The following is a 69966-nucleotide window of genomic DNA, read 5'->3' as shown; positions in this document are numbered from 1 at the left end:
TGACATGTGATTACATTACCCACCTCCATGCCATGTATTGCTATCTAGGAGGAGGACTGTCCTGCACCAGGTGACGTGTGATTACATTACCCGCCTCCATGCCATGTATTGCTATCTAGGAGGTGGACTGTACTGCACCAGGTGACGTGTGATTACATTACCCGCCTCCATGCCATGTATTGTTATCTAGGAGGTGGACTGTCCTGCACTAGGTGACATGTGATTACATTACCCACCTCCATGCCATGTATTACTATCTAGGAGGTGGACTGTCCTGCACTAGGTGACATGTGATTACATTACCACCTCCATGCCATGTATTGCTAGCTAGGAGGTGGACTGTCCTGCACTAGGTGACGTGTGATTACATTACCCGCCTCCATGCCATGTATTGCTATCTAGGAGGTGGACTGTCCTGCACTAGGTGACATGTGATTACATTACCCGCCTCCATGCCATGTATTGCTATCTAGGAGGTGGACTGTCCTGCACCAGGTGACATGTGATTACATTACCCGCCTCCATGCCATGTATTGCTAGCTAGGAGGTGGACTGTCCTGCACTAGGTGACATGTGATTACATTACCCACCTCCATGCCATGTATTGCTAGCTAGGAGGTGGACTGTCCTGCACTAGGTGACATGTGATTACATTACCCACCTCCATGCCATGTATTGCTATCTAGGAGGTGGACTGTCCTGCACTAGGTGACATGTGATTACATTACCCGCCTCCATGCCATGTATTGCTATCTAGGAGGTGGACTGTACTGCACCAGGTGACATGTGATTACATTACCCGCCTCCATGCCATGTATTGCTATCTAGGAGGAGGACTGTCCTGCACCAGTTGACGTGTGATTACATTACCCACCTCCATGCCATGTATTGCTATCTAGGAGGTGGACTGTACTGCACCAGGTGACATGTGATTACATTACCCGCCTCCATGCCATGTATTGCTATCTAGGAGGTGGACTGTCCTGCACCAGGTGACGTGTGATTACATTACCCGCCTCCATGCCATGTATTGCTATCTAGGAGGTGGACTGTCCTGCACTAGGTGACATGTGATCACATTACCCGCCTCCATGCCATGTATTGCTATCTAGGAGGTGGACTTTCCTGCACCAGGTGACGTGTGATTACATTACCCGCCTCCATGCCATGTATTGCTATCTAGGAGGTGGACTGTCCTGCACCAGGTGACATGTGATTACATTACCCGCCTCCATGCCATGTATTGCTATCTAGGAGGTGGACTGTCCTGCACCAGTTGACGTGTGATTACATTACCCACCTCCATGCCATGTATTACTATCTAGGAGGTGGACTGTCCTGCACTAGGTGACATGTGATTACATTACCACCTCCATGCCATGTATTGCTATCTAGGAGGTGGACTGTCCTGCACCAGGTGACATGTGATTACATTACCCACCTCCATGCCATGTATTGCTATCTAGGAGGTGGACTGTACTGCACCAGGTGACATGTGATTACATTACCACCTCCATGCCATGTATTGCTATCTAGGAGGTGGACTGTACTGCACTGGGTGACATGTGATTACATTACCCGCCTCCATGCCATGTATTGCTATCTAGGAGGTGGACTGTCCTGCACCAGGTGACATGTGATTACATTACCCACCTCCATGCCATGTATTGCTATCTAGGAGGTGGACTGTACTGCACTAGGTGACATGTGATTACATTACCCGCATCCATGCCATGTATTGCTATCTAGGAGGTGGACTGTCCTGCACCAGTTGACGTGTGATTACATTACCCACCTCCATGCCATGTATTACTATCTAGGAGGTGGACTGTCCTGCACTAGGTGACATGTGATTACATTACCACCTCCATGCCATGTATTGCTATCTAGGAGGTGGACTGTCCTGCACCAGGTGACATGTGATTACATTACCCACCTCCATGCCATGTATTGCTAGCTAGGAGGTGGACTGTCCTGCACTAGGTGACATGTGATTACATTACCCACCTCCATGCCATGTATTGCTAGCTAGGAGGTGGACTGTCCTGCACTAGGTGACATGTGATTACATTACCCACCTCCATGCCATGTATTGCTAGCTAGGAGGTGGACTGTCCTGCACTAGGTGACATGTGATTACATTACCCACCTCCATGCCATGTATTGCTATCTAGGAGGAGGACTGTCCTGCACCAGGTGACGTGTGATTACATTACCCGCCTCCATGCCATGTATTGCTATCTAGGAGGTGGACTGTCCTGCACTAGGTGACATGTGATTACATTACCCACCTCCATGCCATGTATTGTTATCTAGGAGGTGGACTGTCCTGCACTAGGTGACATGTGATTACATTACCCACCTCCATGCCATGTATTACTATCTAGGAGGTGGACTGTCCTGCACTAGGTGACATGTGATTACATTACCACCTCCATGCCATGTATTGCTATCTAGGAGGTGGACTGTCCTGCACCAGGTGACATGTGATTACATTACCCGCCTCCATGCCATGTATTGCTAGCTAGGAGGTGGACTGTCCTGCACTAGGTGACATGTGATTACATTACCCACCTCCATGCCATGTATTGCTATCTAGGAGGTGGACTGTCCTGCACCAGGTGACATGTGATTACATTACCCGCCTCCATGCCATGTATTGCTAGCTAGGAGGTGGACTGTCCTGCACTAGGTGACATGTGATTACATTACCCACCTCCATGCCATGTATTGCTAGCTAGGAGGTGGACTGTCCTGCACTAGGTGACGTGTGATTACATTACCCGCCTCCATGCCATGTATTGCCATCTAGGAGGTGGACTGTCCTGCACCAGGTGACATGTGATTACATTACCCGCCTCCATGCCATGTATTGCTATCTAGGAGGTGGACTGTCCTGCACCAGGTGACATGTGATTACATTACCCGCCTCCATGCCATGTATTGCTAGCTAGGAGGTGGACTGTCCTGCACTAGGTGACGTGTGATTACATTACCCACCTCCATGCCATGTATTGCTATCTAGGAGGAGGACTGTCCTGCACTAGGTGACATGTGATTACATTACCCGCCTCCATGCCATGTATTGCTATCTAGGAGGTGGACTGTCCTGCACTGCACTAGGTGACATGTGATTACATTACCCACCTCCATGCCATGTATTGCTAGCTAGGAGGTGGACTGTCCTGCACTAGGTGACGTGTGATTACATTACCCGCCTCCATGCCATGTATTGCTATCTAGGAGGTGGACTGTACTGCACCAGGTGACGTGTGATTACATTACCCGCCTCCATGCCATGTATTGTTATCTAGGAGGTGGACTGTCCTGCACTAGGTGACATGTGATCACATTACCCGCCTCCATGCCATGTATTGCTATCTAGGAGGTGGACTGTCCTGCACTAGGCGACAAGTGATTACATTACCCGCCTCCATGCCATGTATTGCTATCTAGGAGGTGGACTGTCCTGCACTAGGTGACAAGTGATTACATTACCCGCCTCCATGCCATGTATTGCTATCTAGGAGGTGGACTGTCCTGCACTAGGTGACAAGTGATTACATTACCCGCCTCCATGCCATGTATTGCTAGCTAGGAGGAGGACTGTACTGCACTAGGTGACATGTGATTACATTACCCACCTCCATGCCATGTATTGCTATCTAGGAGGTGGACTGTACTGCACTAGGTGACATGTGATTACATTACCCGCCTCCATGCCATGTATTACTATCTAGGAGGTGGACTGTACTGCACTAGGTGACATGTGATTACATTACCCGCCTCCATGCCATGTATTGCTATCTAGGAGGTGGACTGTACTGCACCAGGTGACATATGATTACATTACCCGCCTCCATGCCATGTATTGCTATCTAGGAGGTGGACTGTCCTGCACCAGGTGACATGTGATTACATTACCCGCCTCCATGCCATGTATTGCTATCTAGGAGGTGGACTGTACTGCACCAGGTGACATGTGATTACATTACCCGCCTCCATGCCATGTATTGCTATCTAGGAGGTGGACTGTACTGCACCAGGTGACATGTGATTACATTACCCGCCTCCATGCCATGTATTGCTAGCTAGGAGGTGGACTGTACTGCACCAGGTGACATGTGATTACATTACCCGCCTCCATGCCATGTATTGCTAGCTAGGAGGTGGACTGTCCTGCACCAGGTGACGTGAGTGTGTGTTTAGTGCAGCTGTTGGGAGACCAAGGCCACCAATGGACAAAGCCAATGAGTTCAGGTTTATTTATCAAATGTTAGATCTGCTTCCGCATAAAACAGCACATTCCCCCATTATAAGGCAGGACACAATGGTGTATATTGGCTATAAACAAAAATCCATCCGAACACCACGGATTACTAAATAATCTATTAAGGTCACACTTCCCACCCATGAGATGTCACCCCTGACTTCCACTTGCAGCAATCACTCAGGCCAGGCACTGGAAGGGGGCGAGTTATGTTTGAGGTATTAGGATCACTCAACATCATTGGAGCTGGTTTGCTGCTAGGGACATGAGCTAGTAAGACAGTGTTAGGGCTTGTTGTACACATTATAATGAGAACAGATAATAGAAAGAGATTATGGCAGATTGTTTAGCACAATGTCCCAGGCTGTGATAAGCTGATGGATTGTCGCGTCACTGGGGTAATGCCTGGGCCAGGAGATAGGTGTCAGTGTATCAGGAACTTGAAGGGTCTCTCTCCCTACCCAGGTGAGCAACGTCTTCCATTACACTTCCTGGGCAATGCTCCATTCCTCCTCCATACTCTCAGAAAGCCTCAGCTTAACAAGTCAGATCAGATATCAGCAGTGGGGGGAAACCAGTGATGGGTTCCACCATCGTGGTAAACCACTGACACTCCCATCAATGATAATGATTAACCCACCAAAGGAAAAACCTATTATAATTATGTTATTAATGTATTGTACCAACCTACTTAACAGTACATAGATGTGTGTAAGTCCAGTAACTGTTTGATGCACTTGTCGGGTAGAGAGAAATATCAGATTATTATTACCTGGTAATATGTTTTCCTCTACTCCACCATGGCAGCATATATTTGTAATGGCTGCCATGGGGGAGGTAGAGGAAATATGGGATTATACCACTGCAGAATATAAACATTAATAACCAGTATCCCCCCACAGATTGCCTGGTATATTGTGCTCCCCATTCACCTTACACAGCAGCCCCCACCTACCACATTATGCCACTGTGCGATGTTCGCATTACTTGGGCGGCATTACACAATTTAAAAAAAAAAAGTTCCTAGAAGTTAAGCCTAAAACACTGACATGTCGGCTGCCTAGCGCGCAGAGTGACATTCTTATGACGTGTGACAAACGGTAATGCTCCAGCTGATCAGCTCCCTACAAGAGTTGATTGGCTGAAGCACCATTATCATATGCAAATAGAGGTAATGAGAATCACTATGATAAATTTGCCCAGAAGTTCAATTTGGCTTATAGAAGCAAAATCAGATCACATGGTTTAAGATGCTTTCGATCGGCATTCAATTTGATGCATGCTCCCGTTTCTCTATACCGAGAAGAAAAATACACTGTGCACTGATACAGCAAATCGAATGTGTACACTGTACCTTGAATGTATATCGAATTCGATATTGATGCAAAAGTGCAGATCGAATGTGAAAGCAAAGGTCAAATAGAAAGGAGGTGGAATAGGGGTAATTGAAAATAAATATATACGCGTGTACACACCTTTAGGGATCAAGGGTCAGCCAATCAGTTCCTAGCTGCCATGTAACAGTCTGTATGAAATATGAGGGGCTGATTGGTTGGTACAGCTGCCCATGTCAGCTACAACCTGTATGCTTAAATATTGTAAGAGTTACAGACACAAGCCCCTTCCTGTGTTGTACAGCTGGTTATAAAGATTAAGACCCCCCCAGAAGTCAGTGATAACCGCTGCTGGTTCCACCAACCATTGTATGAAACCCACAAGTACCCCAGTCACTCACAACACGTTACGATGTTTGAATGCTTTAATCTGTAGAATGAGGCACTGTAAGACAGGGTGGTGACACGCACCTGCCTCAGTTGTCATTAGGAAGAAACCCAGGTGTTTCCATACTCCACAAATCCCTTGGAATAATTAGGTACAGAACAAAAAATAAATAATTTGTATCCAAAGTTTATTGACAGACAGGGGGTAATAGGCTACAGTGTCCCCAGCGATGACCAGAACCGGCCCCCCCGCACTGCGCCTTTCATTGTGCAGTCAGCTTCCTGCGCACAATTTACACCTCGCCAGACATCTCAGGAACAAGGGCGGTTAGTGCTGCTTCCGCCGGAAGGAGCAACCTGGGCAGGAGGGGAGAAAGCCAGGTGAGAACAGACTCTGCAATGGAAGGAAGAACCCCTACCACTAACAGGGCACCAAAAGCAGTAGCTGAGCTATTAAGGATGGATGTCACAAAATTACAACCAAAGGTTAGATTTATCTCCCACTTGGTGGTTCCACCCACTTCCTGCTAAACAAACCAATTGTCAAGACCAATAAGACCATCTGTATTATATCCGAGGGATGTCTGGGAACAGAACCATGATCTATACTGGCTAAGGACCCATCAAAACCTTTGTTAAATACAGTTAAGATATGTGGTCTAATGAGCACTGAACTTCTATCTCAAATAAATTGTGTCCATTTCAAAATGAATTATCCTACTGAACAAAATCTAAACACAAGGGTAATGCTGTGTACACACGGTACAACCCAGCATGAGATTTTGACTATAGTCAGGATCGCATGCAGATCGCACAGGTTTTTTACCTTGCGATCCCGATGTGCGCTCCCGTGACAGCACCAATCGGAACCCAGATAGACAGGGCAGCAATGACTATATAGTGCAGATTGTATGAATTGTATGTAAATAGTACAGTTAGCCAAGATTGAATAGCAGCCGAGTTTTAAGTCGACTAGCAAGGGAATGTCACCGTGTGTACACAGCATAAGAAACACTGTTCCAGGTATAGCACTTAAACACTACATGCTCAGTCATTGTTACCGATAACGACTGTCCTCACTAGACGATACTTGGAAAGATTGTTGACCATACGGACTACACCCATGACTATTTCCTGTGTTGGACACTTAGGTGCTATATGTGGTAACATTCAGTGTTTCTCGCGCCTAACTGCTTTAGGTTTATGTTTGTTTCATAATAAATGTACCTTGTTTTAGAATAAAATGAGGATATTTGTCATTTGGGCAGAATTTCTTGTGAATAGGACACAATTTTTTTCACTGATACCAATCGTAATCACGGCATTATATTTGGGATTCATAATATTTACCACTGGCTCATACCAGATATTGCCAATTTGTTATCATAACCAAAAGGCAGGAGTCCATTGCTGTGTGACATGGCAAATGCCAAGATTACCTTTGCCACACACTTGCAGCGCACTCATCGTGTTTTAATTACCTTTAAGTCCTACAACATTGGTTGTTCTGGTCTTTCCCTGCACTATCTATATATAAAGCCCAATAAACATAATATAGCAATGTACACATCTATAAAGCTGAAAGGATAAAACACTTACCCTCTGTAAGCCGTGCCTTGCCACCAGTGGGCTGGCAGAGGACTGTAGAGCAACCCACGCAGAGTACCACTGTTTGAGCATGACTGAACACCGTGGTGATCTTATAACAACCTGCAGGGAAACAGACAGTTAGTGGCTGAACACTGTATACACACCATGCCTGCAGGAGACCGTGGCCACTACTCACCTGGGCACTTCACATCCATGAAGTAAGAGTTAGGGCTCTGAACCAAGCGCTTCTTCTTGTGCTTCCTCTTTTCCTCCTCAGGAGAGGGATGCAGGAGATCTTTAGCGAGCTGCAGGAGATGAGACACGGTGAGACTGGTGCTGGCTGCGCTGTACCAGTACCTATATGCCAACAGAGGCCGTCACGCTAACCCAACAGGCGGGCAATGGGCTGCCATCAGATTATACCCAGCACAGAGACCCTTACCGCCTGTGCAATTAAAGACAAATGTTCCCACCCTGCCATGGAGATTAAACTGAAAATCTCCCCCCCCCCCCCCCAAAAAAAACAAAAACAACAACAACAATTATAAAACATGGTCCCCAGAGATTATACCACAAAGGTTGCTCCAGGAAACAAACTACCGCAACCAGGGGTCACCCCAGCACCCAGAATTATAACCCATTGTTTCCCATAATGTGCCCCAGAGATTATACAACAGAGGGTGCACCTGGCCCCAGAGATCAAACCCTTGGTCCCCAATACTGTGCAACCAGAGATTATACAACAGAGGGTGCACCTGGCCCCAGAGAACATATCCCGTGGTCCCCAATACTGTGCCCCAGAGATTATACAACAGAGGGTGCACCTGGCCCCAGAGATCAAACCCGTGGTCCCCAATACTGTGCCCCAGAGATTATACAACAGAGGGTGCACCTGGCCCCAGAGATCAAACCCGTGGTCCCCAATACTGTGCCCCAGAGATTATACAACAGAGGGTGCACCTGGCCCCAGAGATCAAACCCGTGGTCTCCAAATACTGTGCAACCAGAGATTATACAACAGGGGTCACTCCGGAACCCAGAATTATATCCGAACGTCTCCCATAGTGTGCCCCATATATTATACAACAGGAGGTGCGCCATAACCCAGAATTATAACCCTTGGTCCCCCATAATGTGCACCAGAGATTATACTACAGGGGTCGCTCCTGGCCCCATAGATCACACTGGAGGCTATTGGTTACACAGAGGGCCCCATCCTGCCTAAGAATTATACCCAGGGAGCCCATAATAGTAGGCATGGGGCCCTTTACATAGGACACCATCATGCCCCAGCATCACAACACAGGCAGCACCGAGCTCTGACAGGAGCCCCCGGGTACTAGGCCCTAGTTATGATGCCCGGGCCTAGTCCTCGCTGGTTGCTGCGCCATCTTGCCCGTGCCCTGGCTCTCCCCCGGCAACAGCAGCATCGCCCCCCAGCGGCTATGTGAGGCGCCTTCCCCCGCAGAGGACCTCGGCCGTGCCCCATGGCTCATTCCGGGACCCCCTCGCCCGTCCAACGGCTGCCCCAGCGCCCCGGCTCCTACCCCGCACTCACAGGCATGTTCACGGAACGCGGCCGCTGCAGAAAAGGAGGGAGACCGGAAGCTGGCGGCTGTATATAAGAGAAAGCGCTGAAATCGCCCGGAAGTGACGCAGCGACGGGGTTAGGACGCCATTTTGGGAAGGGCAGATAGCCGTTTCTGTGCCTTATCTGTCCCATATGGGGGAGGAGATTGGGGTCGAGGTCCTGGGGTCACATGAAGGAAGTCAGCACTGTTTTTATATACCCGGGACTGAGGCTGGTGAGCCGGGGTTAGGGGTAGTTCCAGGCCTGGGCACCTGCAGATGGGAGTCTATCATACAGGAGACTTGCCCAGACATGTCCTGTACAGTGCAATACACAGTCACGTGTGGTATTATATATTATTCCTTGTATCACCAGTTACCCACTACGTGTAACACCCTATAGTCTCAGGGTCAGATGTACTAAGCCTTGAAAAGTGATAGAGTGCAGACTGGAGAGAAATAAAGTATCAGCCAATTAACTCCTGACATTTCTCATACACAGGGCCAGATTCTCTAAGCTTCAAAAGTGATAAAATGGAGAGTGATAAACAGCCAGCCAATCATTTTTCAAACACAGTCTGTGACATGACAGGTAGGAGCTGATTGGCTGGCTGTTTATCACTCTCCATTTTATCACTTTTGAAGCTTAGAGAATCTGGCCCACAGCCTGTAACATGGCAGCAGCTGATTGGCTGATACTTTCTCTCTCTCCACTTTATCACTTTTAATGGGCTTGGAACTACCCTTTACTAGGGCTGTCCGTTGTTGCCATTGTCATTGAAGGCAATAGTTTTACCTGTTGATGGTTATCCATTGTTTGACTGATCAAAACACAGGGGTGGGGCTTTGCGTGTGTCAAGGGCGGAGCTATGTTTCGTGCCCCTGCACTTTGAAAAAAACCCAGAAAATCATCGTTAGCTGTGCCATCAGAGGAGGGATACCATCTGGTTCTCCCCCATCAATGGCAAAAGTATTTGACATCAGCCGTATTTGTAAACCATCGATAATTTTGAATCATCTGTGGTCGATGGCCATCCCTAACCCCGACTCCCCAGCCAAGGCTTAGTACATCTGGCTGCCTATAGGCCTGATACAGACCTGCTTGCTAGGCTGAGTATATTGCTGTCTAATATGCCAGGGTTCTAGTCTCCTCTCCGGGAGAAGCCTGGACAGGAGACTTTCAGCAGCGCTTTGGGGGCGGAGCTTGAGTGTGGTGTCATCAAGCCCTGCTACCAGGACATACAATAAGCCAATTAGCAGATATCCATGGAAGGGGTGGGGCTAAAATTACCCGATTATGACCTTTTTAGCCCTGCTCCCTCCTCGGAGACCCGCGGATTGCGGTATTTAAACGATGAGGACGAGGGGAGGACAGCGCGATCGGGGGGGGGGGGGAGTTGAGTGGGGTTCTAAATCTCTTACCCATGCACTCCTTATCTCGTATTGGCTATTGCAATAGTCTCCTAACTCAGTGGTTCCCAAACGGTGTGCCGTGGCACCCTGGGGTGACTTAGGACACTTGCAGGGGTGCCTCAGGTTTGTGGTTCAAGGGGATATGGTCATTGGGTCTCCAGTTGTTAGATAGTCATTGGGCCAGGTGCACTAAGCTTCAAAAGTGATAAAATGGAGAGTAATAAACAACCAACCAATCAGCTCCTGCCTGACATTTTTCAAACACATTCTGTGACATGGAATTTAGGAGCTGATTGGCTGGCTGTTTATCACTCTCCATTTTATCCCTTTTGAAGCTTAGTGCATCACCAATATGTTGACACCATTAGGTCGACATGTATTTAGGTCGACATGTGTCTAGGAATACATGCATGAACGTCGACATGAGTCTAGGTTGACATGAGTTAGGTCGACATGGTCATTCGGTCAACATGGGTTAGGTCGACAGTCAAAAGGTCGACATGGGGTTTTCACTGTTTTCTTGAGCCGACATGTGCCGACAGGCGGTATTTCATGCTCTACCATCCACTAGGGCATGGTGGGAGAATAATATAGTGTGCCGAGCGCAGCGAGTGCACTGTAACCTGTGTACATGTCCACTGTGTCGATATTCGGGTCAAAATACAGTGAAAACCTCCATGTCAACCTAATCCATGTCGACCTTCAGTCATGTCAACTTTCCTGCATGTTAACCTAGTGGTGTCGACCTACTGCTTGTCAACCTACTTGCTGGTGAGCCAATGATCCATACCCCTTATAGATCTCGACCACTCCGCTCTGCACAAGATCTGCGTCTCTCTTCTGCACGGATCACCAGCTCCCATTCACTATTACAGGACTTTCATTGGGCTGCTCCCACCCTATGGAATGCCCTTCCACGCACAATAAGACTCTCCACTAGCCTCCAAACTTTCAAGCGTTCCCTGAAAACTCACCTCTTCAGGCAAGCCTATCATATTTATATACCGCACACATAACCCTCTGAGGCACTTATGTATTATATAGCTTCCCTTCTGGACCTACAAGCTATGCTATTACTGGTGCCTGTCCTTGTGTTTCCCTCCTATATCCCTATAGATTGTAAGCTTGCAGCAGGGCCCTCCTACCTCCAAGTCTGTCTGTTGTTGCCCAGTTTGTTCTGACACTGTAACGGAATCTGCTGCGCTATATAAGACGCTGTAACGGAATCTGCTGCGCTATATAAGACACTGTAACGGAATCTGCTGCTCTATATAAGACGCTGTAACGGAATCTGCTGCGTTATATAAGACACTGTAACGGAATCTGCTGCACTATATAAGACACTGTAACGGAATCTGCTGCGCTATATAAGACGCTGTAACGGAATCTGCTGCGCTATATAAGACACTGTAACGGAATCTGCTGCTCTATATAAGACGCTGTAACGGAATCTGCTGCGTTATATAAGACACTGTAACGGAATCTGCTGCACTATATAAGACACTGTAACGGAATCTGCTGCGCTATATAAGACACTGTAACGGAATCTGCTGCTCTATATAAGACGCTGTAACGGAATCTGCTGCGTTATATAAGACACTGTAACGGAATCTGCTGCACTATATAAGACACTGTAACGGAATCTGCTGCGCTATATAAGACACTGTAACGGAATCTGCTGCGCTATATAAGATACTGTAATGGAATCTGCTGCACTATATAAGACACTGTAACGGAATCTGCTGCGCTATATAAGACACTGTAACGGAATCTGCTGCGCTATATAAGACGCTGTAACGGAACCTGCTGCTCTATATAAGACACTGTAACGGAATCTGCTGCGTTATATAAGACGCTGTAACGGAATCTGCTGCGCTATATAAGACGCTGTAACGGAATCTGCTGCACTATATAAGACACTGTAACGGAATCTGCTGCACTATATAAGACACTGTAACGGAATCTGCTGCGCTATATAAGACACTGTAACGGAATCTGCTGCGTTATATAAGACGCTGTAACGGAATCTGCTGCGCTATATAAGACGCTGTAACGGAATCTGCTGCGCTATATAAGACGCTGTAACGGAATCTGCTGCGCTATATAAGACACTGTAACGGAATCTGCTGCACTATATAAGACACTATAACGGAATCTGCTGCGCTATATAAGACACTAACGGAATCTGCTGCGCTATATAAGACGCTGTAACGGACTCTGCTGCGCTATATAAGACACTGTAACGGAATCTGCTGCGCTATATAAGACACTGTAACGGAATCTGCTGCGCTATATAAGACACTGTAACTGAATCTGCTGCGCTATATAAGACGCTGTAACGGACTCTGCTGCGCTATATAAGACGCTGTAACGGAATCTGCTGCGCTATATAAGACCCTGTAACGGACTCTGCTGCGCTATATAAGACCCTGTAACGGAATCTTCTGCGCTATATAAGACGCTGTAACGGAATCTGCTGCGCTATATAAGACACTGTAACGGAATCTGCTGCGCTATATAAGACGCAGTAACGGAATCTGCTGCGTTATATAAGAAACTGTAAATAAATTATATATATATATATATATATATATATATTCTTTGCAAGGGTCCGGCACTGTCCACCATATCACTTATGTGCTTGCCCGGGTGCTCATCCAATTAAGGGGTTGCCCCCATGCATATGCAGCAATCAAACAAGGAACGTCACTCCAGGTCTTGTGCAAACGAAACAAAGTTTTACTAGTGCCTACGGCGTTTCGGGCCAAGTCCGTCTTCAGGACATACTCAAGACGGGCTTGCCCCGAAACGCCGTAGGCACTAGTAAAACTTTGTTTCGTTTGCACAAGACCTGGAGTGACGTTCCTTGTTTGATTGCTGTATATATATATATATATATATATATATATATATATATATATATATATATATATATTCACACACACACATATTTCCCCCCCTGTTATCTTTATCTTGATATCACTTTTTGTAAATACCTCCCAGAGTTCCTGAACCTATTTTTCCAGAAAAATACTAGTGGGCAGAACTATCCTTGGTGCAGCAGGTGCACCAACTGAGACTGAGGGTCCTACTGCTGCCCCTGCACAATCTGCCTCCCCCTACCTCTTCCTGCCACCCTCTGAGCTTTTCCCTGACCCACTGCCCTGTTGCATACTGTGAAGTTGGGTTTGAGTGGAGAGGGGGAACCAAATGATATTATTTGCTCCTGGGCTCACCACCCACAAGTTCTGCTGCCTTTGTGACAAATACTTTATTGGTGTAAAACGAATATTTAGTGTAGTGACATTTTATTTTTAAAACATTGACAGGGGTTTGCATAGATAAGTATGTTTTAGTCCCATTCGTCCAATCAGGCGCAGCCTGCATCCATTATCTTGATCAGTTCCCGCACTCCAGAATCCAGGGTCTGAGCATGTGTCGGTCCCGGTGCCTGTCATCTGCAGTGTACAGGGACCGGGGCTGTCATTTAACTTCTAGTCCACAGAAGCTGGGGGCCAGCACATGTGAAGTACTGAGGAAACTACTGCACATGCGCCAGTCCCGCGACACCGGCAGTGGCAGCGTGGACAGGCAGGTATTTCACCACCTGTGACCTACTTGCCATGCTTTGGGTAGGGTGCCTTGCTCCACCACAGGTTCCTGCTTCAATTGTAGTTCACACGGATGGTAAAAGTGGAAAGAAAAGAAAAGGTAAGACAAAAAATAGTGTCAACCATTGCCATGTCAACATTTTGTAACTGTTATCTTTTGTACCTGTCAACCATAGGCAGAGTCGACCTTTTTTACTGCCGACTTTTTTTAAACAGGTCAACCTTTTGACCCTGTCAACCTACTGTGGGGTAAATTTACTCAAGCTTATAAAAATTAAAAGATGTGCTGTTGCCCATAGCAACCAATATAATCTGTCTCTCATTTCTCTATTGCATCCTAGAAGATGATAGATGTCATTTTTAGAAGCTTTAGTAAATGTACCCCTTCCTGTGCCACACGCTTGCGGACAGCTGATTGGACGCAGAAGATGATGCCCTTGTTGGCGCACAATGCAGTTTGCGAGATCCATGAGCTCTGCGACTCAGCCGCCGCACACCCCATATACTAATCGCACAATGTATTTATCCCTGTTTTACAAGTAGGAATTTAAAAAAAAAAGTTTAAAAAGTGCGAAGTAAAAGTTTAGCAGACGTGGATGAGGCGACCCCGGGTGTCTGTATGTTCTTCTGGGTGACCCATAGACAATCTGGCCCTCAGGAAGACTCAGTATTTGCAGCCTTTGCCCCATGACGTCGCCCCATTTTATTCTTCTATCACTCCCGCAGCTTTTCCCCTTTCTTTTCAGTCTCTCTTGTTGCCTGCCCAATCCTAAATTGAGTCTCATCCCTGCTCTCCCCCTTCCCCTCCTCCAGGACTCTCCTCCCCCGTCTCCACCTTCCCTCTATTGCCTCTGTGCTTTTGTACTCCCTCTTCCCCCTCCCCAGTCTCCTTCCTCCCACTCCTCTCCAGCTCAATATGGCGAAATCCTATGATCATCTCTTCAAACTTCTTCTCATTGGGGACAGCGGGGTGGGCAAGACCTGTCTGATCGTCCGCTTCTCGGAGGACTCCTTCAACAGCACCTACATCTCCACCATAGGTGAGTTCCAGCCCTCCTACCTGCTGCATTCCTCACCTGCACTCACTCACTTCTCAGGACGCTCCCTACTCTGTCTGATCCACAGCTGAAGCTGAGCCACCTAGATTGCAAGCTCTTGGCCTCAGTGGCTGCTGCAGCACTTTCTGAATCTTTACCCTGTTCTCTGTTGCGTCTCATCCTGTGGCTGTATATTCCCCTCTGTAGCTGTACAGTGTCTGTGTTGTGTGCACAGTATGTTGCAGGGTTGTTATTGGGGAATTGTTGGTAACTGCCGCCGTTGTTCGGAGTGTTTTCCTTAGAGTTTTTTTCATGTGGATGTTGTTTTTGAGCCGGTGTCCAGCAATAAGTCACTTATAACAGTTTAACCTTTGATGACGACAAGTTTGTGTGAGTCAGAGGCGCAGGGAGAGCTGGGCACCCATCCTGTGCCATATCCAGTATGTACAGTAGCTGCTGGTGAGATAACTTCCCAGTCTATTGCTGCTGGGATACGCGCTGCTGTCCTCTGTGCAACAATGCCAGGAACAGTTCTCCCTCTGATCAGTTTGCACTTTGAATCCGCTCTTTTCCTTCCTGGCGGAAGAGCGTTCATCCCTGATCTATCAACCGCCCATAGTCCCAAGCAGGATACAGTATATAGGCTGAGACTACATTCCACCAGCTGGCTGTCTCCTAACTGCAGAGACCCCAATATGTATTTCCCCTAACATGGTTTTAGCAAATTTGCTGCCTGATCCTGGATTTGCTGTAAATGTGACCCTGTGTTGTCATATACCCCTGGCCAAAACCAATAACATTTGGTGATCATAATGCAGCAACTGCTGATCCGCTCTGCCAGTCCCTCCATTGGTTGCCTGTATATTACCGTATTCAATATAAAACACTTCTACTCGCATATAAAGCTATTACCCATACTGCACCAGCATATATCTCTGCACTTATCACACAATATCTCCCATCTCGACCACTACGCTCTGCACAAGATCTGCGTCTCTCTTCTGCACGGATCACTAGCTCCCATTCACTATTACAGGACTTTCATCGGGCTGCTCCCATCCTATGGAATGCCCTTCCACGCACAATAAGACTCTACACTAGCCTCCAAGTGTTCCCTGAAAACTCACCTCTTCAGGCAAGCCTATCATATTTATATACCACACACATAACCCTCTGAGGCACTTATGTATTATATAGCTTCCCTTCTGGACCTGTAACTTGGTGGGACTGCTATGCTATTACTGGTGCCTGTCCTTGTGTTTCCCTCCTATGTCCCTATAGATTGTAAGCTTGCAGCAGGGCCCTCTAACCCCCAAGTCTGTTGTTACCCAGTTTGTCTTATCACTGTCTACTATTGTAAAGCGCAACGGAATCTGCTGCGCTATATAACATAATGTAACGGAATCTGCTGCGCTATATAAGACACTGTAACGGAATCTGCTGCGCTATATAAGACACTGTAACGGAATCTGCTGCGCTATATAAGACACTGTAACGGAATCTGCTGCGCTATATAAGACACTGTAACGGCATCTGCTGCGCTATATAAGACGCTGTAACGGAATCTGCTGCTATATAAGACACTGTAACGGAATCTGCTGCGCTATATAATACACTGTAACGGAATCTGCTGCGCGATATAAGACACTGTAACGGAATCTGCAGGCGCTATATAAGACACTGTAACAGAATCTGCTGCGCTATATAAGACGCTGTAACGGAATCTGCTGCGCTATATAAGACGCTGTAACGGAATCTGCTGCGCTATATAAGACACTGTAATGGAATCTGCTGCGCTATATAAGACGCTGTAACGGAATCTGCTGCGCTATATAAGACACTGTAATGGAATCTGCTGCGCTATATAAGACGCTGTAACGGAATCTGCTGCACTATATAAGACACTGTAACGGAATCTGCTGCGCTATATATAAGATGCTGTAACGGAATCTGCTGCGCTATGTAAGACGCTGTAACGGAATCTGCTGCGCTATATAAGACACTGTAACGGAATCTGCTGCGCTATATAAGACGCTGTAACGGAATCTGCTGCGCTATATAAGACGCTGTAACGGAATCTGCTGCGCTATGTAAGACGCTGTAAATAAATAAACATCACCCAATACCCACCTTGGTGCATTGGTTTGTTTAACAGCACCATGCAGCAGTCGGTGGAGCACGATGATACGATATGTGTCTCTGGGGGCGTGGTCTCACTATGCGAATCACATTGCTAAGTCCACCTGGTCTGACGGAGCACAGAACAGTTTTGACTCAGATGTATGTAACGTGTTGTGCGCACCGTTCCAGAGGCCTCCAACCTAGGAACCTTTAAACACAGACTCAAGACCTGCTAGTCACGCGTTTCACTAATGTCCCTTCAGTTCCTAACCCAATACAACCCAAATGTCTAGTTCTATTTCTATTCTGTAACGTAAAAATGCAAAATGAAAACAGAAAAGTGCAACATTTATTATTATTATTTTTTGTTATTATTATTATTATTATTCTTTTTATGTGGTTTGATTTGGTTCCCATAAATTGGACTTTTCTGTCTGTGCAGGGATTGACTTTAAGATTCGGACCACAGAAATCCAGGGGAAGAAGATAAAGCTGCAGGTCTGGTGAGTCATGCAGTGAGAAATGTTTAACATATTAAGCTGAGTCGGTTCCCTTTGGGCCCTGGGAGTAGAGCCAGCTATTAGCCCAACCAGTGGAGGCCGGATCCAGCGTGTCTGTGGGTGTTATCCGGCTGTGTTGTGCTGTAACAACATGTGTCATTGTGTATCTACAAACACCCTGTTATATTGTCATAGCACCGGAGGGTGGGTATAGGGGATGAGTAGCACCTACACAGGGAACAGGGAGACATGGACTAACAATCGGGGTCTGAGAACTGGATTAGAGAATGTTTGCAGTTCGTACCAGTCCCTGCCCCATGGGATATGGTTAGCCCAGCACCGAGCAGCATGTGCTGGGGTGGGAAGAGCTGCTGCCGTCAGGTAATGGGGGCCGGGTAATTAACCCCCCCTCCGCCCCTCTTGCGGCACCACTGGTCAGGATGCTGCCATTCAATATACCGGCGCTGGCTTGCCGAATGCTGTCAGAACTCCAGCACAAGAACTTCAAAAAGGATCAGGATACCGACAGCCAAGGATTTGGGTTCGGTTCCTAACAGAGCCCCTGTCAAGATGCTCGGTATTGGGATGTCGGGGACTATCGGTTGACCAGCAGCATTCTGACCACCCGGATATTGTATGTATCCCAGTAACCGATACACTAACCATGCTGGCTTTTATTAATTTACAGGGACACAGCTGGACAGGAGAGGTTTAAAACCATCACGACTGCATATTATCGGGGAGCCATGGTGAGTATTTCAGTACTGCTCCCAGGTGATACAACTGATTTTATAGGGGGGGGGGTAGGTCAGGAAGTCTAATTAACACCAGCCACTCACGCCTGCACCTGTCTTTTCATTTCAGGGGATAATTCTGGTTTATGACATCACTGATGAGAGATCCTTTGAAAATATTCAAAACTGGATGAAGAGCATTAAAGAGGTGAGAAGGGGGGAGTGTGGCATTATAGGTGGTGATAGAGACATTACCCCAATAAACGGAAGGCGAGGGGTTTGGGCATTGATGGGTATTAGGTGGTCCGTGCTATCGTATAACGGAGAATAAGACCATGGCATCACATCGCCGCATCTGTACAATGCAGTGAGGTTGCACAGCACATCCAACCCGTGGAGTCTATGGGGGAAATGATCTATTGTGGCCAATACGCTGTTCATACTGCTATGAACGGGATTGGCCGAAAATACGGCCTGAGAAGTCAGAAAAGCTGCTGAGATCTGGGGATTGGTGGTGAAGTCCTTTGTATTTGGCTGCTGAGTTTCCTGGCAGGGACGACCCTGACACATCTCATGAATCAGTCAGATCTGTGCGATACTTCTCTGAGTAAAAATAATAAAAATATAAAAAATAGCGCCCCCTCCCATCCCATGAGTATAACCAGCCCTGGGCTCTTTGAGATGGTCCTGGTTCTAGAAATACAGGGGACAAAAAAGTTAGGGTTCTCCAGCATTTCCAAAACCAGCACCGAGTTCTTGGTCTGGTCCTAGTTACAAAAATACAGGGGACAAAAAGAGTGGGGTCCACTGTATTTTTATACCCAGCACGGGCGTCCAACAGCTATCCGGGTAATGCCACAGCTGGGGTACACTTATTATATAAAGTCCTGCAGCCAAAGCATTACTCCTGTGGCTGGTCAGCTGAAGTCTGGGGCAATCCCTGGCGCCCCTGGGTGGTGGGTGTCGGGTTCATAGTGTAAAAAAAATTAATCGTGACTGTTATGTGACGGGCGGTAACTTGGTTAGTCTGTATAGGAATGTGACGAACAGTGACTTGGTTAGTCTGTATAGGAATGTGACGGACTGTGACTTGGTTAGTCTGTATGGTTATGTGACGGACAGTGACTTGGTTAGTCTGTATGGTTATGTGACGGTTAGTCTGTATAGGAATGTGACGGACAGTGACTTGGTTAGTCTGTATAGGAATGTGACGGACAGTGACTTGGTTAGTCTGTATGGTTATGTGACAGACAGTGACTTGGTTAGTCTGTATGGCTATGTGACAGACAGTGACTTGGTTAGTCTGTATAGGAATGTGACAGACAGTGACTTGGTTAGTCTGTATGGCTATGTGACAGACAGTGACTTGGTTAGTCTTTATAGGAATGTGACAGACAGTGACTTGGTTAGTCTGTATAGGAATGTGACAGACAGTGACTCGGTTAGTCTGTATAGGAATGTGACGGGCAGTGACTTGGTTAGTCTGTATGGGTATGTGACGGGCGGTAACTTGGTTAGTCTGTATAGGAATGTGACGGGCAGTGATTCGGTTAGTCTGTATAGGAATGTGATGGGCAGTGACTTGGTTAGTCTGTATGGTTATGTGACAGACAGTGACTCGGTTAGTCTGTATAGAAATGTGACGGGCAGTGACTTGGTTAGTCTGTATGGGTATGTGACAGGCGGTGTCTCGGTTAGTCTGTATGGGTATGTGATGGGCGGTGACTCTGTTAGTCTGTATGGGTATGTGACGGGCGGTGACTCGGTTAGTCTGTATAGGAATGTGACAGGCAGTGACTTGGTTAGTCTGTATAGGAATGTGACGGGCAGTGACTTGGTTAGGCTGTATGGGTATGTGGCGGGTGGTGACTCGGTTAGTCTGTATGGGTATGTGGCGGGTGGTGACTCTGTTAGTCTGTATGGGTATGTGACGGGTGGTGACTCGGTTAGTCTGTATGGTTATGTGACGGGTAGTGACTCGGTTAGTCTGTATGGTTATGTGACAGGCGGTGTCTCGGTTAGTCTGTATGGTTATGTGACGGGCGTTGACTCGATTAGTCTGTATGGGTATGTGGCGGGTGGTGACTCTGTTAGTCTGTATGGGTATGTGGCGGGTGGTGACTCGGTTAGTCTGTATGGTATGGGTATGTGACGGGCGGTGTCTCGGTTAGTCTGTATGGGTATGTGACGGGCGGTGACTCGGTTAGTCTGTATGGGAATGTGATGGGTAGTGACTCTGTTAGTCTGTATGGGTATGTGACAGGCGGTGTCTCGGTTAGTCTGGGTATGTGATGGGTAGTGACTCTGTTAGTCTGTATGGGTATGTGACAGGCGGTGTCTCGGTTAGTCTGTATGGGTATGTGATGGGTAGTGACTCTGTTAGTCTGTATGGTTATGTGACGGGCGTTGACTCGATTAGTCTGTATGGGTATGTGATGGGTAGTGACTCGGGTAGTCTGTATGGTTATGTGACGGGCGTTGACTCGATTAGTCTGTATGGGTATGTGACGGGTAGTGACTCGGGTAGTCTGTATGGGTATGTGACGGGCGGTGACTCGGGTAGTCTGTATGGGTATGTGACGGGTAGTGACTCGGGTAGTCTGTATGGGTATGTGACGGGCGGTGTCTCGGTTAGTCTGTATGGGTATGTGAAGGGCGGTGACTCGGGTAGTCTGTATGGTTATGTGATGGGCGGTGACTCGGGTAGTCTGTATGGGTATGTGACGGGCGGTGACTCGGGTAGTCTGTATGGGTATGTGACAGGCGGTGTCTCGGTTAGTCTGTATGGGTATGTGATGGGTAGTGACTCCGTTAGTCTGTATGGGTATGTGATGGGTAGTGACTCGGGTAGTCTGTATGGGTATGTGACGGGCGGTGTCTTGGTTAGTCTGTATGGTAATGTGAGGGGCAGTGACTCGGTTAGTCTGTATGGGTATGTGACGGGCGGTGTCTCGGTTAGTCTGTATGGGTATGTGACGGGCGGTGTCTCAGTTAGTCTGTATTTATTTATTTATTTGTAGTTTCTTATATAGCGCAGCAGATTCCGTTGCGCTTTACAATTGTAGACAGTGATAAAACAAACTAGGTAACAACAGACAGACTTGGAGGTAGGAGGGCCCTGCTGCAAGCTTACAATCTATAGGGATATAGGAGGGAAACACAAGGACAGGCGCCAGTAATAGCATAGCAGTCCCACCGAGTTACAAGTCCAGAAGGGAAGCTATATAGTACATAAGTGCCTCAGAGGGTTATGGGTGCGGTATATAAATATGATAGGCTTGCCTGAAGAGGTGAGATTTCAGGGAACGCTTGAAAGTTTGGAGGCTAGTGGAGAGTCTTATTGTGCGTGGAAGGGCATTCCATAGGGTGGGAGCAGCCCGATGAAAGCCCTGTAATAGTGAATGGGAGCTAGTGATCCGTGCAGAAGAGAGACGCAGATCTTGTGCAGAGCGGAGTGGTCGAGATGGGAGATATTGTGTGATAAGTGCAGAGATATAAGCTGGTGCAGTATGGTTAATAGCTTTATATGTGAGTAGAAGTGTTTTATATTGAATACGGTAAGATACAGGCAACCAATGGAGGGACTGGCAGAGCGGATCAGCAGACGATGAGCGGCTTGCTAGGAAGATCAGCCTAGCAGCAGCATTTATAATGGATTGCAGTGGTAAGAGTCTGTTCTTGGGAAGACCAGTTAGGAGACTGTTGCAATAATCAATGCGGGATATAATGAGTGCATGGATAAGAGATTTAGTAGTGTCTTGTGTGAGATACGGTCGTATTTTGGATATGTTTATCTGTATGGGTATGTCTGTATGGGTATATGACGGGCGGTGACTCTGTTAGTCTGTATGGGTATGTGACGGGCGGTGTCTCGGTTAGTCTGTATGGGTATGTGACGGGCGGTGACTCGGTTAGTCTGTATGGGTATGTGACGGGCGGTGACTCGGTTAGTCTGTATGGGTATGTGACGGGCGGTGACTCGGTTAGTCTGTATATGGGTATGTGACGGGCGGTGACTCGGGTAGTCTGTATGGGTATGTGATGGTTAGTGACTCGGTTAGTCTGTATGGGTATGTGACGGGCGGTGTCTCGGTTAGTCTGTATGGGTATGTGACGGGCGGTGACTCGGTTAGTCTGTATGGGTATGTGACGGGCGGTGACTCGGGTAGTCTGTATGGGTATGTGACGGGTGGTGACTCTGTTAGTCTGTTTGGTTACATCTCCGCCTCTGGTTTTTGTAGAATGCAGCAGCGGGAGTTGAGAGAATGCTCCTAGGTAATAAATGTGACATGGAGAACAGACGGAAAGTCCCGAAGGAGCGAGGGGAAAAGGTACGCCACATGTATACGCCGAGGCGGACTGATCTATCACTGTTTTGGTTTGTATAAATAAGTATTCTCTCCTGTATCCCAGCTCGCTAAGGAACATGGCATCCGCTACTTTGAAACCAGCGCTAAGTCCAGCCAGAATGTGGACGAGGTAGGTGACAACTGTCTGTAAACATGTCCCACCTGGGGGGTGGGGGGTTCATGCGTCCCCAGCATTTCCTTATACACAATCTGTGAGCTTGCCTCATCTGAGGAGCCCATATGGGCCCCTGGAATAAGCAGCAGCCCAGAGCTAAGTGTCATATTGCTGTGTGCATCAACCACTCAGATGCCTCATGTCTTTTGTCTTTCCACAGGCTTTTAACACACTGGCCACAGATATCTTAGTGCAGATGTCGCGGAGAGCGGTAAGTGTTGGACCTACCCCCATAGGGCTATAAATGGCCCCTATGAACCTATTACTGTACCAAGAGGCTGACACTCTGTTTCTTACAGGCTCACGGCATGAAAGACCCAGTGGACTTAAAAAGTTCCTCTAAGAAAGGTAGCAACAAGTGTTCTGTTATATAAAGGTCCGACGGCGTGGAACACGGAACGCCCCCTCCCCCATTATTTACATGGCATGGGGGGGCCAAGATCCAGATTCTTATTCCTGAAAGACATTTATAACCTGCCAACGAAGAGATTCACCGGCGTTACCCCATTTCTCCAGAAAGGCTGGGAGAGCATTTTTCCTCAGTCCCCAACAAAAGTGTGGGAGAGGCCATCTTTAGTATGAAGACAAGATCATTGTGAGCTGGGAAGGAGCACGGATCTACAAACTGAGGGACACTCGTCTTCGGAAGGTGGGAAAAAAAGAGGGAAGACGCCGGCATAGATCTCGCTGACAGGAATTCCCAGAGTATTTTCCCATTGTGTCCTGCCCTGAAATCTTCTCCCCTCAGCTTGTAACCTCAGTATTACCGGAGAAGGGCTCTGGGGATCATGGGATACTCTGTTACACTGTACATAGGGCGGTACTCCCGCATTACGGGGTATTAGTACTGTGAACTCTAGGAGCACATTTAAAAGAAAATTAGAATTTACTAACAGAGATGAAGAGTTGATATTGGGGAGGATAATCTTAGTCTAGAATGTTATTGGGAGACGAGGCAAGTGTATGAGTGTGTCAGGATCACGGCACTTACAGCTGGCTTGTGGCTGATGCATAGGCACAGCATGCTGGGACTAGTAGTTCTACAAAAGAGATGTGTTGTCAGGCTTATGTCACAAAGTAGATTGCTTCCACACCTACAGATATTCTACTGCAGGGGTATACAACATGTGGCTGTCCAGCTGTTGTTGAACTACATATTCCAGCATGACCTGGCGCAGTTGAGTAGACTATACTGGAATGTATAGTTCTGCAACAGTTTTAGGGCTGCATGTTGAATACTTGAGTTCTAATGCAGATTACCCCAAAGCTGATACACAAATAAATCAGTGAACAGCGCATGTAAGTGCTCTATTTAAGCTTGAGGGCAGCTGTGTTTGGTTTTCTCCCAACTCCCCCTAGGCAAGTGGAATGTTGCAGGACCAATGCAGACACAGGTGGAGACTTGAAAACAAGTCACGTCCAGCATCATTGTTTAACCTAATGACGTTTTCCTTTAACTCACCAGTATTCCTAGAAAAATATATACAGTGGTTGATTCCCCTGTAAATATCTGAGAGAGCCACACGATTGGGAAAATATAAAATCATTTTATTATGTGGTTAAAAAAACAATATACATCTATATCAATGGGACATAAAAATAATTGCTTAAAAATCAGACCTACACATCAGCAAATAATTTATCAAGATATATGACAAAAGTTTAAAGATGTCGTCCCCTGCTGAGAAATAAAAGTCATTCTTAAGGTGCGTACACACGTACAGATTTTTCTGTCTGATCTATCTGCTGGGAACAAAAACCTGGAAATGTATGGGAGCAAATGACAATCAAAAAATTGTTCCCAAATGTTTGAAAAAAGACAATGATCAGACAAAGTGGTCAGATAAATTGTTTCAATCATTCTGATATAACAAATATATATATTTTCTGTTTTCCTGCATTTGGATGGAAATTTTTGATTGTCATATGCTTCCATACATTTCCAGGTTTTTGTTCCCACCAGATAGATCTGTACGTGTGTACGCACCTTGTGGCCCGCTCCTTTTAGAGTAAGTTCTGTAAAAGGGTGGTGTAATATATAAACGTGCTCCAGGGCGTTTGAGTTTGAATGAGAATAACAGTAGCCGGTGTAGGTATATCTCTCCCTGTCCGCAGACAGCTCCAGCTACCCCCCCCCCCCCCCCCCCACAGCGGCACAGTTTTTCCTCCTGATGAAACCGCTGAATGCAGAGATTCACGTTGAGGATTGGGGCTGGCACATACTCCCTTGCCTGCAAAAACTCTTGGCCCTCTCTGCCTAACCAAATGTGCCCAGCTGAAACTGAATCTGCCGGTGTATCCATCATCTAACCTTCAAGGTTCCTCTCTGTGCACCTAAGCGGCGCACCATCTATACACACTGCCGACTCCGACAAGTGCCAACAAACAGCTGGGGTGAGTTCTCCTTACGCCACTCATAGGGCCTTATTCTGGTTCACTCTCAGAGGCCAATGCCTTCTCAAATTGACAAAACCATGTGCACTGCAGGTGGGGCAGATGTAACATGTGCAGAGAGAATTCGATTTGGGTGAGTTATTTTGTTTCTGTCCAGGGAAAATACTGACTGCTTTATTTATACACTTTGAAGAAAAACCCCACCCAAATCTAATTCTCTCTGCACAAGTTACATCTGCCCCACCTGCAGTGCACATGGTTTTGTCTATTTGAGAAGGATTTTGCCTCTAAGAGTGAACCAGAATAAGGCCCATAGACACAGCTGTGTCCGGCAGTTCAGAGTGTTTCATCTGCGCTGACTGCTGATAGGTGGACGGCTCGCTCCCTGCAAATGACAGCAGCAGAGGTACGTCAACAGGCGACGGCCACTGTGGCGGGGGAGCTGGAGCTGGGGCCTAAGAATTACTTATTTCTCAGCAGGGGACGGCCACTGTGGCGGGGGAGCTGGAGCTTTTTGCAGACAGTGAGCGTTATAGTAAGTAAGTAAGTAAGTAAAATTTATATAGCGCACTTTCTCCAGCAGGACTCAAGGCGCTTACAGACATTAAAAAAAACAATGCACATAATACAGAGGATGTTGGAGGTACAGTAACAGACATGTCACAGACAAAAGCCCCTGAGCACACAGTAAGCATAATGCAGGAGTGGTGCAGCATTTTGGATAATAACTTCCATGGGTTGTGTACTCCACCCTGACAAGGTACCAAGTGCGGCAGCCATTTTAGGCGCTCTGCGTAGGATTACCCAGGGTGAAATAGATTACCCCTAAAAGAAACTACCCAAAATGGATGATTTCAATGTATACTCAGGTCCATGTATTTTTCATCCCATTCACAAGTGCACCAGATGAGGCAGCCATGGAGGGCGCACTACGAAGGTTACACTGTAAGGGGCGAGCCATACAAGGACCCAATGCATATATTGGAAAGCAAATACTTCTGTAGTAGTATGATAAACCCTGCACAGAAACATCCACGTGATCCACATCCTGTCCGCGGAGATACCACCTGAGGCAACCAGCTTGGTGCACTGCATAGGTCAGCGCTGGCAGGGTGTGCAATCTGCGGAGATACACATTACAGGAAAAAGCACATGGTGGGGTTGATGTGTGCTGCAGGAGAGGAGGGGGGGGGGGGGGAGAGAAAAGACATGAATACACATTTGCAGGGGACTGACACTTTTACAAGGGATTGATGGGTGAAGTGTTGGTGCATAGGCTGACCCTGCTGCTTCCCCTCAAGGCTCCATGCTCACCATGAGGGGTAGGGCTGGGGGTAGTCCAGGTGTTCTCAGCCGTAGGGGTGGTGGGCCTGGTCCACTCATGGCAAAGGTGAGTTGAGGCCACATGATATTCCTGAGTTTTTTGGGTATAATGCAGTCCTTCAGCAGTAATGATGGTTTGTTCTTTGCCTTCTGGTTTCCTTCGGGTTAACGCGGGTATAACGCTGCTATTAATTTTAAGATGACCCTTTATAACTAGACCCCTAACGTCCTAAAGGACTGACGTCCCAAACTATACTCAATATATAAGCCTAAACCAAACATATGTCCATCCTGAATTAGCTGCCCCTCCCAATACACCTCCCCCACCAGCAAAAGGTGCTAATCAGACCAAACCAATGTAAGAGCAGTAGCACTATCCCAATATTTCTAAGTTCTTCACATAGCACAGATAAAACCACCACAATAGCAGCTTTTACAGATTTAAAGCGATGCTCTGCAGTAGAATGCAGTTATACCTACACCGGCTATGTTTATTCTCATTCCAACTCCCTGGAGCACCTTATATAATACACCACCATTTTACAGAACTTACTCTAAAAGGAGGGGGCCTAAGAATTACTTATTTCTCAGCAGGGGACGACATCTTTAAACTTTTATCGTATATCTTCATAAATTATTTGCCGATGTGTATGTCTTATTTTAAAGCAATTATTTTTATGTGCCATTGATATAGATTTATATTGTTTATGTAACCACATAATAAAATAATTTTATATTTTCCCAATGCGGCGCTCTCTCAGATATTTACAGGGAAATCAACCTCTACATATATCGGATGGACGGTCGGAAATCGTTATAGTGTGTGGGCCCTTCAGATGTCGATTGGTGTGTTAATTGCAGCAGTCTGAGCCAATGAAAACAGTCCATTTCTATAGCTACGGAGCGTTCTTATTGGTTGGTATTGAATCGCTGTATGTTAGTTACAGTTACTTGGTAAATGAAGGTGTTTTGCTAACATGTTGAGTCCTCACATTGGAGCGCGCTCTAGTTTATATCATAAAATAATTTTTTGCAACATTTTTAATCTCGCTCACATTTTATTTGCCTGGATCTTGAAGATTTGAGATCCGGTTATAGATTTCTGTCCTGTGTAATTCCTGTCTGTAGGACTATGCTAGAGGGACGTGGGTCTACAATTGCATTATTGTGGCTCAAGCCTCCACTGTATTGGACAGTGTTCGGTCTGGATGCAATGACGCAATTGAATATCACCTAAGGCTGCCCTCTTCACCCAGGCATGTGGGAGGCTCTCTCTCCCAGAAATTCATGGTAAGCAACTCGTAATACTGCAGCTGCTGTGGAACTACACATCCCAGCATGGACTGACACATTTTTTATACGTGTAAGCAGCACAACCATAACTCCCAACTGTCATTGGTGGTCCAACGGGAAATTTTGGGGGGTGTGGTCTCGTGTCCTCCATATTGCATCACTTGTTTGAGGCCCTATTTTGCCGCGGCTCCCCTCTGCCTGCGGGGGATAGATGCTGTGCGTATATGCACAGCGTCTATTCCCCGCTGACAAGAAGGTGGCAGCAGGGACTCCCAAATGCCGCGGAACACTTCTGGCCCGGGCGGCCCATGGGAATGTCCCCAAAAACCGGGACATTCCAACGATAAACGGGACAGTTGGGAGGTATGGCAGGACTGTGGCAGGGCATTCTGGGATCTTCAGTACCATAGCAGTTGAAGTGCCACAGGCTGCCTACCTCTGACTAGGTCATGCTGCAACATTAGCCTTACAGAGGACGGTGCAGCCATTTTCAGAATAGATTTATAATTTTGCAAACCCAGAGTGTTACGTGTCAGTAGCTGATTGGCTGCTACTTTATCTCTCTAGCACTTTGCCACATTGCCCCCATGGCATACAACTCAGAATGGGATAACACAACACTCCCATCACACAGTTGTCTTCTGTTCCTTTGCCACGGTGCCACTCAGCTGCGCCCTGGAAATGCCCATTTTACCTACAAAGAGAACCGGCTGAGAATATCCCAGATATAGACACAATTGCGTGTGTGTTCACAGTGGGGTAAGATCCACTAGATACTGCCACATACCAATCTGCATGGGCGTCAGAATCAGGCCCCCGCTGTGTAGGAAACCTCCGAGCACTGCAAGCTGGTAATATATACAGGGAGCCGGTGCCTCCTGCTGGGGGTGAATGTTTGGACCCTCTCTGGTGCTGTTAGTGACCCCAGCCTATGATCTGGTGACCCTGTGTACAGTTACTAATACCCCATTCACACCAGAAATGCAGGGACAAACCCGGGAATTCAGTTCCCGGGACAAGCAGGGACATTCCCAGGTTTGGACCCATTCACACCAGAAACGTCCCTGCATTTTCTGGTGGTAGAAGGGGGCGGAAAGGAGGCCGGCAGAAGGTGGGGAGGAGGCGGGATGGCGTCGGGCAGTCGGCAGGATGGCGGCAGAGGTGGGGAGAATACTCACCCCAGTTGCTGGTCCTCCGCACATGCCAGGGATCCACACAGGCGGCGGCGCAAATGACGGGACAGGTGGCGGATGAAGATGACGCAGCTCTCCGGTGTCCTCACTGCCGCCGGAGAGCTGTGTCATCATCATCCACCGGCTGTCCTGTCATTTGCGCCCGCATTAATTCCCGTAGGACAGGACACGGAGGACACGGAAACCCGGGTAAGTATACCCTTTACCTTTCACACCAGCCAGGTCCCGGGTTGAACCCGGGAACAACCCTGCTACCTAGCTGGGTTGGATTGCCGGCAAATTAGCCCGGTAATTTGTCCCGGGTACCTTTCATACCAGAGGTAGTACCGGGTTGTTCCCGGACTCAACCAGGGAATTTAGGCTGGTGAGAATGGGGTATAAGTGGAAGCAGAACTAGTTCCTTGTATTCGTCACATGCAGCACAGACACAAGACCTGGGCAATGGAGATACTAATATTTGCCTGCTAAAAACCTTAATTAAAAAAAATGTAAAAGAAGAAAATCCCTATTGCAGAGTATCAGCACTGCAGCACCGGGAAAAGTATAGCAGCATAGGGTAATGTATAAAAGCATAGAGCAGGGTACAGCAGCATGGGATCAGCGTACAGCAGCACAGGGCAATGTACAGCAGCACAGGGCAATGTACAGCAGCATGGGTCTGTGTACAGCAGCATAGGGCAATGTACAGCAGCACGGGATTCAGTGTACAGCAGCACAGGGCAATGTATAGAAGCACAGAGCATTGTACAGCAGCACAGGGCAATGTACAGCAGCATGGGTCTGTGCAGGGCCGGTGCAAGGCGAGTCGTGGTGGGGGCGCGCCGGGGCGGGGGGTACCTGTTGCGCCATCTGGGGAGCGGGCAGGGGGTCCATGCTGGCATCTGACAGGAGCCTGCAGTGGTGTCCTTGCCGCACGGGTACCTGTGGTGCTGTGTATAAAGCTGGCAGCGGTGGGGGGTCCCTGCAGTGAATAAGAAATAACTAGCGCTATGCGGCGGCGCGGGAAGCGCTTCTGTTTTAAAAAACACTGGTCGCACGCTGATTGGCTGAATCTCAGCCAATCAGCGTGCAGCCAGTGTTTTCAAACCCGGCAGCGCTTCCCGAGCCGCCGCATAGCGCTAGTTATTTCTTATTCACTGCAGGGACCCCCACCGCTGCCAGCTTTATTATACACAGTGCTGCAGGTACCCACGCGGCAAGGACATCACTGCAGGCTCCTATCAGAAGCTGGCATGGACCCCCCTTTCTGCTCCCCAGACAGCGCAGCAGGTACCCCCTTTGCACAGGGGGCGAGGGGCGAACTGCCGCCCTCCATTAGCCGGCACCCTAGCAAATGCCTAAACCTGCCTAGTGGTGGCGCAGGCCCTGATAGTACACTGCTCTGTGCTCTGTACATCTCCCTATGCTGCTGTACACTGAACCCGTGCTGCTGTACATTGCCCTGTGCTGCTGTACACAGACCCAGGGCCGGGGCCACCACTAGGCAGCTCTAGGCATTTGCCTAGGGCGCCGGCACCTGGAGGGTGGCAGTTCACCCCTCACCTGACCCCCATGTGCATATAGCTGTCGGCGTCCCTGCAGTGCTGGTGCGCTGTCACTGTGTATAAAACTGCTGCTGTCGTCGTCGGCGGCGGGGTCCCTGGAGTGAATAGAGAATAACTAGCGCTATGCGGCGGCGCGGGAAGCGCTTCTGGGTTTGAAAACACTTGCCGCATGCTGATTGGCTGAGATTCAGCCAATCAGCGTGCGGCAAGTGTTTTTAAAATCTGAAGCGCTTCCCACGCCGCCACATAGCGCTAGTTATTCTCTATTCACTCCAGGGACCCCGCCGCCGCCGTTGCCGACAGCAGCAGCTTTATACACAGTGACAGCGCACCAACATTTGGGACATAAAAACCGTGGAAACTCATTTCGACCTTTTGACTCTTGTCGACCTTAATTGAGTCGACGCTATGCATTTAAAGCAGCGCAGGAAAGTGTATAGTAGAATAGGTCAGTGTGTATAGCAGCGCAGGACAGTGTATAGTAGTAAAGGGCAGTGTGTATAGCAGCGCAGGACAGTGTATAGTAGTATAGGTCAGTGTGTATAGCAGCGCAGGACAGTGTATAGTAGTAAAGGGCAGTGTGTATAGCAGCGCAGGACAGTGTATAGTAGTATAGGTCAGTGTGTATAGCAGCGCAGGACAGTGTATAGTAGTATAGGTCAGTGTGTATAGCAGCGCAGGACAGTGTATAGTAGTATAGGTCAGTGTGTATAGCAGTGCAGGACAGTGTATAGTAAGATAGGTCAGTGTATATAGCAGCACAGGACAGTGTATAGTAGTATAGGTCAGTGTGTATAGCAGCGCAGGACAGTGTATAGTAGTATAGGTCAGTGTGTATAGCAGCGCAGGACAGTGTATAGTAGTATAGGTCAGTGTGTATAGCAGCGCAGGACAATGTATAGTAGAATAGGTCAGTGTGTATAGCAGCGCAGGACAGTGTATAATAGTATAGGTCAGTGTGTATAGCAGCGCAGGAAAGTGTACAGTAGTATAGGTCAGTGTGTATAGCAGCGCAGGACAGTGTATAGTAGTATAGGTCAGTGTGTATAGCAGCGCAGGACAGTGTATAGTAGTATAGGTCAGTGTGTATAGCAGCGCAGGACAGTGTATAGTAGTATAGGTCAGTGTGTATAGCAGCGCAGGACAGTGTATAGTAGTATAGGTCAGTGTGTATAGCAGCGCAGGACAGTGTATAGTAGTATAGGTCAGTGTGTATAGCAGCGCAGGAAAGTGTATAGTAGAATAGGTCAGTGTGTATAGCAGCGCAGGACAGTGTATAGTAGTATAGGTCAGTGTGTGTATAGCAGCGCAGGACAGTGTATAGTAGTATAGGTCAGTGTGTATAGCAGCGCAGGACAGTGTATAGTAGTATAGGTCAGTGTGTATAGCAGCGCAGGACAGTGTATAGTAGTATAGGTCAGTGTGTATAGCAGCGCAGGACAGTGTATAGTAGAATAGGTCAGTGTGTATAGCAGCGCAGGACAGTGTATAGTAGTATAGGTCAGTGTGTATAGCAGCGCAGGACAGTGTATAGTAGAATAGGTCAGTGTGTATAGCAGCGCAGGACAGTGTATAGTAGTATAGGTCAGTGTGTATAGCAGCGCAGGACAGTGTATAGTAGTATAGGTCAGTGTGTATAGCAGCGCAGGACAGTGTATAGTAGTATAGGTCAGTGTGTATAGCAGCGCAGGACAGTGTACAGTAGTATAGGTCAGTGTATATAGCAGCACAGGACAGTGTATAGTAGTATAGGTCAGTGTGTACAGTAGTATAGGTCAGTGTGTATAGCAGCGCAGGACAGTGTATAGTAGTATAGGTCAGTGTGTATAGCAGCGCAGGAAAGTGTATAGTAGTATAGGTCAGTGTGTATAGCAGCGCAGGAAAGTGTATAGTAGTATAGGTCAGTGTGTATAGCAGCGCAGGAAAGTGTATAGTAGTATAGGTCAGTGTGTATAGCAGCGCAGGAAAGTGTATAGTAGTATAGGTCAGTGTGTATAGCAGCGCAGGACAGTGTATAGGTCAGTGTGTATAGCAGCGCAGGACAGTGTATAGTAGTATAGGTCAGTGTGTATAGCAGCGCAGGACAGTGTATAGTAGTATAGGTCAGTGTGTATAGCAGCGCAGGAAAGTGTACAGTAGAATAGGTCAGTGTGTATAGCAGCGCAGGACAGTGTACAGTAGTATAGGTCAGTGTGTATAGCAGCGCAGGACAGTGTATAGTAGTATAGGTCAGTGTGTATAGCAGCGCAGGAAAGTGTATAGTAGTATAGGTCAGTGTGTATAGCAGCGCAGGACAGTGTATAGTAGTATAGGTCAGTGTGTATAGCAGCGCAGGACAGTGTATAGTAGTATAGGTCAGTGTGTATAGCAGGGCAGGACAGTGTATAGTAGTATAGGTCAGTGTGTGTATAGCAGCGCAGGACAGTGTATAGTAGTATAGGTCAGTGTGTATAGCAGCGCAGGACAGTGTATAGTAGTATAGGTCAGTGTGTATAGCAGCGCAGGACAGTGTATAGTAGAATAGGTCAGTGTGTATAATAGCAGCGCAGGACAGTGTATAGTAGAATAGGTCAGTGTGTATAGCAGCGCAGGACAGTGTATAGTAGTATAGGTCAGTGTGTGTATAGCAGCGCAGGACAGTGTATAGTAGTATAGGTCAGTGTGTATAGCAGTGCAGGACAGTGTATAGTAGTATAGGTCAGTGTGTATAGCAGCGCAGGACAGTGTATAGTAGTATAGGTCAGTGTGTATAGCAGCGCAGGACAGTGTATAGTAGTATAGGTCAGTGTGTATAGCAGCGCAGGACAGTGTACAGTAGAATAGGTCAGTGTGTATAATAGCAGCGCAGGACAGTGTATAGTAGAATAGGTCAGTGTGTATAATAGCAGCGCAGGACAGTGTATAGTAGTATAGGTCAGTGTGTATAGCAGCGCAGGACAGTGTATAGTAGTATAGGTCAGTGTGTATAGCAGCGCAGGACAGTGTATAGTAGTATAGGTCAGTGTGTATAGCAGCGCAGGACAGTGTACAGTAGTATAGGTCCGTGTATATAGCAGCACAGGACAGTGTATAGTAGTATAGGTCAGTGTGTACAGTAGTATAGGTCAGTGTGTATAGCAGCGCAGGACAGTGTATAGTAGTATAGGTCAGTGTGTATAGCAGCGCAGGAAAGTGTATAGTAGTATAGGTCAGTGTGTATAGCAGCGCAGGAAAGTGTATAGTAGTATAGGTCAGTGTGTATAGCAGCGCAGGGCAGTGTATAGTAGTATAGGTCAGTGTGTATAGCAGCGCAGGAAAGTGTATAGTAGTATAGGTCAGTGTGTATAGCAGCGCAGGACAGTGTATAGTAGTATAGGTCAGTGTGTATAGCAGCGCAGGACAGTGTACAGTAGAATAGGTCAGTGTGTATAATAGCAGCGCAGGACAGTGTATAGTAGAATAGGTCAGTGTGTATAATAGCAGCGCAGGACAGTGTATAGTAGTATAGGTCAGTGTGTATAGCAGCGCAGGACAGTGTATAGTAGTATAGGTCAGTGTGTATAGCAGCGCAGGACAGTGTATAGTAGTATAGGTCAGTGTGTATAGCAGCGCAGGACAGTGTACAGTAGTATAGGTCCGTGTATATAGCAGCACAGGACAGTGTATAGTAGTATAGGTCAGTGTGTACAGTAGTATAGGTCAGTGTGTATAGCAGCGCAGGACAGTGTATAGTAGTATAGGTCAGTGTGTATAGCAGCGCAGGAAAGTGTATAGTAGTATAGGTCAGTGTGTATAGCAGCGCAGGAAAGTGTATAGTAGTATAGGTCAGTGTGTATAGCAGCGCAGGGCAGTGTATAGTAGTATAGGTCAGTGTGTATAGCAGCGCAGGAAAGTGTATAGTAGTATAGGTCAGTGTGTATAGCAGCGCAGGGCAGTGTATAGTAGTATAGGTCAGTGTGTATAGCAGCGCAGGACAGTGTATAGGTCAGTGTGTATAGCAGCGCAGGGCAGTGTATAGTAGTATAGGTCAGTGTGTATAGCAGCGCAGGACAGTGTATAGGTCAGTGTGTATAGCAGCACAGGACAGTGTATAGTAGTATAGGTCAGTGTGTACAGTAGTATAGGTCAGTGTGTATAGCAGCGCAGGACAGTGTATAGTAGTATAGGTCAGTGTGTATAGCAGCGCAGGAAAGTGTATAGTAGTATAGGTCAGTGTGTATAGCAGCGCAGGACAGTGTATAGTAGTATAGGTCAGTGTGTATAGCAGCGCAAGACAGTGTATAGTAGTATAGGTCAGTGTGTATAGCAGCGCAGGACAGTGTATAGTAGTATAGGTCAGTGTGTATAGCAGCGCAGGAAAGTGTATAGTAGTATAGGTCAGTGTGTATAGCAGCGCAGGACAGTGTATAGTAGTATAGGTCAGTGTGTATAGCAGCGCAGGAAAGTGTATAGTAGTATAGGTCAGTGTGTATAGCAGCGCAGGACAGTGTATAGTAGTATAGGTCAGTGTGTATAGCAGCGCAGGAAAGTGTATAGTAGTATAGGTCAGTGTGTATAGCAGCGCAGGACAGTGTATAGGTCAGTGTGTATAGCAGCGCAGGACACCGCTACACCGCCTCCTCCCGCCACACGGGGGCGCGCTGCTAGCGGCAGCCGGAGCGGTGACGTCACATCCAGGAAGCGGCGTCCGTGGTGATTCGGAGGCGAGACGGTGATGGCGCGGCCGACGGGCTGGCTGCTGGGAGCGGCGACAGTGCTCAGCCTGTACCGGTCAGTGAGGGGAGGGGATATCACCTGTATCTATCCATGTATCACACACTTATTCCTGTGCCCCCGTGTCACACACTCATTCCTGTCACTTCCAGTTACTTATCCCTGTGCCCCCTAACCTGTGTCATATTCTCATTCCTGCCCCCCCCCATGTATCACACAGCCATCTCCGTGTCATACACTCATTCCTGTGCCCTCCCATGTGTCACGCCCTCATTCCTGTGCCCCCCATGTGCCACGCCCTCATTCCTGTGCCCCCGCCATGTGTCACCCACTCATTCCTGTGCCCCCGCCATGTGTCACACACTCATTCCTGTGCCCCCCGCCATGTGTCACACACTCATTCCTGTGCCCCCGCCATGTGTCACACACTCATTCCTGTGCCCTCCCATGTGTCACACACTCATTCCTGTGCCCCCGCCATGTGTCACACACTCATTCCTGTGCCCCCGCCATGTGTCACACACTCATTCCTGTGCCCCCCCATGTGTCACGCACTCATTCCTGTGCCCCCACATGTGTCACGCACTCATTCCTGTGCCCCCCACATGTGTCACGCACTCATTCCTGTGCCCCCCACATGTGTCACGCACTCATTCCTGTGCCCCCCCATGTGTCACGCACTCATTCCTGTGCCCTCCCATGTGTCACGCACTCATTCCTGTGCCCCCGCCATGTGCCACGCACTCATTCCTGTGCCCTCCCATGTGTCACGCACTCATTCCTGTGCCCCCCCCATGTGTCACACACTCATTCCTGTGCCCCCCATGTGTCACACACTCATTCCTGTGCCCCCCCATGTGTCACACACTCATTCCTGTGCCCCCGCCATGTGTCACACACTCATTCCTGTGCCCCCGCCATGTGTCACACACTCATTCCTGTGCCCCCCCATGTGTCACGCACTCATTCCTGTGCCCCCCACATGTGTCACGCACTCATTCCTGTGCCCCCCACATGTGTCACGCACTCATTCCTGTGCCCCCCACATGTGTCACGCACTCATTCCTGTGCCCCCCCATGTGTCACGCACTCATTCCTGTGCCCTCCCATGTGTCACGCACTCATTCCTGTGCCGTCCATGTGCCACGCACTCATTCCTGTGCCCTCCCATGTGTCACGCACTCATTCCTGTGCCCCCCCCATGTGTCACGCACTCATTCCTGTGCCCCCCCATGTGTCACGCACTCATTCCTGTGCCCCCCCATGTGTCACGCACTCATTCCTGTGCCCCCCACATGTGTCACGCACTCATACCTGTGCCCCCGCCATGTGTCACGCACTCATTCCTGTGCCCCCCCATGTGTCACCCACTCATTCCTGTGCCCCCCCATGTGTCACGCACTCATTCCTGTGCCCCCGCCATGTGTCACACACTCATTCCTGTGCCCCCCACATGTGTCACGCACTCATTCCTGTGCCCCCCACATGTGTCACGCACTCATTCCTGTGCCCCCCCATGTGTCACGCACTCATTCCTGTGCCCCCCCATGTGTCACGCACTCATTCCTGTGCCCCCCACATGTGTCACACACTCATTCCTGTGCCCCCCACATGTGTCACACACTCATTCCTGTGCCCCCCATGTGTCACGCACTCATTCCTGTGCCCCCCACATGTGTCACGCACTCATTCCTGTGCCCCGCCATGTGTCACGCACTCATTCCTGTGCTCTCCCATGTGCCACGCACTCATTCCTGTGCCCCCCACATGTGTCACGCACTCATACCTGTGCCCCCGCCATGTGTCACGCACTCATTCCTGTGCCCCCCCATGTGTCACCCACTCATTCCTGTGCCCCCCCATGTATCACGCACTCATTCCTGTGCCCTCCATGTGCCACGCACTCATTCCTGTGCCCCCCATGTGCCACGCCCTCATTCCTGTGCCCCCTATGTGCCACGCCCTCATTCCTGTGCCCCCCATGTGCCACGCCCTCATTCCTGTGCCCCCCATGTGCCACGCCCTCATTCCTGTGCCCCCCATGTGCCACGCCCTCATTCCTGTGCCCCCCATGTACCACGCCCTCATTCCTGTGCCCCCCATGTGTCACGCCCTCATTCCTGTGCCCTCCCATGTGTCACCCACTCATTCCTGTGCCCCCCATGTGTCACCCACTCATTCCTGTGCCCTCCCATGTGTCACGCACTCATTCCTGTGCCCCCCATGTGTCACGCACTCATTCCTGTGCCCTCCCATGTGTCACCCACTCATTCCTGTGCCCTCCCATGTGTCACCCACTCATTCCTGTGCCCCCCCATGTGTCACCCACTCATTCCTGTGCCCTCCCATGTGTCACGCACACTCAATCCTGTGCCCCCCCATGTGTCACGCACTCATTCCTGTGCCCTCCCATGTGTCACGCACTCATTCCTGTGCCGTCCATGTGCCACGCACTCATTCCTGTGCCCTCCCATGTGTCACGCACTCATTCCTGTGCCCCCGCCATGTGTCACGCACTCATTCCTGTGCCCCCCCATGTGTCACGCACTCATTCCTGTGCCCCCCCATGTGTCACGCACTCATTCCTGTGCCCCCCACATGTGTCACGCACTCATTCCTGTGCCCCGCCATGTGTCACACACTCATTCCTGTGCCCCCCCATGTGTCACCCACTCATTCCTGTGCCCCCCCATGTGTCACCCACTCATTCCTGTGCCCCCGCCATGTGTCACGCACTCATTCCTGTGCCCCCCACATGTGTCACGCACTCATTCCTGTGCCCCCCCATGTGTCACGCACTCATTCCTGTGCCCCCCCATGTGTCACGCACTCATTCCTGTGCCCCCCCATGTGTCACGCACTCATTCCTGTGCCCCCCCATGTGTCACCCACTCATTCCTGTGCCCCCCCATGTGTCACGCACTCATTCCTGTGCCCCCGCCATGTGTCACGCACTCATTCCTGTGCCCCCCACATGTGTCACGCACTCATTCCTGTGCCCCCCCATGTGTCACGCACTCATTCCTGTGCCCCCCCATGTGTCACGCACTCATTCCTGTGCCCCCCCATGTGTCACGCACTCATTCCTGTGCCCCGCCATGTGTCACGCACTCATTCCTGTGCCCCCCCACATGTGTCACGCACTCATTCCTGTGCCCCCCCATGTGTCACGCACTCATTCCTGTGCCCCCCCATGTGTCACGCACTCATTCCTGTGCCCCCCTATGTGTCACGCACTCATTCCTGTGCCCCCCCATGTGTCACCCACTCATTCCTGTGCCCCCCCATGTGTCACGCACTCATTCCTGTGCCCCCGCCATGTGTCACGCACTCATTCCTGTGCCCCCCACATGTGTCACGCACTCATTCCTGTGCCCCCCACATGTGTCACGCACTCATTCCTGTGCCCCCCATGTGTCACGCACTCATTCCTGTGCCCCGCACATGTGTCACGCACTCATTCCTGTGCCCCCCCATGTGTCACGCACTCATTCCTGTGCCCCGCACATGTGTCACGCACTCATTCCTGTGCCCCCCCATGTGTCACGCACTCATTCCTGTGCCCCCCCATGTGTCACGCACTCATTCCTGTGCCCCCCCATGTGTCACCCACTCATTCCTGTGCCCTCCCATGTGTCATACACTCATTCCTGTGCCCTCCCATGTGCCACGCACTCATTCCTGTGCCCCCCCCATGTGCCACGCACTCATTCCTGTGCCCCCCCCATGTGTCACCCACTCATTCCTGTGCCCTCCCATGTGTCACGCCCTCATTCCTGTGCCCCCCATGTGTCACGCCCTCATTCCTGTGCCCTCCCATGTGTCACCCACTCATTCCTGTGCCCCCCATGTGTCACCCACTCATTCCTGTGCCCTCCCATGTGTCACGCACTCATTCCTGTGCCCCCCATGTGTCACCCACTCATTCCTGTGCCCTCCCATGTGTCACGCACTCATTCCTGTGCCCTCCCATGTGTCACGCACTCATTCCTGTGCCCCCCCATGTGTCACCCACTCATTCCTGTGCCCTCCCATGTGTCATACACTCATTCCTGTGCCCTCCCATGTGCCACGCACTCATTCCTGTGCCCCCCCCATGTGCCACGCACTCATTCCTGTGCCCCCCCCATGTGTCACCCACTCATTCCTGTGCCCTCCCATGTGTCACGCCCTCATTCCTGTACCCCCCCATGTGTCACGCCCTCATTCCTGTGCCCCCCCCATGTGTCACCCACTCATTCCTGCGCCCCCCCATGTGTCACCCACTCATTCCTGCGCCCCCCCCATGTGTCACCCACTCATTCCTGCGCCCCCCCATGTGTCACGCACTCATATGGGTAACTGAAAGCATAAAAATACCAGGAGACAGAAGAATGGATATATGCCCTCTTACAACGGGGATCTCTCGGCACATACACACATTGGTGTGTAACAATGTAGTCCTCGCACATTGTAACAGAAACGTGCAATTTAATCATAATGGGCACAGTTGCATTGTGTCTGAATTGACCCTGACATTTGTATGTACTTGTAGCCAAGCATTCAAAGTGAGAAATAGCTTCATTTATAGACGTTTAATACCCCTTTCAGACTGCACTTTTTGCCGTTTTTTTTTTTACCGCTTCAAAGCGGTAATATGTGCGGTGTGAAAGATCCGTTTTGAATTTACCGGTTCAAGAAAACCGGTCATTCAAAACGGTTAAAATGCAGGTTGTATCCAGGGGGTGAAGGAATGACCCTTCAGGTAGGATTTGCGCTGAGGGGGAGCAGCTTGAAGTATGGGTTAGATATATGGAAGATTGTGCGAACACAATTTTGGATCAAGCGCTAGGGAACAAGGGTGAGGACAGACTTGGGAGCACAAACAATTTCTAGGGAGAGGTGCACACACCGGCGATTAGTTTTGCATAGAGATTGCAGGAAAGGAGTAGAAGCGTAGGGAAATAAATGAATAAAACTGGAGAAAGATGAGGAGAGGAAAAATAATAAATAAACCAAAATAAATAATAAATGAAAAATAAAAAATAAAAAAAAACAAAATAAAAATAAAAATAAAACAATAATAAAAACGTAAATGAATAATTTTATTCAGTACTTGTTTCCTAGCACGGCCACACCGATTTACATCGGGGTGGTCGTGTCGGAAAAATCGGGTCGATCGCATCGCATGTGATTTGGTCGCATGCGATGCGATCGACGCGACCGACCGATTTTCGACCCGATTTTTTTATTGAATGAAATGTAAATCGGGTCCCTGGGACCTGATTTTACATTGGATTCAATGTAAAATATTCCCAACCCCCCCAAATTTCACGGCGTACACCCCACCCCACGATAGACGCCATCCCGAAGCGTGGCGAGCGGCGGCGGTGCGCGTCCTCCGACCTTTTCATTCCCCTACTATCCACGTCGGCGTGGAGTTGACAATAGAATAGTGTGGCGAGCGCAGCGAGCCACCGAGCCCGAAGCGCGGCGAGCGGACGCGTATACCTGTGAAGTTATACGCGTCCCCTCGCGGGGCTCGCTGCGCTCGCCACGCTTCGGGCTCGGTGGCTCGCTGCGCTCGCCACACTATTCTATTCTCAACTCCACGCCGACGTGGATAGTAGGGGAATGAAAAGGTCGGAGGACGCGCACCGCCGCCCCTCGCGGGCTCGCTGCGCTCGCCATGGAAATATGGCCTATGGAAATATCGGGGGCATCGCGTCGGTCGCGTCGGGACCAATGTTAATGGTCCCGACCGACGCGATGCCCCCGATATTGTCTCCTAGCCGGCAAAATGGACCTGATTTCAAAGGAAATCGGGTCCATCGTATGGATTGTGTACCTTAACTTAAAGGTACACGATCCATAAGATTGTGGCCGTGCTAGGAAACAAGTACCTTTTATTCATTTACGTTTTTATTATTTTTTTATTTTTATTTTTATTTTGTTTTTTTATTTTTTTCACATCACGTCTCGCTCCATCCACCAACGCCACGTTCCACCACAGACTGTCCAGGAGTTGGCGGATGCTTTAGTCCAGGTCTAAGAGGAGATCCCTCAGGAGACCATCCACCACCTCATCAGGAGCATGCCCAAGCGTTGTAGGGAGGTCATACAGGCATGTGGAGGCCACACACACTACTGAGCCTCATTCTGACTTGTTTTCAGGACATTACATCAAAGTAGTCAGCCTGTGGTGTGTTTTTCCACTTTAATTTTGAGTGTGACTCCAAATCCAGACCTCCATGGGTTAATACATTTGAAATCCATGGATACTTTTTGTGTGATTTTGTTGTCAGCACATTCAGCTATGTAAAGAACAAAGTATTTAATAAGAATATTTGGTACTTGTGTATTATCACGGTGCCCACTACGGCATTTGCCTAGTGGGCTATTCAGGGTAGTGAAATCGCATTGCATCGCATGCCATTATTATATGGCATTCCATGCGATGACGTGCGATTGTATGGCATGCGATGAGATATCGGTTCTGGTTGGACCTATAATAATGCCATGTAATGTGCTATACCATTAAATGAGATATGTCATTTATTTAGCCCCCTCCCCCCCCAGTATCCACGTCATCCCGAAGCGTGGCGAGCGCAGTGGGACAGCGTTAATAAATGACATTCTATGGCATTAAATGCTATTATAACAGTTGAAATTGTATCACATCACATGCCATACAGTAACGGCGTGCGATGCGATTCCACTACGTTTGCGTATGTAGTAAAATCAAGCGCCGTGATAATACACAAGTACCGAATATTTTATTCATTCAGATTCAGATGTTATGTTAGTGTTCCCTTTATTTTTTTTGAGCAGTGTGTGTGTGTATGTGTGTGTATGTATGTATGTATGTGTGTGTATGTATGTGTGTGTGTATATATATATATATATATATATATATATATATATATACCATTTTTTTATTTGAATTTATATAACAAATGTGAGAGATGCTGCCTTTTTTAGCGAATATTTTGCACATCTCTCACAGATGTTGTCACTCAAAGGGTTAAATAAGTGTCAGTAAATGAGTGTCACACAATAATTCCTGTGCTCCCTCTACCTATGACACAGTAATGCCCGCCCCCTCACACACACACACACACACACACACACACACACACACACACACACACCATGTGACTTGACCATGTGATGGGGGCTATGTTACCCAGTGTGTATATGTGTGTGTGTGTGTGTGTATATATATGTATGTGTGTGTGTGTGTGTGTGTGTGTATATATATGTATATATATATATATATATATATATATATATATATATATAATAGAGCTGGTGCTGTCACACAGATTACAGGCGAATATCTGCATTTAGGGACTAATTCAGCATGGATCGCTAATCAGAGACTTTGCAGATGGCTGGGAAGAGAAAGCTGCCAATCCGACAGAGTATCTGCCCCATGCAAATTTGCGAGAGAATTGCGCAATGCGTCGCTAACCGCGAATCCATATACAATTCCTGAACCATCCAAATGACTTTGCTGTCTGTGCAATTGTGAGTAAGTCTCAGACTGGCTGATAGAGGCTGGTGCTGACGTCACAGAACCAACCTGCAAACGCCTGGCCGTGCCTGCGTCCAGTTACCGCCCCCAAGCGCCAGATTCCTGTCAGTCAAACTGTGAGCTTTTGCATGTATGAACCATATGCATTTTCTGTTGCTATTTCCTTTTGGGCATGGTACACATGCACAGTCCGTCCCTGCCGAATTAGCCCCTCCGTTCCATGCACAGTCCGTCCCTGCCGAATTAGCCCCTCCGTTCCATGCGCAGGGTATGAGTAGTTGCAGATGACTAGTTATGTTGCATTGTTGGTGACAGATCTGTGTTTGTTCTCTCGCAGGTGGGTAGAATCCTCGGTAGCTCAGGAAGAGAAGCCTCAGGGTGAGTCCTACATGTGCAGCCCCACAGTATCCTATGTGTAGGTCTCTGTAAGGTATATATCACTAGTGTTCCCGCTAGGCTATTTTAGCGGGGCGCTGCGCCCTGCCCGATTTCTAAAGGGCAAAATGCGCCCTGTCCCTCCAGCAGCCTTTGGTGATGCGGCGGCCCGGGCATGCCTCCTTTGGTGACGCGGCGGCCCGGGCACGCCTCCTTTGGTGATGCGGCGGCCCGGGCATGCCTCCTTTGGTGACGCGGCGGCCCGGGCACGCCTCCTTTGGTGACGCGGCGGCCCGGGCACGCCTCCTTTGGTGACGCGGCGGCCCGGGCACGCCTCCTTTGGTGATGCGGCGCCCGGGCACGCCTCCTTTGATGACGCGGCGGCCCGGACACGCCTACAACGATGACGTCGGCGGGCCCGGTCCGCCCCCATCCCGTACAGCAGCGCCCTGCCCCCAAAAATTCCTAGGGGGAACACTATATCACTGCAGGGGACATCCTCATATTGGGGATCATTCTAGCACCCGGCATCTTTCATAACCCGCTGCAGCTCCTCTTCCCTGCCTGGGTTGTAGCTGTCCACTATGGTGCTTCTAGCACAGGGGTGGTCTGAATATCAGTGCTGAAATACAGACCACGCTGTGCTAGAAGCACCACAGCAGAGAGTTATTACCCTTGGCACATGGAATCTCCCAGTCTGATCTGTATCACAGTCCTGGATGATAGGTCCCACGTGACACCTTGTATATAGTGAGCTACATGTAACCCTTGCGTGGTCTGATACGTTCATATGTGATCAGTTACAGGAGTCATGGCAGTGACTGCCCCCTGCTGGAAGTCTGAGGAGTATGTCATATCTAAAGATTGCTACAACTGTAATCAGTTTGAGAGTGTAAGTGACCAGCATTTACCCCCATTATGTGATCCCTACCAGTACCGCCCGTTCCTGAAGCTCCGCCCCTGCCAGCTATTGTATAAACCCCAGAGTTACTGTCTGCTTTTGCTTACAGAAGACTCTCAACCAATGCAGCGTCACAGGATTCGTAGAGCAAGTCAGCTGTGCCACATCGAAGAAGGCAGAGTATAAAAGGTGAGTGGGCATCGAATCAGTCGCTGCAAACTGTGGCGGTGCCCTCGCTCACCTGAATGTAACTCACTTCCACAGTGATAGATATATATATATATATATATATATAGCAAAACAGATAACAAAGTGCGCCCTATTAGTGTAAGTCCACCACCATAAGAACTTGTGACACTATAGATCACAATACAACAGATTTATTATATTATAAGTATAAAACAACAATAAAACATTTTGTTCATCCGTGTGGAGTCATGAGTTCAACAACGGTCAATAGTATAAGGACACCCAACGCGTTTCGTCGTTATAAACGACTTCCTCAGGGGTAACCGTCCGTAGGCAACCTAACCTCGTGGGGAAAGATGTTTTCCTTCTCAGATGAAATAAGCCTTTCTATTAGACTCAATATATAGAGGAGTGGACCCGTTTGTAGATCTCAATCCTGATGCCACACTGCATCTAAAACAAAGTCAATTTCCGTATAAAACAGGGGAAATAAAAGGAATATCCAGGGAGAAATCAGATAGCTCCTTGTAGTAGTAGCCAAAATCCTTAATAGTGTAATGCAATAGTCACTAATGGGACCAGACTGGAGACCTGGAGTCTGGTCCCATTAGTGACTATTGCATTACACTATTAAGGATTTTGGCTACTACTACAAGGAGCTATCTGATTTCTCCCTGGATATTCCTTTTATTTCCCCTGTTTTATACGGAAATTGACTTTGTTTTAGATGCAGTGTGGCATCAGGATTGAGATCTACAAACGGGTCCACTCCTCTATATATTGAGTCTAATAGAAAGGCTTATTTCATCTGAGAAGGAAAACATCTTTCCCCACGAGGTTAGGTTGCCTACGGACGGTTACCCCTGAGGAAGTCGTTTATAACGACGAAACGCGTTGGGTGTCCTTATACTATTGACCGTTGTTGAACTCATGACTCCACACGGATGAACAAAATGTTTTATTGTTGTTTTATACTTATAATATAATAAATCTGTTGTATTGTGATCTATAGTGTCACAAGTTCTTATGGTGGTGGACTTACACTAATAGGGCGCACTTTGTTATCTGTTTTGCTATTTTTCCCTTCTCCCCCACTAACAGGGGGGAAATACATAGTTGCTGCCCAATTATTAATTACATTACAGCGCAGTGAAAGGGTATCCCCTCGATTGTTATATATATATATATATATATATATATATATATATATATATAATTTCAGACAGATAGTTTTGCTTTCCCTTTCGATGTTAAGGCGTCATTTGTCCCCTTTACTGTCCTCTAGTGGTCACCATTGATACTTCACCTCAGTAATAAGTATTTAGCTATATACTGTATACATATATTTGTGTGTGTGCTATTATACAGACAATATACTCCTGTGATAATGGTCGTCTTTATTGTGATCCCCAAGGTGCACAATTATAGAGGCTGATGCATGTGGGATGTTCCTCTTACCAAAGGTCACATGACACGGAGAGAGCCCAGTGGCTGATCAGCCAATAATTAGCCCTCCCTCATGTATGTGCACCACATCCCTAGTAAATGTCATTGCACTTGGAAGACATATGTTTGGAGGGCACTCACTCTTGAGTCATTGTGGGCAGGCTGGGTACATTGGGGGGCTGTAGGAAGCTAATGTATGCGCTGTGTAACTGGCACATCTCTCCCTCCTCCCAGCTGCCGCTCTGCGCCCATGGAGAAGAGGTTTTTCTGGCTGTTTGTGGCCATCATGATGGCGGGCTCTGTGGTCCTTTCTCTAGTGGTGGTTTCACGGCAGAGGACCTTGGACCGGCGAGCCCTGGAGAAAGTGCGCAAACAGATCGAGTCTATTTAATCTGCGGTCTTCCGAGGAAGAAGTGGGGGTACTTGGACTGTGGATCACATTGGATCTTCTCCCTGGGAATACTGCACCTGCTGCTCCCCATGCACCTTGCCACCTTCTCTCCATAGAGTTAGAGATCTCCCCCCTATAGACAGATGCCTGAGACCGTAGGATACACGATATGCCTGCCCCTTTGGTGAATTCTGATTGGTGGGACGGTGGAAGCAGCTGGACGTGGTGAATGGTGGCTTCCGACCAATCAGGAATTGTTATTCTGAATGTGCAGCCCCCTCCTTTAATACCAGGCACTGTGGGTTTGTACCGGCTGGTGGTGTTTGGAAACTTACTCAGAAATTTGGGGACTTTTGGTGTATTTATAATGCTCTTTGTCTGGTATATTACTGGCGCTTTGTTCTCTTGTTTTATATAAAAATAAAAGACACTATGTAACCCTGTCTATAAGGTCTGGCCTTTACACATGCTGGGCTGGGCTGGTATGGCATGGTGTTCCAGGCAACTTGTTATGTCTAGCAGGGGTCGTACATTGATTAATGTGGCTGGCTCATTGATGAGGCGATGTATCGACACTGAAATAGACATCTGTTCTGGCTCTTTTTATTAGAGGCACAGTACATATTAGACGTATTGTATTATGTACATGTAGTTCTAGTACCCGCCCGCAGCCACCCAGGCCTCTAATGCGGGGTTATATACCTGTTCTAAACAAACACAGACATGCGGATTATGGTCTTACACTTTTGCCTACATTGTAGCAATAAATACATGTGTAGTACATGATATAATCTTGCACAGCAAATAAAGAATCATCATATAGATATACAGTGAGTATTTCTGTACATTTACAGTAGATGACACCCCTGCTGCGATGTGAGGGGGGGGGGTAATCACACACGTCTCTCCTATTCTGCGTAAGCCGTCATCCCGTGTAACCTGACTGTTCCGTTTGTCTCTCTTGTAAAAGTATTAATACAAAATAAGTGTTACAGTAGGAAAAAGAGTATATAAGTATATAAGGTGCGCACCAGCTGCAAGGGTGGTTGTACCCCTAGGGTGTTTCTCTGGCACCCAAAAAGAAGACAATAGTGTAGAAAAAGGGATGGGGTCAACCTCCACCAGCGCTAGAGAATAGAGAATTTACTTCCCTTGTTGTGTGATAACCTCCTCTTTGCGGGACACCGGTATCACAGCTGTTTCCTTCAGCTCACAATCATGTGTACATGTGGAGAGAATACATAATCCACATAGTGTATACCGGTTTTTTAATACATCACACAAAACATAAGTACATCAGCAAAAAACATCTATCACACAATAAAATCAATGTATGCACACAATGTAACCCAATGTAACCTCCAAGACCCGTCCAATCCTCTCGCCTGCCCTGATTGGACGGGTCTTGGAGGACTGATACCTACTGCAGCATCTTGGTCCTGGTTGTGCCCGGGCCACTTGGTGACTATACGCATGCGCTTACTGAACTGTATTACATACGGTTCACACTACATCTGGTCATTTCCTTCATGTACCTTGCCACTCTGCACTTGCCACTTTAACCATTTGAATTTACATTGTGTGCATACATTGATTTTATTGTGTGATAGATGTTTTTTGCTGGTGTACTTATGTTTTGTGTGATGTATTAAAAAACCGGTATACACTATGTGGATTATGTATTCTCTCCACATGTACACATGATTGTGAGCTGAAGGAAACAGCTGTGATACCGGTGTCCCGCAAAGAGAAGGTTATCACACAACAAGGGAAGTAAATTCTCTATTCTCTAGCGCTGGTGGAGGTTGACCCCATCCCTTTTTCTACACTATTAATACAAAATAAATGAGTGAAGTCTCTGATACGCTGGAATAGATTTATGGGCCAAAGCAGCAGGGGTGCATCCGTCCGGCTGCCGCTTGCAGTACAGAGAGGGGGATACATGTTCTGCCACCTTCAGTGCCTCTCATACGGCACAGCGCAGCTCCCTTCTCTGCATTGAGGCAGTTGGAGATTGAGAGCTTTTCTCAGCCTGATGATATAAACACATGGTCGGGCAACACAGAGAGATAAAGTAGTGCGTGCAATAATGTTACCAGGATTGTACAGTAAAAGAAAGACAATCAAGCCTTTTGTTGGGTGAAGATCCAATGTAACATAGGTTTTTGTATGATATATATATATATATATATATATATATATATATATATATATATATATATATATAATGTACTTTGCTCTGGTAACAGGAGTAATGTAAAGAGAATGAGTTTCATTTTCTGGTCTGATTGGTGTACGAAACATGCGCACGGTAAAGTCATGGGCGTAAGATGCTTGTGAGGTAGACGATAGACGTCTGTACTGACCTCTGTTCTTTGTATGATATCCGCCTTATCAATGTTTTCAATTTAAAGATCAGAAAGCTCTGGGCTGCTGTGATTGTGTCTCTTTGGCCCGGGGGTAGGACAGATCCACAGACATGACGGTTTATATACAAAGCCTTCATATTGTATTTTCTGTTTGCTCCTATCACCCAGATCTGCGCCCGATTAGCTGGTAGCATCCGTTCTCTGCTGGGGAATGATAGGAGACCGGGTCTGGCCTGAAATGTAATCCTCTATAGAGGTTTATTTGCAGAACTGGAGGATAATCTGAAGCCTTGTCCAGTAAATCCCTGGCCAGGGGGCTTTGGTAACCTGCAGGTCATTGCATATAATTTGGCATTTGGTCTGACGTCTCTCCCGTCCCTGAGCCCTTGATTTGCTGTACAGGTGGAGGCTCACGGAAAACTCACGCTTCATGGACAGATGCACAGGACCCGAGGGTCTGAAGAAGTTGGTAATTGTCCTAAGACGCAGAATTGCAAGTCCTTGTCCTCCAAGTGACTCCCGGGCTGCTCAGGACCCCGGACAGCATCTCAGAGGCATTTAAGGAAGAAGTAGTTGCAGTTGCTTCTTGGCGGGCAGTTGCACAGCTTCCCTATGTGAGGTCCTCTCTTTATAGCGCAAGAATCTCCCATGATGCACTAGTACAGAGAAAGAGACACTATTACTGACCGCAAAAGCAAACCTCTGTATATCATTAAAGAGCTGTTACTTTCCCCTCATGTCCAGCCCTGCTCTCCCTGGAGCAGTCACACCGAGAGGCCAGTTTGCAGCCTCCCAGTTTAATGCGTTGAAGTATTGCAGAGAGACTGTTTGGGCCAGGTTGGAGGATCCTGTTGGCGAGTAGCATAGGAGAGAGAGGGCTGACGGAGAAGGTGCAGGTCAGACACAGGTCTAACAGGGAGTGGAGTATTAGGAGGCAGAAGGTCCTGTAGGCGAGTAGCATAGGAGAGAGAGAGGGCTGACGGAGAAGGTGCAGGTCAGACCCAGGTCTAACAGGGAGTGGAGTATTAGGAGGGAGAAGGTCCTGTAGGCGAGTAGCATAGGAGAGAGAGGGCTGACGGAGAAGGTGCAGGTCAGACCCAGGTCTAACAGGGAGTGGAGTATTAGGAGGGAGAAGGTCCTGTAGGCGAGTAGCATAGGAGAGAGAGGGCTGACGGAGAAGGTGCAGGTCAGACCCAGGTCTAACGGGGAGTGGAGTATTAGGAGGGAGAAGGTCCTGTAGGCGAGTAGCATAGGAGAGAGGGGGCTGACGGAGAAGGTGCAGGTCAGACCCAGGTCTAACAGGGAGTGGAGTATTAGGAGGGAGAAGGTCCTGTAGGCGAGTAGCATAGGAGAGAGAGGGCTGACGGAGAAGGTGCAGGTCAGACCCAGGTCTAACGGGGAGTGGAGTATTAGGAGGGAGAAGGTCCTGTAGGCGAGTAGCATAGGAGAGAGGGGGCTGACGGAGAAGGTGCAGGTCAGACCCAGGTCTAACGGGGAGTGGAGTATTAGGAGGGAGAAGGTCCTGTAGGTGAGTAGCATAGGAGAGAGGGGGCTGACGGAGAAGGTGCAGGTCAGACTCAGGTCTAACGGGGAGTGGAGTATTAGGAGGGAGAAGGTCCTGTAGGCGAGTAGCATAGGAGAGAGGGGGCTGACGGAGAAGGTGCAGGTCAGACCCAGGTCTAACGGGGAGTGGAGTATTAGGAGGGAGAAGGTCCTGTAGGCGAGTAGCATAGGAGAGAGGGGGCTGACGGAGAAGGTGCAGGTCAGACCCAGGCCTAACAGGGAGTGGAGTATTAGGAGGGAGAAGGTCCTGTAGGCGAGTAGCATAGGAGAGAGAGGGCTGACGGAGAAGGTGCAGGTCAGACCCAGGTCTAACGGGGAGTGGAGTATTAGGAGGGAGAAGGTCCTGTAGGCGAGTAGCATAGGAGAGAGGGGGCTGACGGAGAAGGTGCAGGTCAGACTCAGGTCTAACGGGGAGTGGAGTATTAGGAGGGAGAAGGTCCTGTAGGCGAGTAGCATAGGAGAGAGGGGGCTGACGGAGAAGGTGCAGGTCAGACCCAGGTCTAACGGAGAGTGGAGTATTAGGAGGGAGAAGGTCCTGTAGGCGAGTAGCATAGGAGAGAGGGGGCTGACGGAGAAGGTGCAGGTCAGACCCAGGTCTAACGGGGAGTGGAGTATTAGGAGGGAGAAGGTCCTGTAGGCGAGTAGCATAGGAGAGAGGGGACTGACATAAGGTGCAGGTCAGACCCAGGTCTAACGGGGAGTGGAGTATTAGGAGGGAGAAGGTCCTGTAGGCGAGTAGCATAGGAGAGAGGGGACTGACAGAAGGTGCAGGTCAGACCCAGGTCTAACGGGGGTGGAGTATTAGGAGGGAGAAGGTCTTGTAGGCGAGTAGCATAGGAGAGAGGGGACTGACAGAAGGTGCAGGTCAGACCCAGGTCTAACGGGGAGTGGAGTATTAGGAGGGAGAAGGTCCTGTAGGCGAGTAGCATAGGAGAGAGGGGGCTGACGGAGAAGGTGCAGGTCAGACCCAGGTCTAACGGGGAGTGGAGTATTAGGAGGGAGAAGGTCCTGTAGGCGAGTAGCATAGGAGAGAGGGGGCTGACGGAGAAGGTGCAGGTCAGACCCAGGTCTAACGGGGAGTGGAGTATTAGGAGGGAGAAGGTCCTGTAGGCGAGTAGCATAGGAGAGAGGGGGCTGACGGAGAAGGTGCAGGTCAGACCCAGGTCTAACGGGGAGTGGAGTATTAGGAGGGAGAAGGTCCTGTAGGCGAGTAGCATAGGAGAGAGGGGGCTGACGGAGAAGGTGCAGGTCAGACCCAGGTCTAACGGGGAGTGGAGTATTAGGAGGGAGAAGGTCCTGTAGGCGAGTAGCATAGGAGAGAGGGGGCTGACGGAGAAGGTGCAGGTCAGACCCAGGTCTAACGGGGAGTGGAGTATTAGGAGGGAGAAGGTCCTGTAGGCGAGTAGCATAGGAGAGAGGGGGCTGACGGAGAAGGTGCAGGTCAGACCCAGGTCTAACGGGGAGTGGAGTATTAGGAGGGAGAAGGTCCTGTAGGCGAGTAGCATAGGAGAGAGGGGGCTGACGGAGAAGGTGCAGGTCAGACCCAGGTCTAATGGGGAGTGGAGTATTAGGAGGGAGAAGGTCCTGTAGGCGAGTAGCATAGGAGAGAGGGGGCTGACGGAGAAGGTGCAGGTCAGACCCAGGTCTAACGGGGAGTGGAGTATTAGGAGGGAGAAGGTCCTGTAGGTGAGTAGCATAGGAGAGAGGGGGCTTACGGAGAAGGTGCAGGTCAGACTCAGGTCTAACGGGGAGTGGAGTATTAGGAGGGAGAAGGTCCTGTAGGCGAGTAGCATAGGAGAGAGGGGGCTGACGGAGAAGGTGCAGGTCAGACCCAGGTCTAACGGGGAGTGGAGTATTAGGAGGGAGAAGGTCCTGTAGGCGAGTAGCATAGGAGAGAGGGGGCTGACGGAGAAGGTGCAGGTCAGACTCAGGTCTAACGGGGAGTGGAGTATTAGGAGGGAGAAGGTCCTGTAGGCGAGTAGCATAGGAGAGAGGGGGCTGACGGAGAAGGTGCAGGTCAGACTCAGGTCTAACGGAGAGTGGAGTATTAGGAGGGAGAAGGTCCTGTAGGCGAGTAGCATAGGAGAGAGGGGGCTGACGGAGAAGGTGCAGGTCAGACCCAGGTCTAACGGGGAGTGGAGTATTAGGAGGGAGAAGGTCCTGTAGGCGAGTAGCATAGGAGGTAGGGGACTGACAGAAGGTGCAGGTCAGACCCAGGTCTAACGGGGAGTGGAGTATTAGGAGGGAGAAGGTCCTGTAGGCGAGTAGCATAGGAGAGAGGGGACTGACAGAAGGTGCAGGTCAGACCCAGGTCTAACGGGGCTGGAGTATTAGGAGGGAGAAGGTCTTGTAGGCGAGTAGCATAGGAGAGAGGGGACTGACAGAAGGTGCAGGTCAGACCCAGGTCTAACGGGGAGTGGAGTATTAGGAGGGAGAAGGTCCTGTAGGCGAGTAGCATAGGAGAGAGGGGGCTGACGGAGAAGGTGCAGGTCAGACCCAGGTCTAACGGGGAGTGGAGTATTAGGAGGGAGAAGGTCCTGTAGGCGAGTAGCATAGGAGAGAGGGGGCTGACGGAGAAGGTGCAGGTCAGACCCAGGTCTAACGGGGAGTGGAGTATTAGGAGGGAGAAGGTCCTGTAGGCGAGTAGCATAGGAGAGAGGGGGCTGACGGAGAAGGTGCAGGTCAGACCCAGGTCTAACGGGGAGTGGAGTATTAGGAGGGAGAAGGTCCTGTAGGCGAGTAGCATAGGAGAGAGGGGGCTGACGGAGAAGGTGCAGGTCAGACCCAGGTCTAACGGGGAGTGGAGTATTAGGAGGGAGAAGGTCCTGTAGGCGAGTAGCATAGGAGAGAGGGGGCTGACGGAGAAGGTGCAGGTCAGACCCAGGTCTAACGGGGAGTGGAGTATTAGGAGGGAGAAGGTCCTGTAGGCGAGTAGCATAGGAGAGAGGGGGCTGACGGAGAAGGTGCAGGTCAGACCCAGGTCTAACGGGGAGTGGAGTATTAGGAGGGAGAAGGTCCTGTTAGGTGTGGGCTGTACGGATGCTGTAATGGTTACTATTACTAACCCACAGCATGGGGTCATGGGTTAGATTCCCATCATGGTTTACTCTCCCCATGCTGGTGCGGGTTCCCCCAACAGTCCAGAATATAGAGTGTGCGTATACAAGTGTTCAGGGCAGCCTAGATGGGCCAAGTGCTTCCTATCTACCATCCTATTCTATGGTTCTTGTGTGGGGAGACAATAGGACAGGCATCCCCAACCTCAGGGCACAGCGCCGGTGCTGGTGATAGCTAGGCCTGAGCACAGGTGACGTATACTGCAGTTATGTGGATGTAAGCACCTGTGCTGCAGCCTGGACATGACTAACACCTGCAGTGCTAGTGTGCACTCGGGGCAATAGAGGAAGATCAGCCTGGTGCCTGCATGTAAGTCAGGTGGGGATAGGCAGGTGGATGGATGATGGTTCAGGATAGGTGTCAGACGGTGAGACCACAGGGAGAGGACAGAGTGGAGGGTGAACCCCCCCCCCCCTCCTCCAATGTTGGCTTGTCGCGCCCTCAGACCCCTGTGCCACACTCACTCCCAGCACTCACCTTGGGCATCCGGTTATACTTGGTCTCCCACATGGAGCTTCTCTTGGACTGGAGTTTCTCCAGGACATCCTGTAGTTCCAGCAGCTGCGGGAGCAGAGATATCACATGGTCAGACACCAGACACTGGAATCACCTTTACCCTCCGTTCCAACACTCCAGCTTCACCTGCTGGTGCCCATAGCAACCAATACAGAAACAGTCATCTCATTGGTTGCTATGGGGACCAATCTTCTACCTTTACACTGTTGGTGGCACTACATGGTAACGCCACATACATGTCGCCCTTCCATCTGCACATATCTATACTTCTATAATGTCAGCATATTCCATAGCGCTGTTTCTTCCCTGATCTATGTATCCCTTCTCTACCATTGTGAAGTGGGTGGGGATAGACCAACCTGCCGTCAGGAAAACAGTAGCATTGGTCACAGCAGCACAAAGTATTTCAGGGTATTGCAGCCCCTAAGTTAAGTACTCGCACGATGCAATGTTCCAAACCCTTCCGAATACATATCATATGTAAGTGCTATCCGACCAGCCCCTGACTGCCATGTTGCAGGCAGTGTTTGGAAAATAACACTAGCTGGTTTTTACTTTATCTCTCTCCAGGACTTAGTACCGCCCCCCTGTGTGTCTTCAGAGACCGCTTACCAGCTCCTTCTCAGCAACTCTCTGATTCCCGGTGGCGTAGCCTAATTCCCGCGAGTCTGCTTCCCCAAGTGCCAGGGCTGCGAGCAGGGAGGCGATAAGGCAGACGGAGGCGGATGGCAGGTACAGGGCATACACCATGGCAGGTTCCGCTGGATGCTGCAAGTGGCAGAGTGTCACTGACTCGTCCTCTTACTGCTGAGATTAGGAGTAAGCTCTGATGTGCTGATTCCTCGCCACACGTGGACGTTTGACGTCTTTGCTTGATCTCAGTAAATCTCCATTATCAGTGCCTGTGATGCGGAGGGAGAGGGGCTGGGGACATATAAACACCTGCAGTATCTTCTGTGCATTCAAAGCCATTATTTACACGTTTCTCTCCAAATTAGGCCCAACAAGACATGATGGCGCTGACCTAGGGAAGGGGACGGCTACCGGGGAATAGTGACTTCCAGGGGGCCACAACCGGTCCCGAGTTGACGGATGTGGTTCTGAAATGTATTGTTTCTGTGTGTAATCTGCACTGCGCCCCACTGGATCCACTCAGAGTCTCAGCAGTGATCCCAGACACATGCAGGGAGAAGTACATTGAACCCGCACTGGGCGGTGACCTGGAGCTGGCAATGTGGCCCCACAGAGCCGAGGCCCCTAAGTGATAGAGCAGGCAGGGAAGGCTGTATTATTCTGTAAGGACGTGGGCATGGAGGATTTACATTGGAGTGAGGCTGCCCGCTTCCCACCCCCAAGCTCGCCCCTCGCTCGCTGCTGTCACCCACACCAGGACATATGGGTGCTGTAGATTACAGGTAGGATGTTATAGATGGGTAATGTATAGGATGACAGTCCATAGTCAACGTTATATTGTCAGACGAAAGATCATCAGTGGTTAATGTCGTCAACAGGACCGTGACCACCATCAAAACAGGCATGTCTCATTAGGTTAAAGGTGTGTAGGTCAACATGCACAAGGTCAGCATTGGAAACAAAAAGGTTGACGTGACGTAAAAGTTGACATTCATCAATTAGTTTTGTTGGGGTGTCAAATTTAGTAGTACAATGACCCCCAATTAGTATACTGCAAAGCTGACTTCGCTCTATCACGTGTGCCGCACGATCTACCGATGCCGCATGTAGCCCACGTGGATGGTAAAGTATGAAAACGGGAAAAAATCATGTCAATCTTTTGACCATTGACCAATAACTGTCGACTTAAAGTCTGGATACCCATGAGAACAAACATGTACCCTCGTCACGCTTCAGGCAAAGCTGCTATTAGTTGTCCACATGGATCATACCAAGAACATGTGGGCAACACATGAAAACCCCCCAAAACCAGTTTACCTTTGTTGTGAGGATCTTGTGTACCTGTTTACCTAATGACTGGTGACCAATACATTGTACTTTACCATCTAGAACAGGGGTCCTCAAACTACGGCCCGCTGAGGATGTGTGGACGTCATGACGATGACGCCGCCCGCCCATGCGTCTGTGAAGCAAGTAGGAGCAGCAGGCTGTTGGAGGGGTGGACGGGGAGTCGGGGGCCGCTGCCGCATGAAGCATCAAGCAAGCTGGGAGCCGCAGCAGCAGCAGGTGAGGATCAAACTCACAAATAAAATAAAGAATTCTGCTGTTTCCTGCGGTGTCCTTCTGTAAATGTGTTAAAGGGGGAGCAGCCTGTTGTGTCCTCCTGTTATTATACAGGGGAAGCAGCCTGTGGTGTCATGGCATTATTATTGTACAGGGGTAGCAGCCTGTGGTGTCCTGTTATACAGGGAGAGCAGCCTGTTGTGTCCTCCTGTTATTATGCAGGGGGAGCAGCCTGTGGTGTCATGGCATTATTATTGTACAGGGGTAGCAGCCTGTGGTGTCCTGTTATACAGGGAGAGCAGCCTGTGGTGTCCTGTTATTATACAGGGGTAGCAGCCTGTGGTGTCCTGTTATTATACAGGGGAGAGCAGCCTGTGGGGGTCCTGTTATTATACAGGGGAGAGCAGCCTGTGGGGGTCCTGTTATTATACAGGGGGGAGCAGCCTGTGGGGGTCCTGGTATTATACAGGGGAGAGCAGCCTGTGGGGGTCCTGTTATTATACAGGGGGAGCAGCCTGTGGGGGTCCTGGTATTATACAGGGGGAGCAGCCTGTGGGGGTCCTGTTATTATACAGGGGGAGCAGCCTGTGGGGGTCCTGTTATTATACAGGGGGAGCAGCCTGTGGGGGTCCTGTTATTATACAGGGGGAGCAGCCTGTGGGGGTCCTGTTATTATACAGGGGGAGCAGCCTGTGGGGGTCCTGTTATTATACAGGGGGGAGCAGCCTGTGGGGGTCCTGTTATTATACAGGGGGGAGCAGCCTGTGGGGGTCCTGTTATTATACAGGGGGGAGCAGCCTGTGGGGGTCCCAGTGTTGCAAGTAAGGGGGTACGGCGTGGTACGGAGTACCTGTAAGAAATATGTTGCAGGTACGCAGTACCACTTACCCCCGGACCCACTGTCAATTCTATTTTTATTTTAAGCCTAAATATAATGCATCCGCAGCCCGGCCACCCAGCTTTATGATTGGTGCTGTATGCAGCTACCGGCTACTGCTGATTTAGCCTGTCACACTGACAGGCATCAGCGGTGCCGACAGCATGAAGAGCAGGCTCCACAATTGTAAGCACAAGCTGCCTGGCTCTCCCCCAAGCAAGAGCAAACCCACCCCCAGCCATCCCTATTTCCCATTCCTTGTCCCCTGATGCCACGCCATTATTGTCATTTAGTCACTCCTCTAGCTTGTGTGACCACGCCCCCTCATGACACATGGCCACGCCCATTGTTGGTGGAGGCTATCAGTACCACCAAGAAAAAAATTCTACTTGCACCACTGGGGGGTCCTGTTATTATACAGGGGGGAGCAGCCTGTGGGGGTCCTGTTATTATACAGGGGGGAGCAGCCTGTGGGGGTCCTGTTATTATACAGGGGGGAAGCAGCCTGTGGGGTCCCGTCATTAAACGGGGGGGGGGATTTAACTTTACTTCATTTTAAAAATTGTATTTGTTCCCATTTTGTTTCTTCACTTTAAAATAAGATATATGCAGCGTGCATAGGGATTTGTTCATAGTTTCTGTTTTTACTATAGTCCGGCCCTCCAACAGTCTGAGGGACAGTGAACTGGCCCCCTGTTTACAAAGTTTGAGGACCCCTGGTGTAAGCGATACTTTATAGCATCCAGCGGGTAATGTGTCCCCTCTCGTCCCTGTAACGATGATGTATATGACCAGAAGGGCCGCTGAGTGAGATGGGAACAGGGACCTGGCTGATTATGTCTATCTCATCAGATATTACACTATAGGATGCCTCTCGCTCATAGTCTTATCTCCGTCCCGGGGATCTCATCAGATATTACACTAGAGGATGCGTCTCACATTTCTGCCTCATAGTCTTATCTCCGTCCCGGGGATCTCATCTCTGTCCCGGGGATCTCATCTCCGCCGTGCAGCCCTTTCTCACCATCATTCATCTCTTCAGGATAATAACCGAATAATCTAATTCCAGCTCAGCCTGCGGACAGATAACTCCCAGAGGCTCAGATACATTCTCATTAGTGTCAGAGTGTCCGCTGTTACTGGCCCTGAATATTTACACATAGCATACATGTGCTGTAACCCCTAGCAACCAATAAAATGTTAGCTTTGGCTGGTCTAGTGCCTTTTATGATGAATCAGAGGTAACCTCAGGTTCTCCATTGGGTACAGCACTTATGTACTATGTAAAACTCATTTATAAAGAATGTTTAATGTACATTTCTGACTATGAACCTGGAGCTTCAGCACTTTTATTAGTCAACTGCACGTATAATGATATTTATATGGGCTGCACAGTCACCTATCAGTGACATGACATTTCCCAATCAGTACAAGAGTGCGGCTGACGCCACCGCTACGCTTTCCCTGATCCCATCATGCTCTGTCACATCGCTGTGGGGCGCAGAACAAGGTGACGGTTATGTAAGGGGCTAATTGGCTGCCACCGGCCTCAGCGTCCTCGGATAATCAGATGTTATGTAAGGAGATTACACCCAGTGACCAGCTACTTGTGCCTGGTCCTGATGGTGGATGGAGGATCTAGACTGGCATCCTGCCTTGGCATGGAGACCACTGTGCACACCGCAGGCTGGGGGTGCTCACAGACATGCATAGTGGCAGATAAAACACTGGGGCCCCCACAGAGCTGGCTCCTATGGGATGCAGATAGCCTGGAGCTACCTCTGGGGCTCCACACTGTGACAACGCCTTCCTGTACGGTAATACCTGGTCACTATGACGTCCCATCCGCACACAGCTTCCAGCTGCTCTCTTATATTTACTTTCCATATTACGTCTGTTTGCATATAGTATAGAACAGAACGTGCCCAGTGTCTACAAACAATGGCATCTCCTCAGTCTATTACCGGAGCCTTCTGTTCTGAGAATGTTTGTCATTAGCTCCATGTACCCCAGCCCAGGAGACATAGGCCTCAATAATAATAGGCCTTAGTAGTCATTTATGATTGTCTGTGTTTGTATATACCCTTTATAGTAACCATTATCATGTGCACATCACACAGCCTCATAGGTGCAGGCTACTAATGGCAATACGTGGGGAGGATAGACGCCAGCCAATGTTCACCATCAGTGCTCATATATCGATGGTAAAACTATATCCCACATGTGCATTAGACCATCATCTATGGTCAGCCAATCAGCATACACATACTGGCCTATGGAAGTCTGCGAGAAGGCATGTTAACAATTGCCCAGCGTCTTGTTCCTGAGGCTGTATCCAGAGGGCCAATCCTGACCCCCCTATACCATTCATAAGCCAATGGGAAGCCACTGACTTGGTAGAGCCACCAGCCACACGGGGAGACGTAGCGAGCCTCGGAGGGTGAAGAAGTGGAGACATGACCCAAATCACCCAATGCTAGATAAATGACAGAAGCTGAGACATGAAGAATGGATGAATGACATAACCAGTGTACGTTATGTTCCAGCGCACATCTGCCCGCCCCTGCCCCCGGTGTTGTCTGCAGTGGGTATTAGAGGTTTGACGTAACTTGTCTCTTATTAAACACAACCGCAATGATCACACAGAAAGAATTAGGATACTTGTGTAATTTGTATATTTATTCGTATCATACAAAGTATAATATAAAACACATTGAAGACATGTAGACAAGGGAGGAGGGTGTATTGGGTGTAAAATGACATCAGGAGAATATTTACCCCATACCGGGTTCTGCTGCCCCCCGCTGGCAGCACAGAGACAGTTTTTACACCTGGAAATCGCTGGCTTCCTGTTTCAGTAGTCACAAGGACTGGACTGTTACTCACTGCATGTCACATGAGACTGATCATAGGGGGTCTGTGACAGGGGTCCCAAACACAACATAGGCAGATTATTTGGGGGAGTTACAAGAGCGGGAAGAGCCAGGATATTATTTTATTTTGGGCAGTGATGCTGAGAATGGGGTTAATAGGTAGAGGAGGGTCATTGTGACTCCCCGCTGGGGTAGGAGGGCTGGATACGAGGATACACAGTTGGTATTACATCCATCAGAGGGTGAGGGCACATGGCACACAGCACAGGGTACCAGTCACATATGAGATGTGGTGCCCCCTAGTAGCAGCGCAGCATAAAGGAATTGCAGGAGGATCCTCGCAGGCAGTCGCACAGCTTCCCAATCCGCGGCCCATGCTTCATGGCACAACGCTCTCCCACGTCACACTGTGCAGACAGAGAAATAATGATAGTCAGCTCTTTGGGCAAGGGGAATCCTACTATTTATACTCCATTCCCAGAAATCACTGCAAATCTTCCGCTGTCACCCAAAGTACTCTCTGTCCATACACCCGGTGCACCTCTAACACAGAGCCAGCCCTAGGCATTATTATAGCTGCCCAAACAGTGCCACCCCCACCCCCCCTATAATGGGATCCTCAGCTCCTCACCCTGGGCACTTGGCTGGCTTTCTTCTCCAGGCTGATGCCTTTGTCCTGGTTGTATTGCAGCATCTCTCCGAGCGCCATGGCCTGAAACAAGACACCAGTTACAGCACATAGGGTTAGTTACTAAAATTACCAATCAGAAATCAGCATTGACTAACTTGTGCTCAGATGAAAGCTAACTTGATTGGCTGCAAGTATTTTAATGGTTATTTGAAAATTTCAGGAATGCTAGCCCTTATAGGCAGGGCCTCCTCCGTCATGTGCTTAACCACCCTTGGTTGCACCAAATCCTGTGTTGGCGTGGCACGCTGATACTTATGTCAGCGGCTGCTGATGCAGCTATGGTTATGTGCCCTGTACTTGTCCTCTATTTTATTCAGCTGTCAGTCACTGTTGTGCTTACTCGTATATGTACTTTGTAATTGGGCGCTACGGAACCCCTTGTTGCACCATATAAATAAAGGATAATAATAGATCACAATATAATATATTTGGTGAATACAGAGCGCCACCTAGCTGTGTAAATGGTACCAGACTGAGCTGGAAAAGTAATACTGACTGATCATAGATCCTACATTGGAACAGTCTGGTACGTCAGTGAGAGTCGTGTACTAGCATAGAAAACACTAAAATACTATTCAGAAGAATGTATTCTTCTAACCGTGAGGTCAGTAATGTAATAATCTGCAGGGTATATCACAATGTACCTGTCAGGGGGTAGATGGGACAGAGCGATGTTCTGCAGATCACTAGGGAGGTCTCAGGTCAGTAATGTAATAATCTGCAGGATATATCACTGTCTACCTGTCAGGGGGTAGATGGGACAGAGCGATGTTCTGCAGGTCACTAGAGAGGTCAGTATGTAATAATCTGCAGGATATATCACTATGTACCTGTCAGGGGGTAGATGGGACAGAGCGATGTTCTGCAGATCACTAGGGAGGTCAGTAATGTAATAATCTGCAGGATATATCACTATGTACCTGTCAGGGGGTAGATGGGACAGAGCGATGTTCTGCAGGTCACTAGAGAGGTCAGTAATGTAATAATCTGCAGGATATATCACTATGTACCTGTCAGGGGGTAGATGGGACAGAGCGATGTTCTGCAGATCACTAGGGAGGTCAGTAATGTAATAATCTGCAGGATATATCACTATGTACCTGTCAGGGGGTAGATGGGACAGAGCGATGTTCTGCAGGTCACTAGAGAGGTCAGTAATGTAATAATCTGCAGGATATATCACTATGTACCTGTCAGGGGGTAGATGGGACAGAGCGATGTTCTGCAGATCACTAGGGAGGTCAGTAATGTAATAATCTGCAGGATATATCACTATGTACCTGTCAGGGGGTAGATGGGACAGAGCGATGTTCTGCAGATCACTAGAGGTCAGTAATGTAATAATCTGCAGGATATATCACTATGTACCTGTCAGCGGGTAGATGGGACAGAGCGATGTTCTGCAGATCACTAGAGAGGTCAGTAATGTAATAATCTGCAGGATATATCACTATGTACCTGTCAGGGGGTAGATGGGACAGAGCGATGTTCTGCAGGTCACTAGAGAGGTCAGTAATGTAATAATCTGCAGGATATATCACTATGTACCTGTCAGGGGGTAGATGGGACAGAGCGATGTTCTGCAGATCACTAGGGAGGTCAGTAATGTAATAATCTGCAGGATATATCACTATGCACCTGTCAAGGGGTAGATGGGACAGAGCGATGTTCTGCAGGTCACTAGTCAGAAATGTAATAATCTGCAGGATATATCACTATGTACCTGTCAGGGGGTAGATGGGACAGAGCGATGTTCTGCAGATCACTAGAGAGGTCAGTAATGTAATAATCTGCAGGATATATCACTATGTACCTGTCAGGGGGTAGATGGGACAGAGCGATGTTCTGCAGGTCAGTAATGTAATAATCTGCAGGATATATCACTATGTATCTGTCAGGGGGTAGATGGGACAGAGCGATGTTCTGCAGGTCACTAGGGAGGTCAGTAATGTAATAATCTGCAGGATATATCACTATGTACCCGTCAGGGAGTAGATGGGACAGAGCGATGTTCTGCAGGTCAGTAATGTAATAATCTGCAGGATATATCACTATGTACCTGTCAGGGGGTAGATGGGACAGAGCGATGTTCTGCAGGTCACTAGGGAGGTCAGTAATGTAATAATCTGCAGGATATATCACTATGTACCTGTCAGGGGGTAGATGGGACAGAGCGATGTTCTGCAGGTCACTAGAGAGGTCAGTAATGTAATAATCTGCAGGATATATCACTATGTACCTGTCAGGGGGTAGATGGGACAGAGCGATGTTCTGCAGGTTCACTAGACAGGTCAGTAATGTAATAATCTGCAGGATATATCACTATGTACCCGTCAGGGGGTAGATGGGACAGAGCGATGTTCTGCAGATCACTAGGTAGGTCAGTAATGTAATAATCTGCAGGATATATCACTACGTACCTGTCAGGGGGTAGGTGGGACAGAGTGATGTTCTGCAGGTCACTAGAGAGGTCAGTAATGTAACAATCTGCAGGATATGTCACTATGTACCTGTCAGGGGGTAGATGGGACAGAGCGATGTTCTGCAAGTCAGTAATGTAACAATCTGCAGGCTATATCAGTATGCACCTGTCAGGGGGGAGATGGGACAGAGCGATGTTCTGCAGGTCACTAGGGAGGTCAGTAATGTAATAATCTGCAGGATATATCACTATGTACCCGTCAGGGGGTAGATGGGACAGAGCGATGTTCTGCAGGTCAGTAATGTAATAATCTGCAGGATATATCAGTATGTACCTGTCAGGGGGGTAGATGGGACAGAGCGATGTTCTGCAGGTCACTAGAGAGGTCAGTAATGTAATAGTCTGCAGGATATATCACTATGTACCTGTCAGGGGGTAGATGGGACAGAGCGATGTCCTGCAGGTCACTAGAGAGGTCAGTAATGTAATAGTCTGCAGGATATATCACTATGTACCTGTCAGGGGGTAGATGGGACAGAGCGATGTCCTGCAGGTCACTAGAGAGGTCAGTAATGTAATAATCTGCAGGATATATCACTATGTACCCGTCAGGGGGTAGATGGGACAGAGCGATGTTCTGCAGGTCAGTAATGTAACAATCTGCAGGCTATATCAGTATGTACCTGTCAGGGGGTAGATGGGACAGAGCGATGTTCTGCAGGTCACTAGGGAGGTCAGTAATGTAATAATCTGCAGGCTATATCACTATGTACCCGTCAGGGGTTAGATGGGACAGAGCGATGTTCTGCAGGTCAGTAATGTAACAATCTGCAGGCTATATCACTATGTACCCGTCAGGGGGGAGATGGGACAGAGCGATGTTCTGCAGATCACTAGGTAGGTCAGTAATGTAATAATCTGCAGGATATATCACTATGTACCCGTCAGGGGGTAGATGGGACAGAGCGATGTTCTGCAGATCACTAGAGAGGTCAGTAATGTAATAATCTGCAGGATATATCACTATGTACCTGTCAGGGGGTAGATGGGACAGAGCGATGTTCTGCAGATCACTAGGGAGGTCAGTAATGTAATAATCTGCAGGATATATCACTATGTACCTGTCAGGGGGTAGATGGGACAGAGTGATGTTCTGCAGATCACTAGGGAGGTCAGTAATGTAATAATCTGCAGGATATATCACTATGTACCCGTCAGGGGGTAGATGGGACAGAGCGATGTTCTGCAGATCACTAGAGAGGTCAGTAATGTAATAATCTGCAGGATATATCACTATGTACCTGTCAGGGGGTAGATGGGACAGAGCGATGTTCTGCAGATCACTAGGGAGGTCAGTAATGTAATAATCTGCAGGATATATCACTATGTACCTGTCAGGGGGTAGATGGGACAGAGTGATGTTCTGCAGATCACTAGGGAGGTCAGTAATGTAATAATCTGCAGGATATATCACTATGTACCCGTCAGGGGGTAGATGGGACAGAGCGATGTTCTGCAGGTCAGTAATGTAACAATCTGCAGGTTATTGCACAATACCTCGGTATTGTCGGCTACTCACCAGGCTGTTGGACTGCAGGGGGATATCCTCCTGAGACAGTGACAGTCTGGAGTCCTCACTCTTCCCCGGAAGGATGAGTGTAGACAGGCAGAGAAGCAGCAGGAGAGCGGAGTGCCTGGGGGGCGGCTGGGTGACTGGGCTGCATCTCCTCACTTTCTCCATGGTCCAGGATCTCAGCTAGTATTCTCAATGGTTCCCTTTTCCAGGCTCCTCGCTTATATCTCTGAGGGGTGGTCTCTGATCCCACCTGCCGGCCTCCTCCCTCCCCCATGCACCACTGATCCCACCTGCCGGCCCCCCCCCCCCCACATGATCATCTTTTCTCTGGATCAGGCGTCGTATGAAATAATAATTATACCGGTATTTTTAGAAGGGTTTTCTCCCGCAAGTCTCCAGGGGTAATCCTGGCCATACACACATGAGATTGGACAGACGCACCAGCACTTGGATTAATATGCCCAATAAATAATAAGGACAATTGTAGCTGCAGACTGCTGTGATTGGTAACCAGGCGTCTGTGAGCGTGAGAACTGAGGGGAGAAGAGAGACTGCAGAGGGAACAAATACAAGCATGGGTTCTGGTGTTAGGCCAGGCCTGGCCAGGGTCCCGGACACGGTCCCGACAGTCAGTTACCCAACTTCGGGATCCCGACTGTCAAAACACCGTCAGACAGGTGACCGACGGCCACTCGCTCTTCTCCCTCGTGGGGGTCCACGACCCTCTGAGGGAGAATAGAATAGGTGGCGAGCGCAGTGAGCCTGCAAGGGGCTTTGTTGTGCTCACCATGCTGTCTGACTGCGGGCAGTCAGGATCCCTACGTCGGGCTAATGACTGCCGGGATCACGACTGTCGGAACCCTATACCACACCCGCCTGGCCATACCCCCCCTAGCGCATAACAATTCAGGTTACAGTGCTACATAGTCTGCCCTGGTGCATTATTGGCCAACTCTCCTGTACATTAGCCCCTGTATGTGTATACACAACCTGGGTTCTCAGGGTTAATATACTGCTCATGCCCAGTCCTGGGAGCGGGAAGGAACATGGGTGGTATCCGGTGTGATATTTACAAGATGAAAACATGCGGAAAGTGTAAAGTCCACTGGACCTGTTCCTACACGGTGTTATTGCAGTCTGTGGACACAGGTGTGTGTATGTGGAGTCCTCTCCACTTCCTGCCTGGCTCGGCCTGTGGGGATGGTCATTCCGTCTGGGTGCAGTTTGTTCTGTGGTGGTCTTCTGATGGATGGTCAGTATTGGTCAGAACACAATCGTTCCCGACCCCTAACAGTTCAGGTTTTCCAAGTCACCCAGCAGGTGTGCAGTGTACCACCAACTGTACCGCAGCACCAGGATTGGGAACCACTGCTCTAATTGCTTTTGGCAGTGTAACCCCTAAAGGATAGAAGAGACAAGAGGACGTTTGGCACTCACCGGTAAATCCATTCTATCTGAAGGACACTGCCCTCCCCGCCATGTGCCAGTCTGGCGCTCTACTACACTCATGGTGGGAGTCGTTTACGCCAGTCAATGAATTTGCTACGTTTAGATTGATGGCTTCTGACTACTTTAGGGCTGGTATGATGTAGAGGGGAGAGTCAGGCTCACCACAGGTTGTATCCACTTCAATACATGACTGACAGTGTCCACCAAGAGGAGTATCGGATGTAACAACAACCAATATCAGTACATTGGCTGGAGCCAAAATGTATCTCATCACATGTAACACAGAATTATCTTACTTACAGATGCAGCAACACGTACACCACTTATTCTCAAACAGGTCACCCAGCAGGTGCACAGGTGCATTTATCACTCACTGACATTTCCCAGGTCACCCGGCAGCTGCACAGGTGTACTCATTACTCACTGACACATTTCCCAGGTCACCCGGCAGCTGCACAGGTGTACTCATTACTCACTGACACATTTCCCAGGTCACCCAGTAGGGGCACAGGTGCACTCATTACTCACTGACACATTTCCCAGGTCACCCAGCAGGTGCACAGGTGCACTCATTACTCACTGACACATTTCCCAGGTCACCCAGCAGGTGCACAGGTGTACTCATTACTCACTGACACATTCCCCAGGTCACCCGGCAGCTGCACAGGTGCACTCATTACTCACTGACACATTTCCCAGGTCACCCAGCAGGTGCACAGGTGCACTCATTACTCACTGACACATATCCCAGGTCACCCAGCAGGTGCAGAGGTGTACTCATTACTCACTGACACATTTCCCAGGTCACCCAGCAGGTGCACATGTGTATTCATTACTCACTGACACATTTCCCAGGTCACCCAGCAGGTGCACAGGTGCACTCATTACTCACTGACACATATCCCAGGTCACCCAGCAGGTGCAGAGGTGTACTCATTACTCACTGACACATGTCCTAGGTCACCCAGCAGGTGCAGAGGTGTACTCATTACTCACTGACACATTTCCCAGGTCACCCAGCAGGTGCACAGGTGTATTCATTACTCACTGACACATTTCCCAGGTCACCCAGCAGCTGCACAGGGTTACTCATTACTCACTGACACATTTCCCAGGTCACCCGGCAGGTGCACATGTGCACTCATTACTCACTGACACATTTCCCAGGTCACCCGGCAGGTGCACATGTGTATTCATTACTCACTGACACATTTCCCAGGTCACCCGGCAGGTGCACAGGTGTACTCATTACTCACTGACACATTTCCCAGGTCACCCAGCAGGTGCACAGGTGCACTCATTACACACTGACACATTTCCCAGGTCACCCAGCAGGTGCACATGTGTATTCATTACTCACTGACACATTTCCCAGGTCACCCGGCAGGTGCACATGTGTATTCATTACTCACTGACACATTTCCCAGGTCACCCGGCAGGTGCACAGGTGCACTCATTACTCACTGACACATTTCCTAGGTCACCCAGCAGGTGCACATGTGTACTCATTACTCACTGACACATTTCCCAGGTCACCCAGTAGGTGCACTGGTGTACTCATTACACACTGACACATTTCCCAGGTCACCCGGCAGGTGCACATGTGTACTCATTACTCACTGACACATTTCCCAGGTCACCCGGCAGGTGCACAGGTGCACTCATTACTCACTGACACATTTCCTAGGTCACCCAGCAGGTGCACATGTGTACTCATTACTCACTGACACATTTCCCAGGTCACCCAGTAGGTGCACTGGTGTACTCATTACACACTGACACATTTCCCAGGTCACCCGGCAGGTGCACATGTGTACTCATTACTCACTGACACATTTCTCAGGTCACCCGGCAGGTGCACATGTGTACTCATTACACACTGACACATTTCCCAGGTCACCCAGCAGGTGCACATGTGTACTCATTACTCACTGACACATTTCCCAGGTCACCCATCAGGTGCACAGGTGTACTCATTACACACTGACACATTTCCCAGGTCACCCAGCAGGTGCACATGTGTACTCATTACTCACTGACACATTTCCCAGGTCACCCAGCAGGTGCACATGTGTACTCATTACACACTGACACATTTCCCAGGTCACCCAGTAGGTGCACTGGTGTACTCATTACACACTGACACATTTCCCAGGTCACCCAGCAGGTGCACTGGTGTACTCATTACTCACTGACACATTTCCCAGGTCACCCAGCAGGTGCACATGTGTACTCATTACTCACTGACACATTTCCCAGGTCACCGGCAGCAGCACAGGTGTACTCATTACTCACTGACACATTCCCCAGGTCACACGGCAGGTGCACAGGTGTACTCATTACTCACTGACACATTTCCCAGGTCCCAGATTTTCTAAGCACAGTCAGTGACATGGCAGGTAGGAGCTGATTGGCTGACTGTTTATCACTCTCCATTTTATCACTTTTGAAGCTTAGAGAATCTGGCCCAAAGTGTCTGGTACTTTATCACCGGCCAATCAGCTCCTGACTGTTAAGTTACAGGCTGGGTTTAAAAAGGGACAGTTAGGAGCTGATTGTCCCAGGCACTTTATCACTTCTCCTCCATTATCGCAGCTTAATCTACCCCTCAGTGAGGAGACCTGAAAAACATGAACTGTGTGGGGTCCTGAGGACCGAGTTTGAGAACTCTTGCACGACGCCATTCTCTCTCACATAAATGGGTATACAAATGGCCAACTAACAATGAAATAGAAAAAATATAACACGTCTGATTGTGAATTGGCTGCAGATCATTATAGAGATATATATATATAACTGCCCATGCGAAGAAGCAAACTGCCAGGTGATTGTGAGTTGGGCAGAGACCCGGCCATGATCATGAAGCACATTTGGGCGGTGAGCGCTGTCCTCCCCTCCATGTTACATTGTGCGCTCGCCCCAATATGAACCCACGCTGCCGTATAACAAAGATAAAAAGCAAATATCAATTTTATTAACACATGATACAAATCTGTTTTTCTCCCAGGAGATTTCATCCCCCTCTATAATATAATCATTTCATATATAAATATTATACACCATTTCTCTGAATATCAGGAAGTTCCAGTGTAGCAGGAATGAAGCGGCTCCCGGCCTTAACTGGGTCAACTGGAGAACATACAGGTAGGGTGGAATTTATTGCTGCAAATAACACACCATGGCTAAGTATAGACCGGACATATCCCAGATTAATTAAGCCGTGATAATTTGTTTAATATCGAAGTGAAGCTGCCCATATAATCTGTTGTCCCATTAGCCAATTAGAATCATTTAGCTTTAACTGGCTGCCAATCTTAATCAATGTCTCATAGGGTCTGCAATAAAGCCTACTACCCCTGCTGCATCTTGTTGCTACATTGCCATCCTGCATGTTGTACAGTAACCGCGTCTATGCCACAGACCCGTCGGCTGATTGGTCACCACCTCCTCTTGCCACGCTGGGTACCAATGCCAAGTATAACTGTAACATCTCCAATCACAGCTCGTCCAGTCACATCTCGTCTGTCCGCACTTTCTTAGACAGGTCCCTGTTCCGCGGCAGGTTCTCTCGCTCTGGGGAGAGAATAGGTTCGGGGGGCACCATCTCCTCCTGTCTCTCCAGAGAGATCGCTGCCCCCCAATTGTTTGCATCTGTCCCTTCCTGCTCTGGGGCATCAGTGGGCTCTACAAGAGGTTCCTGCATCTTCTCCCACAACTGCGAAACAGGGGGTAGCTTCTCTGCGATTACGGGGGGCTCTGTGACCTCGGAGATCTCCCCTTTGTTCAGGATGTTTCTGGAGATAACTGGGAATACATTAAAGGATGATGTCACTCGGGCAGTGTATTCCAGAAGACTGGCATATCTGCAGCTGGCGATGCTGCGAGTACCCCACTTTGTCATCATACCCACCTCTATAAACATCCTGAGCATTTATAATGGTGCTCTTACCTCCAGTAGGGGTGTACGTGG

The 69966-nt window shown here is 48.8% G+C and overlaps 6 protein-coding genes and 1 long non-coding RNA gene across 17 annotated transcripts in view; 3 read left to right on the top strand and 4 right to left on the bottom strand.

Annotated features, from left to right (window-relative positions):
• Positions 1-6162: 6162 nt before the first annotated feature.
• On the bottom strand, positions 6163-9295 carry RPS27 (ribosomal protein S27). Its single transcript, XM_083165847.1, has 4 exons — positions 9140-9295; positions 7778-7886; positions 7591-7701; positions 6163-6348 (listed from the first exon to the last, which is right to left on the bottom strand). Exons 1-4 carry the CDS (start codon positions 9143-9145, stop codon positions 6320-6322), a joined length of 255 nt encoding a protein of 84 aa, XP_083021973.1. The 5' UTR covers positions 9146-9295; the 3' UTR covers positions 6163-6319.
• Positions 9296-14964: 5669 nt separating this feature from the next.
• RAB13 (RAB13, member RAS oncogene family) lies at positions 14965-27847 on the top strand. Its single transcript, XM_083167450.1, has 8 exons — positions 14965-15214; positions 17775-17835; positions 18521-18581; positions 18697-18774; positions 22808-22897; positions 22980-23045; positions 23251-23301; positions 23390-27847. The coding sequence occupies exons 1-8, from the start codon at positions 15091-15093 to the stop codon at positions 23462-23464; spliced, it is 606 nt and encodes a 201-aa protein (XP_083023576.1). The 5' UTR covers positions 14965-15090; the 3' UTR covers positions 23465-27847.
• A 7590-nt stretch (positions 27848-35437) lies between these two features.
• Positions 35438-46785, top strand: JTB (jumping translocation breakpoint). Of its 4 annotated transcripts, none has more exons than XM_083165886.1 (5): positions 35438-35586; positions 43383-43423; positions 44227-44312; positions 44434-44510; positions 46191-46785. In XM_083165886.1, the coding sequence occupies exons 1-5, from the start codon at positions 35531-35533 to the stop codon at positions 46345-46347; spliced, it is 417 nt and encodes a 138-aa protein (XP_083022012.1). In that variant the 5' UTR covers positions 35438-35530; the 3' UTR covers positions 46348-46785. The 4 variants fall into 4 exon arrangements, with proteins under 4 accessions (XP_083022012.1, XP_083022011.1, XP_083022010.1 ...); XM_083165885.1 differs by having other exon boundaries at positions 44431-44510; XM_083165884.1 differs by having other exon boundaries at positions 44221-44312.
• Positions 46786-48585: 1800 nt separating this feature from the next.
• LOC146049753 (cocaine- and amphetamine-regulated transcript protein-like) lies at positions 48586-54992 on the bottom strand. The gene is made up of 3 exons (XM_083166364.1): positions 54525-54992; positions 53874-53957; positions 48586-49372 (listed from the first exon to the last, which is right to left on the bottom strand). Exons 1-3 carry the CDS (start codon positions 54660-54662, stop codon positions 49265-49267), a joined length of 330 nt encoding a protein of 109 aa, XP_083022490.1. The 5' UTR covers positions 54663-54992; the 3' UTR covers positions 48586-49264.
• LOC146049754 (uncharacterized) lies at positions 54095-55335 on the top strand. Its single transcript, XR_014466196.1, has 3 exons — positions 54095-54392; positions 54483-54644; positions 54911-55335. It is a non-coding gene; the product is annotated as an uncharacterized LOC146049754 (long non-coding RNA).
• A 4308-nt stretch (positions 55336-59643) lies between these two features.
• On the bottom strand, positions 59644-64759 carry LOC146049696 (cocaine- and amphetamine-regulated transcript protein-like). The gene is made up of 3 exons (XM_083166279.1): positions 64551-64759; positions 60490-60570; positions 59644-60265 (listed from the first exon to the last, which is right to left on the bottom strand). The coding sequence occupies exons 1-3, from the start codon at positions 64710-64712 to the stop codon at positions 60158-60160; spliced, it is 351 nt and encodes a 116-aa protein (XP_083022405.1). The 5' UTR covers positions 64713-64759; the 3' UTR covers positions 59644-60157.
• Positions 64760-68894: 4135 nt separating this feature from the next.
• Positions 68895-69966, bottom strand: part of CREB3L4 (cAMP responsive element binding protein 3 like 4) — a 32000-nt gene continuing 30928 nt past the window's right edge. For all 8 annotated transcript variants that reach the window (XM_083166129.1, XM_083166128.1, XM_083166127.1 and 5 more), the window contains 2 exons: positions 69946-69966; positions 68895-69800 (listed from right to left, as the gene is read on the bottom strand). The exon at positions 69946-69966 is cut by the window's right edge and continues 79 nt beyond it. In XM_083166129.1, coding sequence (XP_083022255.1) covers positions 69508-69800; positions 69946-69966 — 314 coding nt within the window. In that variant the 3' untranslated portion in view covers positions 68895-69507. The remainder of the gene's footprint in view (positions 69801-69945) is intronic.

Source organism: Crinia signifera, chromosome 12 (genome assembly GCF_055691185.1).
Source record: "Crinia signifera chromosome 12, ASM5569118v1, whole genome shotgun sequence".
Taxonomy (NCBI): Eukaryota; Metazoa; Chordata; class Amphibia; order Anura; family Myobatrachidae; genus Crinia; species Crinia signifera.
Note: the sequence above shows the minus strand (reverse complement) of the source record. Positions and strands in the feature narration are given on the sequence as shown.

What these genes read in the sequence shown, in the direction of transcription:
- RPS27 (XM_083165847.1), bottom strand. An exon ending in CATGGATGTGAAGTGCCCAG is followed by an intron (nt 7,702 to 7,777) that starts GTGAGTAGTGGC and finishes GTTTCCCTGCAG; the next exon opens with GTTGTTATAAGATCACCACG. An exon ending in CAAGGCACGGCTTACAGAGG is followed by an intron (nt 6,349 to 7,590) that starts GTAAGTGTTTTA and finishes CCTCCTGCCCAG; the next exon opens with GTTGCTCCTTCCGGCGGAAG.
- RAB13 (XM_083167450.1), top strand. Translation starts at nt 15,091, where the DNA reads ATGGCGAAATCCTATGATCATCTCTTCAAACTTCTTCTCATTGGGGAC. An exon ending in GGATGAAGAGCATTAAAGAG is followed by an intron (nt 18,775 to 22,807) that starts GTGAGAAGGGGG and finishes TGGTTTTTGTAG; the next exon opens with AATGCAGCAGCGGGAGTTGA. An exon ending in CGAAGGAGCGAGGGGAAAAG is followed by an intron (nt 22,898 to 22,979) that starts GTACGCCACATG and finishes CCTGTATCCCAG; the next exon opens with CTCGCTAAGGAACATGGCAT.
- JTB (XM_083165883.1), top strand. Translation starts at nt 35,531, where the DNA reads ATGGCGCGGCCGACGGGCTGGCTGCTGGGAGCGGCGACAGTGCTCAGC. An exon ending in ACTGTAATCAGTTTGAGAGT is followed by an intron (nt 44,313 to 44,430) that starts GTAAGTGACCAG and finishes TTTTGCTTACAG; the next exon opens with AAGACTCTCAACCAATGCAG. An exon ending in AAGAAGGCAGAGTATAAAAG is followed by an intron (nt 44,511 to 46,190) that starts GTGAGTGGGCAT and finishes CCCTCCTCCCAG; the next exon opens with CTGCCGCTCTGCGCCCATGG.
- LOC146049753 (XM_083166364.1), bottom strand. Translation starts at nt 54,662, where the DNA reads ATGGTGTATGCCCTGTACCTGCCATCCGCCTCCGTCTGCCTTATCGCC. An exon ending in GAGTTGCTGAGAAGGAGCTG is followed by an intron (nt 53,958 to 54,524) that starts GTAAGCGGTCTC and finishes CTGCTCCCGCAG; the next exon opens with CTGCTGGAACTACAGGATGT. An exon ending in AGTATAACCGGATGCCCAAG is followed by an intron (nt 49,373 to 53,873) that starts GTGAGTGCTGGG and finishes TCTCTGTACTAG; the next exon opens with TGCATCATGGGAGATTCTTG.
- LOC146049696 (XM_083166279.1), bottom strand. Translation starts at nt 64,712, where the DNA reads ATGGAGAAAGTGAGGAGATGCAGCCCAGTCACCCAGCCGCCCCCCAGG. An exon ending in CCCTGCAGTCCAACAGCCTG is followed by an intron (nt 60,571 to 64,550) that starts GTGAGTAGCCGA and finishes GTCTTGTTTCAG; the next exon opens with GCCATGGCGCTCGGAGAGAT. An exon ending in AAGCCAGCCAAGTGCCCAGG is followed by an intron (nt 60,266 to 60,489) that starts GTGAGGAGCTGA and finishes CTGTCTGCACAG; the next exon opens with TGTGACGTGGGAGAGCGTTG.